This window comes from Lactuca virosa, chromosome 1, assembly GCF_052849685.1.
Source record: "Lactuca virosa cultivar CGN04683 chromosome 1, Lactuca_virosa_CGN04683_v6, whole genome shotgun sequence".
Taxonomy (NCBI): Eukaryota; Viridiplantae; Streptophyta; class Magnoliopsida; order Asterales; family Asteraceae; genus Lactuca; species Lactuca virosa.
In genome coordinates, this window is record NC_136426.1 from 171003565 (window position 1) to 171075653 (window position 72089).

Sequence of the window (72089 nt, forward strand, 5' to 3'; positions counted from 1 at the left end):
CAACCACGTTCTAAACAAGGATCTAAAGAAGGTATTTTCTCATAGTACAATGCTATTGTTTTGAGTATAATGCCATTATTTCGACTCTTTTAAAGAATATTGCTATTGTTGTATACAACTATTGTTTTGGGCAAAGTTTGCTACTAGGGTCTGATAAATTGTTAAAGTATAATGTCATTCTTTTTAGTTTTGTTAAAGTATATTGTTATTATGGGCATTGTTTGGTACCCGACACTTTTAAAAAATATAATGTTATTGTTTTAGTTTTTTAAAGTATAATGAAATTATAGGAATAGTTTCTTACCATGTTTGACACTTTTCATAGTATAATGCCATTCTTTTTAGTTTTTTTTTAAAGTATTTTGCTATTATGGGCATAGTTTGGCACCTCACACTTTTTTTAAAATATAATGCTATTTTTTATTGTTAAAGTATAATGCTATTTTGGGCATAGTTTGCTACCAGGTTTGCCACCTTTTTAGAGTTTAATGCCATTTTTTTAGTTTTTTTTAATATAATGCTATTATGGGCATAGTTTGGTATCTGACACTTGTGCATATGAATGATCAGGGGAAATGAAGAGCACTTCATTTATGTTCTAACCCCTATATAAAACCATGATCAATTGTATCAAGGCATCAAAAAAAAAAAAAAAAACTCTCAATCAAAAAATCAGAAAGACAACATTACGGGAAGAAAGGAATCACTACATGGCATCGTCATCATCAAAGCTCATACTTCCAATTAAGTACCTTTCATTCTTGATGAAAGTATCCTGATTATGTCTTCATGTGGTATGAGAGCCTAATTAGATTTGTTAATGTTTGAGTCTCATTCTGATTTTATTTATATTAATGTTTGAGTTTCATTCTGATTTTCTTTTGATAAATATATTAACATCACGTTCAAAACTTCATTGTCAAAACTGCCGACTTTGATTTTCAAAACGAGATCATAATCCGTAAACTGTACTTTTGGTGGTTTTCAAAAAAAAAGTGTGTATAGCTTAAAACCGTTTTGATTACTACTTTCCTTGAGTTTTCAAGCTCCAAGGAAAATTACTTAAACGATGGATTAAAAATACGTGGTAGCTCTTGGTTTTTGGTGATTACGATATTTAAAACCAAATGCATCAACCTTACATTTTATGGTTACAATCGCATGTTCCATAGCTCCGATGATAAAAGAGCGCCGCTCATTCTAGGGCATATTTTAATTGCATTTTCCCTATTTTTTAATTGGTTTGTTGGATCGAAAAGTCATGTGGATTTTTTGCAGCGTGATATTCGATCATGGCAGCATTTTTTTATATTTAATATTTTTATGGGTGAAGATGGTTGATGATAAATGGGATTTTAGTAAATACTATAAGTACATTGCTATTATCGATAAAAACAGAGTACTATACCAGTTGCTCTTCTCATTTGTTGTAATGCCCGTGTTTCTACGCTAGGCATTAATATCGACATTATAGTCTAGGTTAACCTTTGTAACTCATTTTGAATAAATGAAAAGGGATTATGTGAATATTATGTGAATTATGTGTTTTATGCTTAATTATTAGGGCTTAATTAATTAAGAATAAAAATGAGCGTCAAAAATTAAATTTTAGATAAAGCCGATATCTATTAAGAAGCTTGTAGTGGGCGTGACAAGGATTACGGATATAAAAAAGAATGCCGAAATCCGAGTTATAACGAATAACTTATGACCTGTCAAAGTTTCGCGACAAACCGACACGGGGCCGAATGTCGTAAAAAGTAAGTTTTCGATAAACTACTTTTTGGCCTTAGTGATCTGAACGAAACTAGTAGTGTTCGTTAAACCGAGAGTAGGTATAAAAATAACGCCCAAATCTGACTTCGTATGAGGAAGTTATAATTTTTCGAAGTTTCAGCTTAGCAGTAGATAGCTAAAAACTCGAATTTTAGATCGAGTGATTTTTAGCCGACATGACCTCAACGAGAATCGAAGGTCTCGTCATTTGTAGCACAACCGTAAAAAGACAGATGAAAACGGACGTCGGATGAAAAAGTTATGAATTTTTAACGGATTTCCTGTCCCAGTCTGTTAAAAATAATAATATAAAAATTAAATTCAAAATTAGCCAACAAAGTCTAAACGAAAGTTGTAGAGCATAATTTTACCTACGCGTGCATATAAAGAACGTAAAAAACGGAGCTCGTATGCGAAAGTTATGGATTTTAGAAGTTTTTGCACAAAAATTGAGAAAATTCGCATAGTCACGTTTTTACCACGTCAACCTCGCTTAGATCGTGCCACGTGTCCGAAATTGGTGAGTCATGCGAGCCACGTGTCTGAGCTACTGAGTCATCCGGGCTGCTGAGTCATCCAAAGGGGTCCAATGCCTGTCCGACGCGTGTCCTCCTTCACGTGTCCGAGCCTTCGCGAGAGAGCCACAGATCCCCCCTACTTCGGACTAGACCTCGGTCTAGTAAGAAGAGGACAGCAGCCCCTTCGCACGCGCAGACCATGTGCGAGCCATGTGCTGCGCACCCTCGCCTGCGGACCCCACCACCTGAACCGACTTCGGACCCTATATATAGAAGGGTCATGCGAGCCTTCTCGGTTACTTTTGGAGTTTTGCCATTTTAAGCCCCCTTTTTCCATATTTTCTTCATCTTAACATCCCCCAAAGCCCCGGTATCGATTATAACCCCCGGAATACGCCACGAAGAGCCCGAGAAGCCCGGAAAATTTATCTTTTCGGTTTCGAAGTCCGACCCTCGCAGAGCCCGGTTTCTGAATAAAACTCTCGGTTTTATTAGAAACGAACGTTTTAGGAAACGAATTGCTGCCCGATTTTCATCAAAACATGTGAGTGTATAGTCACTTTCATTTTACACATAGATATGAAGTATTTACCTTATAATACGTGCTATGTGTAAATATATTAATTGTTTATTTGAGTTGATGTTTTATACAAGTTTTAAACTGTATAAGTATTTTTATCTACAAATATGTTGGGTAAAACATGGGTAGATAGTGATGTGTGATAAAATAAAAGTAACAAGAGGCCTCGATGTGATTTGTAATTCAGTCATCTAGCGGAGTTTGGATGACGACCACAGACTTTCTAGACAGTCCAGTGGGAAACATTAGCAGGTCTGCAACCTGTAGGTGTTAATGAACTAGAGTGTTCATTCGCTGTACTCCATCCCCCTCATGGTTGCCTTTAGGACATGTATGGCTGAGGAAACCCCTTAGTAGTAGTGTCTATCCCGATGATATTCTTTAGGCTAGGTCCCTTGTGATAAGTGTTTAGGGACGTAAAGTGAGGATAATGGGTACGGGTAATCAGGGTTATTATTGATTGGTGAACTTAATAAGTTTATTATTACTGTGGGTTGAAAACCCTATATGCTCACCAGGCTCCCAAGCCTGACCCACTCAGCTTTTTATGTTACAGGTAGTGGACCCCGAGCATAGTCGGAGGACGATGAGATATTTTGGATTATAGGCCAGTAGTTGTAAATAACTGTTAAAAGGCTTATAATGTCTTGTTTATGCTTTTGATATGTATCGGAACATGACATCCCGAGGTTTTGATATGAAATGAAATTATATATTTCTTAAAGAAAGGTTTTGACAAACTTTTATCATACTTTGTATTGGGGACCAATTCCGCAACATCTTTTAAAAAGATTTCTCTGATTTTATTTTAAAAAGCATAAATTAAATCGGTCTTTTCTGGCCGAGAAATTAGGGGATGTCACAGTTGGTATCAGAGCATTAGTTTAAGCGAAGTAAGAAATTGTAGGATTTCTAGACTTAATCTTAGAATGCTAAGTGATGATTGTGAGATGAGTGTCTACCATATTTTAGACACGAGCACTAGTTTATTTTAGGAAAGATGCCTAAAATGCCCTTATGTGCTAAATGCTATGTGTTTTCCATGTGTGCCATTATTTGTTCGGATCTATGGTCTGTTGCCGACCGGATCTGGAAACCTTATGTGTGTAGGATTCTAACCATACGATTAGGAGATTAGAACTAACATGTAAACGTTTCGGAGTGATAAGGGAATTGAAATGTCTAACAAGGATAAAGACCTAAATTCGCCTTATTCGGTATATAGATTGTAATGGCAAGAACTCGTAGTGGAGTTGCAAATGCAAATGGAAACAGGGATCAACAGCCTCAACCTCAAGTAGTTGAGCAAGTACCTGTTGTAGGAGCTGCACCTGAGCCAATGACGATGGCTGGGGTACAAGCAATGATGCAGATGATGTTAGATCGCCAGATGGAGGAGACAAGGCGATTACTACAACATCATAGGGAAGAGACTTCGATACCTGTTGAACAGCCCGTATTGAATGAAGGGCAATCAGTAGGAGGGAACTATAGTGGGACTCTTGGTCAAGCCAACCCACCGATAGTTAGACAAAACAACCAGGATGGAGGAGCTGATGGACGCGGGTGCAAATATAAAGATTTCATGGCATCTAAACCACCATGTCTATCTGGAAGTCCGACACCGGTGGAAGTCATGAATTGGATCTCCGAAATGGAGACGATGTTTGAAAGTTGTGAGTGCAGCGACAAACAAAAGACCGCACTTGCAATTCCTCTGTTAAAGTCTGGTGTGTTGAGAAGTTACTAGCTGATTCGATGCCCAAGGGAGAAGCTAGTAAGATGTCTTGGGAAGACTTTGTGCTACAACTGAAATTGCAGTACTGCTCTGAGCAGGACCTTCTGGAAATTAATAATGAATTCCAGAATTTAAAGAAGGGAAAGATGAGTGTTACTGAATACGCTACTAGTTTTACAGAAAAGCTGAAGTTTGTTCCTTATCTAGTTCCAACTGAACTCTCTAAGGTTAACAAGTTTGCCCTCGGATTACCAGCGGACTTTGGTCCGATGGTAAAACAAGCAACCACTTTGAAAGCCGCCATCTGGGCTGCTAAGAATGTGGAGGTTCAGATCAGAGAGAAGGGTCTGGAGAGGGCAGAAGTTGGTGAAAAGAGAAAATTTTAAGGAATTTCAAGTTCCAACAAGAGAAGCAAATTTTCTAAGTTCAAGAAGTTTGGAGGAGGAGGAGCCGAGGTGAAGTGGTGTGAGAAGTGCACGAAAAAGCACTCTAGGAAATGTAGTGAGGAGGTAACTTGCTTCAAATGTGGAAAGACTGGGCATTATGCCAACGTGTGTCCGTCCGACAAGAGGGTATGTTTTGAGTGCCATGAAGTAGGGCATGTTTTAAAAGACTGTCCAAAGAGGAAGGATGCAGCAAAGCCCAATCTACCACCAAAGCCGAAGGCGAGAGCCTTTCAGATGACACTTGAAGCCGCGAAAGAAGAAACCGATGTCGCTTCAGGTACCTTTCTCGTAAACGAATTGCCTGCCCAAATTTTGTTTGATTCTAGAGCCAATTACTCCTTTATATCGCATGAATTTGGTAGAAACTAGCTTTGCCTGTAGATAGACTAGTTAATGCCTTATTAGTCGAGATTACCAGTGGCAAGTTTGTACCTGTTAGCCATCGTATGAAAAATATCCTCCTTGACTTGTATGAGAATAAGTTCCACGAGGAATTATTTCCTATCGAGTTAAATGGATTCGACATAGTTTTAGGAATGGATTGGGTTAGCGCCAATGACGCCGAAATATTGTGTAGGAAGAAGATAGTAAAAGTAAACCCGCCAGGGAAAGAGTCGTTTATGGTGTATGGAGACAAACGCAGAGTAAACTCTGGAATCATTTCCCTAATGAAAGCCAGAAAGTGTTTGGCAAAGGGATGTACATCATATCTAGCGTTCGTGATCGATGCTAAGAAGGAGAAGAAGGAGGTGTAGAATATTCTGGTGGTGTGTGATTATCCGGAAGTCTTTCCCGAAGATCTTCCCGGATTACCCCCTGATCGACAAGTGGAGTTTCGTATCGACTTGTTACCAGGAACGACGCCGATAGCAAAAGCACCGTATCCATTAGCGCCAACCGAAATGAAAGAACTTATGACACAACTTCAGGAGTTATTGGACAAAGGTTTCATTCGACCTAGTTCATCACCCTGGGGAGCCCCTGTGTTGTTTGTAAAGAAGAAAGACAAGAGCATGAGAATGTGCATCGATTACAGAGAGCTGAATAAAGCGACGATAAAGAACAAGTACCCGTTACCGAGGATCGATGACCTGTTCGACCAGTTGCAAGGTTCGAGTTATTTCTCGAAGATCGATCTTAGGTCGGGATACCATCAACTAAAGGTGAGGGAGCAGGATATCGAGAAGACTGCGTTCAGAACAAGATATGGACACTATGAATTTTTGGTTATGTCGTTCGGATTAACCAATGCCCCAGCAGCTTTCATGGATTTGATGAACAGGGTTTGTAAACCATACCTTGATAAATCCGTGATAGTATTCATAGACGATATCTTGATTTATTCAAAGAGCAAGCAGGAGCATGAAAAGCATATATGTGAGGTGCTAGAAGTCCTGAAGAAGGAGACGTTGTATGCAAAGTTCTCCAAATGTGAATTTTGGATTCAAGAAGTCCAATTTTTAGGTCATGTGGTTAACCAAGAAGGAATAATGGTTAACCCAGCAAATATTGAAGATGTGATGAAGTGGGAACAACCAAAAAGTCCTACGGAGATTAGAAGCTTTTTAGGATTAGCTGGATATTATCGAAGATTTATCCAAGGCTTTTCTTCGATCGCTACTCCATTAACAGCTTTGACCCACAAAGGAGCTACTTATGCTTGGAATGAGAAGCATAAGGAAGCCTTTGACAAGTTGAAGAAGAGATTGTGTGAAGCACCGATTCTTTCGTTACCTGAAGGAGTTGATGACTTCGCAGTCTATAGTGATGCCTCTGGAGTTGGGTTAGGATGTGTTCTGACCCACAGGGATAAAGTGATCGCGTATGCCTCGAGGCAATTGAAAGAGCATGAAAAGAACTACCTCACTCATGATCTGGAGTTGGCAACGGTAGTATTCGCCTTAAAGATATGGAGGCACTATCTTTATGGTACTAAATGCAAACTTTTCACTGATCATAAGAGTCTTCAATATCTCTTTAATCAGAAGGAATTGAACATGAGGCAACGGCGCTGGCTGGAACTACTCGAGGACTACGACTGTGAGATACTTTACCACCCTGGTAAAGCAAATGTTGTTGCTGATGCTCTCAGTCGGAAGGTAAATCTTGAAAAGAGAAGGCCAAGAGCGTTGAGAATTGAAGTTGTCTCGACAATTGTGGAAAGTATAAAGAAAGCTCAGGAGGAAGCTTTAGAGAAAAATGACCGGAAGGAGGAACGTTTGGGAAAAACGTTGGTGTTTGATACAAACGGTCAGGGATTCAAGGTATTCAAAGATAGGATTTGGGTACCTAAGACGGGAGGAGTAAGAGGTCTTCTGATGGAAGAAGCTCACAAAACCATGTACTCGATTCATCCCGGCAGTACGAAAATGTATAGGGACCTAAAACCCTATTACTGGTGGCCGACGATGAAGCTCGATGTTGCTAAGTATGTGGCCGAGTGTGTAACATGTGCTAGGGTTAAGGCACAACATCAGAAATCGTATGGGAGTTTAGAACCTTTACCTGTACCCATGGGTAAATGGGAGGATATCACTATGATTTTGTGACTAAACTGCCCAGAACAAGGAACGGTCACGACATGATTTGGGTGGTCGTTGATCGCTTCACTAAGAGTGCGCATTTCATAGCCGCTAACGAGAAATGGTCTATGGATAAACTTGCGAATTCTTATGTGAAGGAAATTGTAAGGCTACACGGTGTTCCGTTAACGATTGTATCCGATCGTGACAGCCGTTTTACCTCAAGGTTTTGGAGGAGTCTACAAGAGGAATTGGGTACCAAGTTGTGTTTGAGTACAGCTTACCATCCGCAAACTGATGGTCAGAGCGAACGAACGATTCAAACATTGGAGGATATGCTGAGAGCATGTACCCTAGAATTCCAAGGTAACTGGGATGAACATTTACCTCTAGTAGAATTTTCCTATAATAATAGTTTCCACTCAAGCATCAAGATGGCACCTTATCACGCTTTGTATGGAGAAAAGTGTCGAACGCCGTCATGTTGGCTGGAAGCTGGGGAAAAGCAGTTTATGGGACCTGAGATAATCCATCAAACTGCTGAAAAATTGAAAGTGATAAGGGAAAGGATGTTAGCTGCTCAAGATCGACAAAAGAGTTATGCTGACAAGAAAAGACAACCGAAATCCTTCGAAGTTGGAGATTCGGTTTTACTTAAAGTCTCGTCGTGGAAGGGACTTATAAGATTTGGTAAAAGAGGAAAGTTGAGTCCAAGGTTTATTGGACCATTTAAAGTTCTTTAGAGGATCGGGAATCAAGCTTACAAGCTAGAATTACCGGAAGAACTGGAGGGTATTCATAACACCTTTCATGTGTGTTATTTGAGAAAGTTCACGGGAGATGTGCCCGACATAATTCCCATTTCTGAGTTAAGGTTGGATGAAAACAAGAGGTTGATCGAAGAACCTGAGGCAATCGTTGACCGTAAGACTAAGAAGTTGCGGCGCAAGATGGTCGATTTAGTGCTTGTGCGTTGGAAACATACGAATGGGCCAAATCTCACTTGGGAAACGGAGAGTGACATGATGAGTCGCTACCTGCATTTGTTTGCTGATGTGTGATTCCGGGGACGGAATCATCCTAAGGGGGAGAGAATTGTAATGCCCGTGTTTCTAGGCTAGGCATTAATATCGACATTATAGTCTAGGTTAACCTTTGTAACTCATTTTGAAGAAATGAAAAGGGATTATGTGAATATTATGTGAATTATGTGTTTTATTCTTAATTATTAGGGCTTAATTAATTAAGAATAAAAATGAGCGTCAAAAATTAAATTTTAAATAAAGCCGATATCTATTAAGAAACTTGTAGTGGGCGTGACAAGGATTACGGATATAAAAAGAATGCCGAAATCCGAGTTATGACGAAGAAGTTATGACCTGTCGAAGTTTCGCGACAAACCGGCACGGGGCCGAATGTCGTAAAAAGTGAGTTTTCGATAAACTACTTTTTGGCCTTATTGATCTAAACGAAACTCGTAGTGTTCGTTAAACCGAGAGTAGGTATAAAAAGAACGCCCAAAATGTGACTTCGTATGAGGAAGTTATGATTTTTCGAAGTTTCAGCTTAGCAGTAGACAACTAAAAACTCGAATTTTAGATCGAGTGATTTTTAGCCGACACGACTTAAACGAGAATCGAAGGTCTCGTCATTTGTAGCACAACGGTAAAAAGACAGACGAAAACGGACGTCGGATGAAGAAGTTATGAATGTTTAACGGATTTCCTGTCCTGGTCTGTTAAAAATAATAATATAAAAATTAAAGTCAAAGATAGCCGACGAAGTCTAAACGAAAGTTGTAGAGCGTAATTTTATCTACGCGTGCTTATAAAGAACGTAAAAAACGGAGCTCGTATGCAAAAATTATGGATTTTAGAAGTTTTTGCACAAAAATCGAGAAAATTCGCATAGTCACGTTTTTGCCACGTCACCCTCGCTTAGATCGTGCCACGTGTCCGAAATTGGTGAGTCATGCGAGCCACGTGTCCGAGCTGTTGGGTCATCCGAGCTGCTGAGTCATCCGAAGGGGTCCAATGCCTGTCCGACGCGTGTCCTCCTTCACGTGTCCGAGCCTTCGCGAGAGAGCCACGGATCCCCCTACTTCAGACTAGACCTCGGTCCAGTAAGAAGAGGACAGCAGCCCCTTCACACGCGCAGACCATGTGCGAGCCATGTGCTGCGCACCCTCGCCTGCGGACCCCACCACCTGAACCAACTTCGGACCCTATAAATAGAACGGTCATGCGAGCCTTCTCGGTTACTTTTGGAGTTTTGCCATTTTAAGCCCCTTTTTCCATATTTTCTTCATCTTAACATCCCCCAAAGCCCCGATATCGATTATAACCCCCGGAATACGCCACGAAGAGCCCGAGAAGCCCGGAAAATTTATCTTTTCGGTTTCGAAGCCCGACCCTCGCAGAGTCCGGTTTCTGAATAAAACTTCCGGTTTTATTAGAAACGAACGTTTTAGGAAACGAATTGCTGCCCGATTTTCATCAAAACATGTGAGTGTATAGTCACTTTCATTTTACACATAGATATGAAGTATTTACCTTATAATACGTGCTATGTGTAAATATATTAATTGTTAATTTGAGGTGACTGTTGAGTTGATGTTTTATACAAGTTTTAAACTGTATAAGTATTTTTATCTACAAATATGTTGGGTAGAACATGGGTAGATAGTGATGTGTGATAAAATAAAAGTAACGAGAGGCCTCGATGTGATTTGTGATTCAGTCATCTAGCGGAGTTTGGATGACGACCACGGACTTTCTAGACAGTCCAGTGAGAAACATTAGCAGGTCCGCAATCTGTAGGTGTTAATGAACTAGAGTGTTCATTCGCTGTACTCCATCCCCCTCATGGTTGCCTTTAGGACATGTATGGCTGAGGAAACCCCTTAGCAGTAGTGTCCATCCCGATGATATTCTTTAGGCTAGGTCCCTTGTGATAAGTGTTTAGGGACGTAAAGTGAGGATAACGGGAACGGGTAATCAGGGTTATTGTTGTTTGGTGAACTTAATAAGTTTATTATTACTGTGGGTTGAAAACCCTATATGCTCACTAGGCTCCCAAGCCTGACCCACTCAGCTTTTTATGTTACAGGTAGTGGACCCCGAGCATAGTCAGAGGACGATGAGAGATTTTGGATTATAGGCCAGTAGTTGTAAATAACTGTTAAAAGGCTTATAATGTCTTGTTTATGCTTTTGATCTGTATCGGAACATGACATCCCGAGGTTTTGATATGAAATGAAATTATATATTTCTTAAAGAAAGGTTTTGACAAACTTTTATCATACTTTGTATTGGGGACCAATTCCGCAACATCTTTTAAAAAGATTTCTCTGATTTTATTTTAAAAAGCATAAATTAAATCGGTCTTTTCTGGCCGAGAAATTAGGGGATGTCACATTTGTTCTTTCATCTATTTATCATTTGATTTCATGTTTTGCCTTAAAATTTGACTTTCAGTATTTTTATTGTGCTGGTGTTAGTATTAGGCTGCTATTGAAGATTAAGCTGACGAGTTTACCAAACCTGCAATGGCATGAATTGTGATTCAAATATGCATAAGTACACCAAGAATGCACTTTATGAAATGTAATTGAACTTAATTTGCATTAATTAACATACAATGCTCCATCTGGTTATTTATTTGAGTAGCTTCATATTTATTTATCTTTTGTTAATCTCAGTTTCATATTATTATATAGTTGGGTACTTGGTCTAAATCTCGATCAACCAAATGCTTCTGGAGATACTTTAACATACGAGGTACAAAATTACAAATATAACCCTTTTGGCATTTTCTTTTTTTATGATCTTAATTGTATTTGATGTAAATCAAGTTTTTTGACTTTTTGACATTTTTAGGGTCGATTTGACATTCTTTGTTTATCTGGAGCTTTTATGCCGAATGAAAATGGGGGAGAAAAAGGGTGGTCATGTGGGATGAGTGTTTCTTTGTTGAGCCTGGATGGATGGGTTTTGGGTGGAGGACTTGTGGGCATGCTTGTTGTTGTTGGTGTTGTTCAGGTTAGAAATTATTTATATTTTTTATATCACTAAATTGGAAATAATGTTAAATTTGTTAGTAAATGAAGTTGGGGTTTGTTTGGTTGGATGGAATGGAAGAATGAATGGAATAGCCAAGGTAATGGAATGAGTCATTACGATGTAATTTTAACACTATTTTATACATTGCTCAATGAAAAGTAAAAATATTATAATTTGGGCACTTTTGCGGTTTAATTATTAATGCTTTATTTTTTTCAATGAAATCACAAAAGGTTTAGACAGTTTGACATGTTATATAACATAGGTAAAAATGGTTAAATTGGAAAACTTTTTGAAGCTTTTATGGTTTAATTAGAAAGAATAAAGTATAACCAATCAAACTGCAAAATTGCCCAAATTTTAATGGTTTTTATATAATTTTATATAATTTTCTATTTATTTTTTTTCTAGAAATTGCAATCATAAATTAATTAAAGTCATTAAATTTATAAAAAAAGGATTTGTGTCGTTAAATTTTTTATAAATAAAAGTGAGTTAGATGATTAGATAATAAATTTTCATTCCATCCATGACGGAATGGAAAAAAAACACTTCCTCACTAAGAAATGAAAATTAACAAAATGGAAGGATTCATAAACGATCTATTCCATTCCATCAAGCAAAACAACCATCATAATTAATCATTCCATTCCTTCTCCGGCTACCCAAATCCTTTTATTAAAGGGTAGGAAAGACTTTTTTAATTGTCAACTAATAAACATACATTTTGACCTTCAAAAGTCAAACTCCAACTTATGATTTTGTTCCAAATTCATTAAAAGACACTTTTTTTTTTTTTTGCAAATTCAATACCCACTTCCATTTTTAGCTATAACCTTTATAATTTCAAAGATTAACATCAATCTTGAAACTTAATAATTACCATTCAAATTCCATCATCTAATAGAATCATCTTTCTATTTAATATTTATATTTTTAGGTCATACTCGGAAGCTTTCTTACCCATCACCGACAAGAACAACAAAAATCCAAAAAATCAAGATTTGAACCTTTTGCGACTACACCTTTCTTCAAAGAAGCATATGGTGATCATGAACCAAACATAAGTTTTACACTTACAAATCCCAGAAGTTTAGACACAGAAAGAAACGGATCTTTACATCTTTCTGAATCCAACACATCACAGTTTGAGGTTACTTGCTAATTAATCTCAAGTATGCAATATTTGATGTATAGTGTTCATTGTTAGCGGATTCCGAGGTTGTTTTACTTAGAAAAATTGTTAGACACTATTATTTATTTCTAAAATTGGGGTTTAAGTTTATGTTAATGTTGGTTTTCTTTTAAGTTTTGACCATAGGTGTTAAAAGGGTAGGATTTATATCAACTCCAGTGTATGATAATTGGTGGTTTTATTGTTGCTTAAAGTGTTATGTATCCTATGGATTTGAGTTTCTTAAAAGGAGAATTGATAATGGTGACTCTTATATTAAAAGAGTTTCTTGCATTTAGGCTTTTATGTAAATGTAAAAAATAATACTTCTATTGAGATGAACATGGTATATCAAAGTTGCAATGCAATTCTTTTAGGGACCAATTCTAAAAAAAAGTGTCTAAACTCACGGAGTGAAACTATAATTCACTCTCTTTAACTGGTTATAACACATACGTTCACACACATAGCCACACACAACTTTTTCTTTTCCTACATGTTCCTTTTCTGGACTTAATTATATTGGAAGGGGGTTGTACTTTAATAAACTGTATACCATTTTAATGTGCTAAATGCATGAAATAGAATTTACTTTCTTTTATAGTGTAATTAAATACTTACAAATTACAAAGTTGTTAAAAAATACAATATTACAATTCATATGTTTTTCTAAATTAATGATATATTATTTTATTACATAATCAAATTTTTTTAAATTTTATTTAAAATTAACATCCATAGATTCCATGGGTTTTAACCTGGTATAATATATGTTTCCAAATGATGCATAATGGGATGTATGCTTATCATGCAATTCGTTTAAACTCAAATTAAAATCTTACGTACACTTATTTATAAGCATTTACCACTACGATGAATGATTCTAAAATAAGTTTTTTATCATTTCTGATTTTGATGAAAAATATAAACATAATTAATATCATAAGTAAAAGAATGACACGTACTTATGATATAAGTTGGATTAACATTTATTTATTTACCGTTAGTTCGACTTATATATGATATGTATCTTATCAATTAACAAATTTATTGGCCCACTTCAACATAAATATATTCTATGTTGGCGAAAGATAAATTTAAATATGACTTATTTGGTGGTGTATTTTTTATTCATGTTGCAAGACTAATTATGGATTGTCGAACAATATGTTTATTTCATGTATACATCACTATATGTGATACATAAGTTTTTATATATTTTAACTCGCCATTCATTTGCAACTATATATGACGTACAATATGATGCCAATCAATGTGTCCATTATCTATGTACATCTAATTTGTCATTAATTTATGACACTTGCATCATATTTATATATATCAAATTTCCCACCGTAAGAAATTTGATCTTGTAATTGGCCTTTATTTATTCATTCGTTTTCATGAAGTGATTATTAAATTTTACCGATTGTTCAATACATTGTTTATAAAATCAGCTAAATATCTTTAATTTGATAAATTTTAATTTTGATAATTCGGTTTTTAGTGGCACTTTTTTTGTACTACTAAATGTCATTTAGTTTGTAGTGCTAGAGAAAACTTCAGGCTTTGCTTGGACTGGTAGATGTTCATAGGAATTAAGTCCCTTCGAGGAAAATTAGCAGGAGAGAGAGGAAGTTCTTGGCTTCTGGAGCTTGAAGGATATTCAAGTCAAGGTGGAGATTGTTAAATATGAGTTGAACATTATGGAAGAGCACTCTAACAGAGCATTACATTGTGGTAGAACATTGTGGCATGACATTATGACAAAGCATTGTAACGGAGCATTGTGGCAAAGCTTCTTACATGACATAATGAAAGAAAGCTCTACTAGTGAGAGAAAACTTTGTTTGGTAACTGAAGCTCATTTGGTGAGAAAAAGCTCTATTTGGTGACTAAAAGCTCTCTCGGTGAGAGAAAACTCTCTTTGGTGAAGATTCTAAAAGCAGTTGTATGACAACATGTAATTGATTGACATCTTTTATGGACCTATTGACTAATGAGCTTGGCCCATTAGGGTTTAAAGTCTGATCCCTGGTTTATAAATAGGGTTGAGTGCTACTTATTCCTTTGTAACTTTAGAATCTTGAATTCTAGTGAGTATGTTGAATCTTTGCAAAATTGTATTTGTAATTTCTGTTTGAAAATTCTTGAATAAGAATACTCCCTCCTGCATATATACGTAGGTCATCTTGACCGAACCACGTACATACTGTGTCTTTATGTTTGTGTGGTTTCGTGAGTTATCAACCTTACTTCCTAACAACCATGTTACGTATCTCATTTCTTCGTATGCCATTATAGAAACCCTTAATTTGACCCATTATTATACTCTCATAGCAATGTTTATTCTATATCAAATAGTTGATTTAAACTTTTTTTTTTTTGAAAAACTGAGATATTTTGACTTTAGTTTCAATATAATCAAATTCGTGATAATTTACTACCTTTTTGATAATAGGTATGAAACTTTGATGGGCTTTCGATTACTTATGAGTTGTGAAGACCTTGGACTAGCTCTTTTTATATTTGACTGTTTCAAGAATGCAAGATGTTACCATTGTATGCTACATTTTTATGAATTTGTAACATACTGACATCAAGGTTCTATAGGGTTTCTTGTTACTTACAAACACTTACTCCTTTTTCTGCTTTGATAATTTCCCAAAATCAGTTTATTATACATTTCCCATTTCTTAACTATTTTTTGTTATGTGGATATTATCACATGGAATTTCAGAGGCGTACATACAAAGAAAACGTCCAATTATATATTTATTTACTCGATAGCATAATATGTATATTTTGTACACTGATTAACCAAATCATAAATAACTTTATTCCGCCTTTCTTTCTTAATTTCAACCAAATCCTAAATAGGATCTGATCAGATCTTTGGAAGTTCCTATGGCTCGTTATTATAATCACTCTCAACCTAACTCCACAAAATAAGTTCTTTTAAGAACATGAGAATGAACACTTTGTCACCATGGACGTTAGACAATACATTATCAAATTATAAAACAACATTTCTCGCAATGCACCATCAATTTCATGATTGTTTGATCCTACGATCACAACGTTTAACAAAGATTCCACGATCATATGTTGAGGAGATGAGATCGACAAGCAATGGTAATTGTAATGTCACGAAGGAAGCAATTGGCAGACATGTTAATATAGCTATCGGAATCAAGATCCATGCTTTTCCCTGTCCAAACATAAGATACAATGTTGCACTAAAAGCTACCATCATTGAGGTCACCGACAAAAATAACATCGTAAGGCCAAATATTAGTCTCTTAGGTAACTTGTGGTGAAAATCCTCCTCTGCATAGCGTGCTGTGAGAATGGATAGAAACAAAAGTAAGGCAGTGGTAGATGTGAACAATGAGATTGCATCTGAGACTGCAAATATGATGAAACTTGGTTTTGTCACATAAATTGTTTTCCCAGTGTTGCCATCAGTTCCACCAGGCACAGTGATGGCCGCTGCAAAAACGATGGTAATTATGAGCGCAGCTGTGATTGTGTATGAATCTGCAGTCTTCTTCATCCATTCTTCACCTTCTTTTCTCAACTGTTTATGCTCTCTTCTGAACAGCATAATTGGTTTCTCTAGTTTAATGTTCTTTTTATTCTCGTGCCAAGGACATGCAATTTTTTTCACTTCCTATATGATTCAACAATGTTATAGCAGGGAAATTTAAACTAAATAGTTATTAATTTAAGAAAAATGTGTTCACCTCAAACCATTGTAACTCTCTTTGCATTTGAAGAGCTGCACCAGAAACTAGATTGAGTTTGTCTATAGGTGCCAACTTTCCAGCTAAGTGCAAAATATTATTTTTGTGTTCGTCAACCCACAATTTATATCGATGTTTGTTAGTCATCGCTCGGTGTGCCAAAAAGTTATAAACCCTTTCAGAACGGTTTATTATTGCGAGTTGAATAAGGGGATACTCATTGTCCCAGGTCGTAATTGCTTGTGGAAAATATTTTATGATCTCTTCTACTACTTCACAATTATCATATTTAACTGCCGTATTAATTGCTACCAGGTAATGTTCACGAATTTCACAAAATTTAAGTAGTTTACCAACTTCTTCGCATGTACACTTCATTACAAAAAGAGCTTTCTCGTACTTCACTTTCTCTTCCTGGAGTTTCTTGATGTGTGGCACTGTCGTCAATAAGATAAAAACAAACAACTTATATTTCAAAGTAATAAAATCGTGATAGAAACACTTATATAATTTTGGCCTAGGTAATCATGGTATTCTATCTTGTATATATGTCTTTCTCCTAGTTGTCTTTACTAGGAAATCTTTATATGTAGTCCAAGATGAGTATATATATATATATATATATATATATATATATATATATATATATATATATATGTATATATGTCTTTCTCCTAGTTGTCTTTACTAGGAAATCTTTATATGTAGTCCAAGATGAGTATATATATATATATATATATATATATATATATATATATATATATATATATATATATATATATATATATATATATATATATATATATATAGAGAGAGAGAGAGAGAGGTCCAAATTTGGATCAACATCTATTGTGCGGACGTGTGGACACTGCTATTCTGTGATAATAACAAAGAAAATATGTTGTTTGATAATATGAATACGTTCAATCTTACATAACTTTTGTCTTTATCATACATTCTCACTAATTAAATCGTCTATAATGTTATTATACACTTATTATTATTATTCTCATTCTATCAGAATGTTGTCAAAATATTTATTGAGTTTTATTCTGTAAGAACGAGAATGACTGAAAAACGATGTATGAGAACAAAATTTAATAAGAATTAGCGAGAAAGCATAAAAATGACGATAGTTGTATAAGGTTGAACGTATTCACATTACTAAACAACTTATTCTCTTACTAATTTTCATACAATAATATTGTCCACACGTCTGCACAATAGTTGTTAGTTGTTCATCCACATTATATATATATATATATATATATATATATATATATATATATATATATATATCATTGTTACAGAAATCCGTCTTTGCGGTCGATTAATCGAAGATTAATCGTTTGACGGTCCTGAACTGATTACGATTAAGGTGCAAGGCGAAAATTGGTCAAAATCATTTAGACTCGGGCTTGGCGGTCGTCGGCGGTCATAAGCGGGAAATATTTAAAAATTTTAATCTTTTTTAATTTTCAAATATTACACCAAAATTGTAAATTTTATAATTTTTAAGTTTTCAAATTTTAAAATATTATACTAAAATTTTCAAAAACTTATTTTTTTGGATAGATTAATTTTTTTAAATAAATTTATAAATAATTTAGGCTCCCCTATTAACCTCCGATTAATCGCTTAACGTCAGTCGACCGCCAATCTACCGCCGAACGATTTTCACAATCTTGATATATATATATATATATATATATATATATATATATATATATATATATATATATATATATATATATATATATATATATATATATATATATATATATATATATATTCATTTGAGACAATTTGTATTTTGTGAAACATATGACGCGATCCTAACAACTTATTTTGGAGATTAAAAAAAATCTAAAATCCAAAAATTCTTTTCTTAATTATTATTTTCGTCATTTTATTTACCCAAAAAATAATATAAATAAAAAATAAATAAATAAAATTATCATTTTTTTGAAATATACATAAAATGTTGTAATAGAATATTACGTCGTGAGGATTCAAATATAATTTTTAGAATGTTAGAATATTCTACTATTCTACTAAAGTTGATAGATATTTTAAAATATTCTAACATTCTACTAAAATTGTTAGAATTTTAGAATATTCTCATATTCTATTAGAATAGTTTGAATATTTGTATTATAATATTCTAGTAGAATATGTGAATATTACAACAATTTTGTTGTAATTTTTATATGGGATAATGACTTGGGAGGGTAATGTATTTTAGCTTTTGGTTACATTTGATCACTAAATTATTTTTCGTGCTTTATTAACCCTTGAACTTGTTGAAATGTATAGATTATACCAGCATGACCGGTAATAGTGGGTTTTGCCGGTTTCCGACGTTGTTTCCGGCCAAACACGTTTTCCGGTTATCTTCTCCGGCCAAACTCAATTTTCCGGTACTGCTTCCGATGACACATTTGGTCAAACTCGATTCCCACCTAAGACCACCGCCAACAGCTCCCAAATCAGCCACCAGTCACCACCTTTACCTTCAATTACCCCACCATAACCCACTAAAACCACCATTGGTTCATTGCCAATATAACCACACCTGCAAATCGAAAATAAGAAAAGGATTAAATCTTGTTTTCTCTGTACACACCGTCAAACCCACACACCATTCTCTATATGTCGACAATCAAACCTGCAACTCGAAGGGGGGAAAATAAAGTCTACAATCGATTTTGAGAGAAGAAGAAGGAAACAATGACCTCGCTGGAGAAATCCCAGACAAGATCAGAAATATTGTTCAAAGATCAAAAACATTAAAAGAAACAACGTATGATTCACTAATCAACGCAAAATTCGATCTTGTTCTTATGTTCTAACTAAAACTCAGATTTAAACGAATTGAAATATTGCAGGAAGGAGAAGGAAGAACCCAAACCAATGGAGAGAAATCGACCCAAATATGAATCTGAAAGAAATGCACCCAAAACAGGGGCAAAATTGGAAGCAGCAGTCCAAAGAAAGAGTATATTTGTGAGAAATCGACCCAAATATGAATTCCGGTTGAATTCCTCCATTTGCTCCCCATTTTCTTCGTGTTTTTTTTTCTTCTGAAAAGTAATAAAGGGGTTTCTCTTTATATACCGGTGGTAATTATAAGTTATGGGTTAATCTTTATGGTTAAAAAGAGGGGAAAGAAACTGTAGAGCATTTTGGATATGATTTTGCTCAAGAAAGGGGACTAACCATGATTTTGCAGGAAAATCAAGTTTGACCGGAGAAGATGACCGGAAAACTCATGTTTAGCCAGAAACAACGTCGGAAACCGGCAAAACCCACTATTACCGGTCATACTGGTATAATGTACACATTTCAACAAGTTCAAGGGTTAACAAAACACGGAAAATAATTTAGTGACTAAATGTGACCAAAAGTTAAAGTGTGTTACCCTCTCAAGTCATTATCCCTTTTTATATATAGGAATATTGTAGTAGAATATTTCACAGATATTTCTAAAAAACGGTAATTTGTTTTTATTTTATTATTTTTCCGTCAATATAAATGACGAAAATAATATTTAAAAAACATTTTGAAAAATTTTAAATTTTTTACATTTTAATTTTTTTTATTTCCAAAATAAGTGGCTAGGATTGCATCCCCATGTCTCACGAAATACATTGGTCTCAAATGAACCTAACGCTGTATATATATATATATATATATATATATATATATATATATATATATATATATATATATATATATATATATATATATATATATATATATATATATATATATAGAAATCCCTAGAAAAATGCTAATATTTTACTCTAATTTACGAATAAGACCAAACTAAAATTAAGTGATAATTTGGCCATTTGTTCTTTTAACATATATTTTAATGGTTTAATTGCTAACCTATACGCCAAATCATTAAATGAGTTGATTATATGGATATGTTGGCTTATATGATGTTATGTTTACCAAATAACTTGATATTCTGCTGTATTGTATGTGTTTTAGAATATAAACGCATCCAACGAAGACTACAACAATTACACAAGCTAGCAACAACTTCGTCATTTTTAGAGTTTATAAGAAATTTTAAATTATCTATCTAATCTTATGTAAGTCAACATATCCATCTCATCTTCTCCTTTCCCGCCTTTTTTTCTCGGAAACACATATTTTATTGTTTTCATTGCTGACCTGGATACGTAGTCACAAATGAGTCGAAGAGATGGATATCAGATTTTACGGTAGATGTATCATTAGATAATACATCATATTCGTCTTATCAACGCATTTAATGACTAGACGTGTAAGTAAGCAATGAAACCGTTAAAATTTATGTTACATGTAGAAAATGGTCAAATCTTCATTTTTATCGGTAACTCTTGCTTTTTCGTAAACAAATTTTATTTTGAGACTATTCGTAAATTATGGTAAACATTACGACTTTTATGAAGATTTCTCATATATATATATATATATATATATATATATATATATATATATATATATATATATATATATATATATATATATATATATATATATAGGACGGTTCCATTGAGATGAAAAAAAATAAAGACGTTGAGATTAAACTTCTGCCACATATAATTTTCCTTTGCTGCTACAACGCTCATGCATATCGGCGTGACGGAATATCCCTAATTATAAATAATTATATTGCAGAAATGTATAATCATATATGATTATAAATGTTTGTGTGTGTGTATGTATATATATATAAATATATATATATATATATATATATATATATATATATATATATATATATATATATATATGCCTAATCATAAATGGCTATACATGTATTTTCCTTTGCTGCTATAACGCTAATGCATATCGGCGTGACGGAATATGCCTAATCATAAATGATTATATGGAAGAGATGTATAAGCATATATGATTATAAATGTTTGTATATATATATATATATATATATATATATATATATATATATATATATATATATATATATATATATATATATATATATGCCTAATCATAAATGGTTATACATGTATTTTCGTTCAGAAAGTGATTAATTATCGATGACGACTACGGTGCTCGGTGGTGGAGGAAGTGGTGGGGGTAGAGGCGGCGGTGGTTGAGGTGACGGATGTGGCAGTGGAGGGGTTCCGTTGGAGAGTTGGTGGTGGTGGTGATGGCGGTGGTGGGTGTGGTGGTGGGGATGGTGACGGGTGAAAAAGAAACGGGTGGCTATACATAATCATTTATATTTATAACTCCCCCGCCCCGTCGATATGTCGGAGCGTTAAAGCGGAAAATGAGAAATATATGGTTGAGGTTGAATCTATATATATATATATATATATATATATATATATATATATATATATATATATATATATATATATATATATATATATATATATATATATATATATATATATATAAACAAATTACTGAAATGGACCTTGTGTTTCACGTTTGGTCCTTAACTTTTCTTTCGCACTTTGACCATACGTAACATATAATTTTGTTGCATTTTTAGTCATTTCTAGAGAAAAAAAAGTCTATCTTGCCCATTGTATTTTATTTTTCAATTTTTTTGTTTATTAATTATTACAAAATAAACTAAATATTAATAGACATAGCTGCCACTCCCAAACCCTACCCAACCTCTCATATGTAACCTTAACTCTCACTATATCAACCGATGAAGGAAATATAAGCTACACCTCTATAACAAAACCACACACCACCATATCGCGACCGTGAACCACTGGATCACACTGGAAGCTCTAGAAACCAACATCAATTTCTCACTACTCTGTCTTCCTCCCATTTTTTTGCAATTTGCTTGTTCATCACCTTACTAAACTAGACTTGTTTGGCGGTAGTCGATGACAATATTGGTGGCAACGAATTTGGATTCGAAGGTAGCTTAGGATATATTGGAAGTGTTATTCCAGTTGTAGGCGAAGGGAGTATTTGACAAAGAAGACGAAGATCGGGTAGGGGAGATTTGAACATCGACAATGGATATAAACAAGGATGTAGGTTTCCAGCACCGGCGACTGTAGACGTAGATCTATGGAAATTAAAACATTCATCTTCTTCTTCTCTATTTTCAACTATTGATCTGAAGGTATATATGGGATGGAGAGTGGAAATCAATGAATGTGGTTTATGGGGCATACCTGAAAAGCAACAAGGAAAGTGGGATGGCGGTTGCAGTTGTTGATTCTTCCTAAAATCGAAGGTTACCTAGTTGGTTTTTTGTGCTCGTTGGATTTTTGTGCTTGTTGGTGGTCCAGTGGAGGAACGAGAGAAGAAAATAAGTCAATGTTATATACTAACAGTAGTTGTGGTGATTGACAAAAGTTGTGGTGGAAAATTCTGGTGGTGTTGTAGCTTTAGGTTCATGGTTTGGATTTTCTTTAGCTTCGAACTTATTTTCCGGTGGTTTGTTCTGGATGTCAGTGGAAGGTAGTGGTTGTCGGTGGCTTGTGGTGGTTGTTAGTAATTGGTGGTAGGAATGGGATTGAGAATGAATGTGGGTCTCTGATAGATGTCATTTTATGCATCTTTTAGGGTAGTTTTTATTAGAATTTAGCATCATAATTTGTACAGTTGCATGTCATTAGTTTAAATAATGTTCAACTAATGTCATACGTTATAATTCCCGTATTGCTCATGTTTTTATGTTATTTTCAGATAATTCGAATGGAGCAGTACTTTGGGAGAAGCTTTGGATGAGTTTGATGGAGCATTGGAGTTAATTGGATCTTGGAACTTATGAAGGATGTTGAGGAATGCTTGGAAGATATTTAGGTCAACAAAAAATCGATTGAATTGGTCATACAAATATAGATTGCTACATTCTAAAGCCTAAAGGATGTTGCTGACAGCTTTGACCCCCTGTCAGTATTTTGACCATATTTCTTGACTCGTAAGTCCGATTGATGATATTCAAAACGTTCCGAAAACTAGGCAATATTTCGGGCGACTTTCGTGTTTGCGAAAAATTCAGAAAATGCAAAAATTCGATCGAATTTTTCCTTGAAATTAGATCGAATAAAAAAATTCGATAGAATAAACATTTAGCAGTTTAGAAAGTCCGAAAATCAGAAAAACGAAAAATTCGACCAGAACTCAAAAAATTTGATTGTTTGAACCAAAAATTTGATCGAATTTTTGGGTTTCTTGCTCCCAAAGGCTCTGGATTGTATATATAGGACGCCTCTCTGATCAGATTGAAGGTTGGACGATTCCTAAATTCCAGACGACAAAAAAGACGATTTCTGAGGGAATTTCTCTTCGATTTCAGCGATATCTGAAAGATGAAGATCATATCCCACATTTAATTAGCAAGATTAATCAGTTAGTTTATCTTTTTATTAATTTTAATTCGTTTTTAGCCATGCTTAGATAAAACCCTAGTTTTCAGTTCTACAAAAGACTAGTAATTTGCATGTAATCAGTTATCAGATTTGGTTTTTGTTATGTGATTCTATCTAGTTGTTTCAGATTTGAACTTAATGAATGATTGATTTTTAATTCTTGTTAGTCTCGTCACCTAGCTAGGGTTTAATCATTCTAGTTAACCAGTTAATAGAATCTGTAATTGTTTTTGTCAACAGGTAATAAGTAACAAGTATCACATCGGTTCCATGTTAGGGATTTAACTCTAATATAAATTGAATTTCATACCTTTACGATTTCGAGCTTGTGATAAGGATTGTGTATTGTTGGGAATTTTACACATAACTTAATGCAACTTTTTTGATCTTAATTAAGAGCTTGTTTAATTAGACAGTAAAAATTTATGGTTAACTGAAGAGCTTGTTTTGGTTAATTTAACTAAGTAAAAGAGATTATACTAGAGCTTGTTAGTTTTTCTCTGTACCAACTTAGATAGAATGCATTTTGAATAACCAGATCTGGGTTGATTGCATGATTAGAAAAGTCGCAGCAGAACTGAATTCGTTTTTATTATTGATTTTCGGTTAGTTTATTTTCACTGCAATATTTAGTTTTAGTTTTTAATCAAAATCCCCATTTTTATAATTTATGTTTATTGTCTAGAATGTGCCTGATGCAAAAAGGCATTGACCGCTAGGTTGTGGTTTAATACGCCCACGAAACCTGTGTTATCCATTAGTGCAACAAACAATGATATTTTATTTGTTTAATACGCCCGCGACAGTGGTTTAACAAATTGGCGTCGTTGTCGGGGACAGTTCCTCTAATAGTTTTATGCCAAGAAATTTTCGTATATATACACCTGTAGCTTTTGATCAGTAAATTGAAAAAACTGCAAGGAAACTGAAGAATGAAGCAGCAAAGAAAAAACAATCAGTTGGTTTTTGTGATTCGTCATCTTCCGTACCTCCAGAAATCACCACACCACAAGGCAGTCCCTTATGGAATGAACCAGACCTAACTTTCTAATTTTTCTTAATAGTACCCACATCTTCACCTTTTAACAGCCCCTATAAAGCATACTCTGCAACACCCTCAGTTAAAACCGAGCAAACAAACTTTTTTGAAACTCACTCTGAAATTTCTGAAACACCAGAACCTTCAGAACCCAACTCTCTAAAATCAGCCATGTATTTAGACGATACGGAAAAGAATATCAGAGAGTGGGCCACCCAACAAGTTAATCAACATCCTCTTTGCATTACATTTCTAGAAGCTCAGTATTTCGAGCATAAATCTGGTCTGATACACCTTCTCCCTATGTTCAGAGGCTTGGAAAACGATGACCCACATAAATTCCTCAAGGAATTTCATGTGTTTTGTTCTGGAATGAATACGCATGTTGTCATAGAAGATAAGATAAAGTGAAGTGCATTCCCCTTTTCAGTTCAAGATTCAGCAAAAGAATGGTTGTACGAGATCCCATCAGGTTCCATTACCACTTGGACATAACTTGCAAAATTGTTTTTAGAGAAGTATTTTCTAGAGACGCAAGTTTTGAGTCACAGAAGAGAAATCCTTGGTATCAAGCAAGGAAGAAGAGAAGCCTTACAGACTTATTGGGGGAGGTTCAAGAATCTGTTGGTTCGTTGCCCACAACATGGGATCAGTGATTATCAGTCGTACAACTACTTCTGTGAAGGTCTGACACCCATGGAGAGGTGCCTTATAAATGCTTCAAGTGGATGATTTTTAGGTGATATGACACCAAAAGATATCCGTGAGCTCATCAAAAAGGTGGAAATTGAGTCAAAACATTCCGGAAATGAAGACAAGTGGTACACGGACCAGACACGAGGGGTCAAACAAATCGGCAATGCCCATCTAGAGTCTCAAATATATGAACTGACAAAAGCGGTTCTGCTGCTGACAAAAGAAAAAGTAGTTGCGAAGAAACAATGTGGTATCTGCCTGAAGAGTGAACATCCAACATATATATGTCTAATATTGCAAGAGGATGTTGCTCCAGTCAAAGTTGTCGGAGGATACAAGCAATAAAAGATTTATAATCAGCCTGCAAACTATTATCATAACAATAATTTTCAGCCAAGACAACAATTTCAGCCACCGCCAGGTTTTCAACAAACAAACTTTCAGCAAAATTCTCAGAATCAGCACAACATTCAGAATCCGAATCAGTAAACTTATCAGTAGCAAAATTTTCAGAACTAAAACTTGCATCAGCAACCCAACAGTTCCAATGTGGCCTTAGAGTATATTGTAAAGAGTCTTGTTATGAGCACCCAAGCATTCCAGAATGAAACTAGAGCTAGTATCAAGAATCAGGAGCAACAGGTCTCTCAACTTGCCACATATGTGGGTCAAATGGAATCTCAAGGAAAGTTACCAGGGCACACTAAAAATAATCTGAAGCACAATGTGAGTGTTATTTCCTTGAGAAGAAGAAAAAGTTATGAAGGCCCAAGTGTATCTGAACTAGAAAAAGAAGATGAAGAATATTACGAAGAAATGTTGGTTGAAGAAGATGCTGAAGAAGATAAAAGAACAGAAACTCCACAACTAGTGAAGCCAAATCTGAAGGAGTACAAGCCCCTACCTCCTTTTCCATCAAGATTAAGAAGCAAGAGCGAGAGGACGAAGATATTATGGAATTTTTTCGTAAGGTTGAGGTAAATCTTCCAGTTTTGGATGTTATCCATCACATCCCTCGTTATGCCAAGTTTTTGAAACATTTATGTGTTTCTAAGAAAAAAAATGAAAATTAATGAAACTATCAAAGCTGACAAAAATATTTCTGCCATTTTGCAAAAAGGTTTGCTCCCAAAGTGCAAGGATCCGAGGATTTTTTTCGGTTCGTTGTAAATTGGGAAACCTTACTTTTTCAAATGTCATGCTTTACCTTGGTGCCTCAGTCAATGTCATTCCCTTTTCTATTTTTGAAAAATTAAAATTGGGAACTTTACAAAAGACCGGGACACTCATTTTGTTGGCAGATCACTCGACACTACACCCAAAAGGTGTATTGGAGGATGTTCTCGTCCAAATGGGTGAGCTTATTTTTCCCGTTGATTTTTATATTTTGGACATGGGTGATTTAGACATATCAGATAAAAACTCAATTATTTTGGGACGACCTTTTCTGAAAACTGCAAAAATGAAAATTGATGTTTTTGCTGGTATGCTCTTTATGGAATTTGAGGGGGATGTGACGAATTTTTAAATAAATGATTCTGATACTTCTAATATTATTTATGTTAATTATCTGGGTACCAGCAGTTCTTTATTTGAGGGCTACTATGAGTTTTCTAATGTTTCCATTCGAGATCTATTTTTAGATAGGAAATCAGATGATGATACATTAATGGAGCTGAACAGAAATAAGCTTGAGAAGGTGAAGGAAGATATAATTTTTGTTGAAGGGGCTGACATAAAGTTGACTAAAAAGGATAAGCTTAGGGAGGAAGAAAAGAAGATTTCTAGAAAAATGATTAAAGAAAAAGTGACGATTTCTGCTGAGTAGAATTTGAAAAAGAAAAAATAGACAAAGGAGAAGATTTCTGGAAAGAAGAAGATAAGAAAAAGAAAGAAGTTTAAAACTCTAAAAAACTTATCTGAAGAAAATATGAAGTCTTTTTAGTGTGTTGTGTAAGTTCCAGATCCACCAATCTTGCCATATCTGAAGGGATCTGGAGTAACGAGGAAACGAGTTGAGCTTCATAGAAGTCCCAACCACACCAGTTAATAAATATGGTTGGGAAAAGTCGAGCCAACGACTTTAAAAATGGGCAGCTTTTCGGGAGGCAACCCAATGAGTAGTTTTTAGTTTTTTTTTTATGTTTTCAATAAAGAAATGCTTGCACTTCCAAGCAAGCTTAGGGAAATCAAAGGATCTTCAAAGTTGCTGAAATTCAGATTTTTTGCCAACATCACCATCAAAATCGGGACTTTCTACAAACTTATCAGGTACATTCTTTCCTAGTTGCACTTTTTTTTGAATTTTATATGCTTTATTGATATGTTCATTCCTCTGTGAGTATTGAGGACAATGCATCATTTTAAGTTTGGGGAGAGGGTTAGTATAAAAAATTTCATTCTTTTTTAAAATTTCAAAATTTTCAGTTTTTATGTTAAATTTTTTAAATTTATTTTCTACATTGCATTTGCGTATAAAAAATTGAAAAGTCCAAAAAAAATATTTTTGCTTTTTATTTTTCTGCATTCATAATAAAGAAAAAAATCCAAAAAGATTTTATTTCTAGTCATTTTAGTTTTTTTATCTTCTGCTTCAAAAAATTATGAAAAAATATAAAAATAAATTTTTTTACATTAGATGATGATATTATTTAAATTCGATAGTTCTGTAAAAGATGAAGTGTGAAATGAACCGAAAATAACAGTCTCATTACAACCAAGAATTATCTTTTCATATCAGAAAATGCTTTAATGTTTTCGAAATATGAACTAACATAAGAGTCGGATAATTTTTACAATGGAAGTGTGGGATGGAAAAAACGAACAGTGTTTTAGGAATAATTTCCTTAAATGCCTTAGAAAGAACATACATTGAATAACCCCTTTCTTTCCTTGAAGTACTGAACCTCATAGTTTCTGTGCCTTTTGATCCCCATATATAAGTTCATTTGAGACAGACCTAATTTTGTCAAACCGTATGACCAATTTTTTCTAGTGAAATATTCTAGTATTCATGTGTTCGTAAAAATATAATATGTAGAATTTTCTAACATTATATGTTTTAGAATATTTCAATATAAAATGTGTTAACAATATTGTTTTAGAATATTAGTATGTATGTGTGTGTGTGTGTGTATATATATATATATATATATATATATATATATATATATATATATATATAAACAATAGAATATTAGAATATTTCAGTAGAAAAAAGTGATCTCACAGTCTTACAAAAATCAGTTGATCTCAAAGGAACCAGACTATATATATATATATATATATATATATATATATATATATATATATATATATATATATATATAGAGAGAGAGAGAGAGGAGGGTTCAATTGAGAAAAAAAAGGTTGAGAATGGGGGAATCATTCTCAGCCAATCATTTATTTTTGTCGCAAAAGCCTCCAAGAAATGGGAAAGGAATGCACATGTGTTTTCCAACAAAACATGTTTCCTTAAACTATGCTAAGCATTAACTTAATATATACAAAAACATATTTTTTTCGTTTTTTTTTTAATTTTTAAGAAATTATTTTTATCGAAAAATGATTTTAAATATACCAAAATTCATGATTTTTTATTCTCTACAAATAGACATCCATATTGATATAGTTTTAAGATAAAATAAATTTTTTTTTTTTTTTATATTTTCAGCTATCGTTATTCATAAGTGAATAAAAATGAATCAGGTTTTTACTACAGTACATTCGTTATTCACTTATGAATAAAAACTATGATTAATTTTTTTTACAATTTAAGTATCATTCAAATATGAATATAGCATATACTAAACATAGTATATTCATATTTAAATATTAGACGATGCATTCACTTGTGAATATTATATAGTATATTCACTTGTGAATGTTAGATGATATATTCACTTATGAATATTAGATGATATTTTCATATGTGAATATTATATAGTATTACATGGTATATCACATGAGAATAGTACATAGTATATTCACTTGTGAATATTAGATCGTATATTCACTTATGAATAATAGTTGGTATATTCATATGTGAATATTGCACAGTATATTCATATATGAATATTACAAGGTGTTTTCAGAAATATATATAATTTTTATATGTTATTCACATATGAATAACATACAGACTTGCATATAGTATTACATGGTATATCACATGAGAATAGTACATAGTATATTCACTTGTGAATATTAGATCGTATATTCACTTATGAATAATAGTTGATATATTCATATGTGAATATTGCACAGTATATTCATATCTGAATATTACAAGGTGTTTTCAGAAATATATATAATTTTTATATGTTATTCACACATGAATAACATACAGACTTGCATATTTGTTTTGTGTTTTAATAATCACATATTGATTCAGGTGAGAAAACATATTCATATATGAATATAACGTGGTAATTTAGTTTATGCATTTCATCAAACAGTTGGAGTGCATACAAGTTAACTTTTTTAAAAATGTGATAAATATGATACTTTGACTATTTAAATCTTACAAAATAGTAGATTGGTAGAGAAATATATGAAAATTTTCAAACAAAAAATGATTTGATCTTTTTCTAACCTTAATTTCTATGTTTTATTTGATGATCGATGTTGAATGAATGATACGAATTGAATTTTTTGTTGATTATCGATGATGTTGATCTAATGATGCTGGAAGTATAATTAATCATAGATTTTGAAGATATTCTCGTATTCAAACAGAATTGAAGGTTGGATTGAAAGAGCAAAAAACGAATTTTTGTTGTCAACTGTTGAATGGTGTTGATAAACATGTTATTAACGAAGATCGATGATTGATTAACACAGGATGACGTTGATCGATGATTTAATTGAAGAAATCTGGATGATTGTTGAAGGTTGGAGGAGAAATTTGGATGATAACGATCGATTAGAATGAATTTCAACTGTTATCTAATTCTCTACACTTACGCATTTGTGATTGAACGCTATTATATCATATTTACAAGTTTGCCACCGTGTCTTTTTATGCTTAGATTAAATGAGTGGCTGAGAATGATTCCCCCATTCTCAACCTTTTTTATTTTCTCAATTGAACCCACCTCTATATATATATATATATATATATATATATATATATATATATATATATATATATATATATATATATATATATATAGTAAAATACACCAATCGTCCCTCGTGTATATGCCAAAAAGCTTATTTAGTCCTTATTTTCAAAAATTAACTCGGTTTGTCCCTCATGTTGTTAAAAGTTGCACGTTTCTTCTCTCGTTAGTTTAAATTTGCACGTTTAATACATTTTGCTTTTGCTTTTCAAATCTTTTTAACATTTTTGACATTTTTAATTAAGAAAAATTATTTAGTTGTTTTTGTATCTTGTTGAAGAAGACCTGACCACCACCACCACATGTAATCTACACCACCCTTAGAAAATATAGCGCCATCGCCACCCCTCATTGAAAAATGGAGCACCATAGCCACACCTCACCTCTCATTGAACTAGCAACTTATACTTAAATGACCATCGAACCAGCCACATTTACTGTTAGCACCACCACAAGCCTCCATCGAAAAAACCTACTTGCAAATTAGGAAAGAATAATTAGGGCAAATCGGGAAAGAAGAATGAGGGCATGGCAATTATTAATTCGAAATCAACAAAGGATTTAAGGTTCTTAAAGAAAAAGCAGACGACATTAGAAATGTAGGAGGAGATGAGCGACGATGATGCAAATCTGATTCTGACGTCAAGTATCTCAGGTAAAGCTTCAACGAGACCTTCTATGCAGCCACCAACAACATCTTGTTCCCTGTTGACATCTGTCTATGCCACCACCATCTCAAATAGGTTTGAATAAAAGAATTATATGCCCTTTTCTTCTTTGATTTTAAATGATTCAATATCGACTTCTAAAAACCCCTCTTCTATGTGAGATAAAGAACGCAACATAGGGTGTCGGAACCACTATTTGTGTAATATTGGAGATCTATTTAGGGATTTCGTGTGTGCATTGGTACGAGAGAAGGAGTGAGAAAAAAGGGGGTATCGGAACCACTGTCTGTGTAAGTTCGACGAAGATGGATCCTTCATTGCCACATGTGTGCTCCCATCTACACTCCTCCTGGTGGCCGACGGAGGTGAAAGGGGATGTCGGTGGAGGTCCGACGCCTTGGTTTCAAGAGAGACAGAAGGAAAATATGAAATGGAAGGGAAGGTGTAGGGTTGAGCGTGTTCTTGTGGGGGGAGGGGCGATATTTATTTTATTTTCATTTCTTTTTTAATTCTAAAAAATGATAAACATATTGTTGGGGGTGCAAAGCTCTTCATTGGATGGTGACTTAGAAGACTTTTCCCTAATCGATATCGAAGGCTTCTTATGTGGAAGGCCTTATAGGTTGAACTAGCCTATAAATACTAGTCCTACTATTCATTGTAGGTTGAGAGAGCTCCCATTGTATATACGAGTAGTTTAGTCAAGAGAGTGAGTATTGTAGTTAAGGAAGCAAATGCTTCTACAAATTTTGTACTACTCTATTATCTATACATCTTGTGTTTAAACGTTAATTCGTGTCTTTCGATTATGCATGTTCTTAATTTCGCATTTGTCATTTCCATGGGATCCCACTCATATAATAAAAATATAAAAAAGAAATTATTAATGGCAAAATAGTCATTTTATGTCTTCTGGGACTGTTAGATTGAAAAAACAAGGACGATCCGAGTTAATTTTTAAAAATAGTGACTAAACATGCTTTTTGGCACATGTACGAGAGACGATTGGTGTAATTTACTCATATATATATATATATATATATATATATATATATATATATATATATATATATATATATATATATATATATATATATATATCATAGTTCAGGCAAAACCTTGAGAGACGGGGGTGGGGGTCGGGGTGAGTATTTGGACATCTAGACCGGACCAAATCGAGAACCAGGCTTGGACCTTGTATGCCTAATAGGCCAGATCCAATGTTCACCAATTTCTGCAAAACAGGTCCGGTCCGAGAGCCGGTCCAGTTCGGTCCGATACAAATGCTCACTTATACGTCCAAGAGCCGGGAACCAGACCTTGTAAGCCGAAACAGGTCTGATCCAAAGTCCACCAAATTCTGTAAAAGCGAGTTCAATCGGGCCGACCAGCTCTTGGACCAGACATGTTTTATAGAAATTGTTGGACCATGTACCGAAACTATTGAGGGTTCCCATGTCTAGGTCCAGGTCGGGTTCCTGGATCTGTTTGAGGGTTAAATGTTCACCCCTACACTAGGTTAGTGATAAAAGTAGAAAAAAATTCTCATTTTCATTGCTCATTCTACACATATAACTTCTTTATTTAATCATCCTTAATTAGTATGAAATCTAGCTACAAAATTTAATATACACAAAGTTAACATAAACGACTATAAAGAAGCATTGGGATACTCTTAAAGGCTAAACATAAATGTTATGGCTAAATCAGTGTCATCGATAGGTTGTAACAGTAAGAACAGGTAATAGTTCGTTATAAAATTCCTTGGATGAACTATTGGAATTCGTATTAAATTGTTGCATCATTAGAAGGAGAACCTAAACTACTTTCGGTGTCATAAAGAAAATTTCCTTACATGAAGTCATGTTTGTAGAAGACATCAAGCCACTAATGAATGAATCAACGCATTTAAAAGGAACCAACAAAAACATTCCTTACCATGTTGAAGGGAAACTTGCCAAAAATTGCGGTAAATCCTCTCGATGACTACAAAAGAAATCATATTTAATTGCATAAAAATCACTAAATGTAATTGCATAAAATTTAGCTAAACAATCAATGACAATTATGGTACATACAATCATGCTAGACAATGTTAAGCTTGTTAGTCAGTATTTTCCCATAAGCTAGCAATTATGATTCTCACGGAACAGGAGGGACCATGGGCCGAGATAAGCTAAAGTATAGTACAATATTTACAAATAGGCATATGACTAAACAACGATGACATGTTATCACCCAAAAACACTATAATCTAAGGCCTGACGTCGAGTGGTTGGCTATCCATCCGGTTCGACGTATAAATAGGTTGTGAGAGTCAATGAGGGAGAAACATACAAATAGAGGGCTTGATCTAGAGTTCCTTTAATATAATGGAGAATACACTTTAAAGCATGAAATTTGTTAGCTATGGAAACTTATCATTAGATCTGAATTTCTTTTGGGCGGGCCAACTTTTTGGGCTTTTATTTTTGTTTTTTCAATTGGGATTGGTCTTTTAGTTGTATAGGCCAAATCTTGTTGTCTATATCTTTATGAACGGCCGTATTTGTAACATTATAGAGTAAAAGCGTGTGGGGAATAAAATCTCTCTCTCTCTCTCTCACGACAGTGGACGTGGCCTATCGCAAGATAGTATCAACCACTTAAATCCATTTGTTTTGTGTGCTTTGATTTTGTTTCTACTTTCTCGTATTTCTCAGATCTATTTTTCGTTTATCGTTGTTTTTTACCTAACAATTGGTATTAGAGCTATGGCTGAAGACGGGAAGGTGAAGATCGATAAATATGAAGGCCATGATTTTGGATTCTGGAAGATGCAGATTGAGGATTACATATATCATAAGAAATTACACTACCGTTATCCGAAAATAAACCTGAGAAGATAGATCTGCAGAATGGAACTTGCTGGATCGAAAAGCCCTTGGCGTTGTCAGACTATCACTGGAGAAGAATTTCATGTATAACATCGTCAATGAAAAGACCACATTTGGATTGATAAAGGCATTGTCCAACATGTATGAAAAGCCATCCGAATCAAACAAGGTTTTCTTGATCATACAATTTGTAAACACGAATATAAAGGAAGGAGCATCTGCGACATACCACATCAACGAGTTTAGCTCGATAATATCTAGGTTAGGATCTGTTGAAATTAATTTCAACGACGAAGTCCAGGATTTATTATTATTATCTTCATTGCCTGAAAGCTAGGTTGGAAGTATTACTACAGTCAAGAAGAAGAAAATAAATCATCTTCCGGAACTGTAATTAAATAGGACATTTCAGAAATAAATGTCCTAAACCTTTGGCATATAATGGCAAGAATGAGATAAATGTGCCTGAATACTACGATGATGCACTAATTTTTTGTGTAGAAAATTCAGTCGAGTCTTGGGTGATGGATTCAGGAGCAAAATTTCACGCTTTCCACAACAAATAAATCATGAAGTTTTCTCTACTTTTAAAAGGTTCAAAGCTTCTATGGAGAACGATACAAATATGAAGATAAAATGTCTGACGTCAGATAATGGAGGTGAATACAACAGCAAGGAATTTACCGATTACCATGCAAAACATGGAATCAAAATGATAAAGATTGTGCCAGAAACACCTCAGCAAAACGGTGTTGCGGAGAGGATGGACAAAACATTAAATGAGAGAGGTAAAAGCATGAGGTTATATGCAGGGATGCCAAAAATATTTTGGGCAAACACAGTGAGCACAACTACTTATAAATTGCGGACCCTCAGTCCCCATTAGGTATAAAATTATAGAAAAGGAATGGTGGAAAAGGGAAGTATCTACCTCTCACCTTAAAGTATTTGGTTGTCATGCTTATGTCAAGGTTAAAGATACAGAAAAAGAAAAACTCGAAGCCAATGCTAAGAAGTGTATCTTTATCAGGTACGGGCTAGATGATATGGGCTACAGATGTTGGGATAATCAAACCATGAAAGTGATCAGGAGTAGGGATGTCACTACTAATGAAGATGCCCTATATCAAGATGATCTAGCTGCGGCTCCAATCAAAATAAAACAAAGCTAGAAGACGGTGTTTGAAGAATTGACAGATGTTGATGTTTTACAACCTGAAACAGGTGAAGGCTCACAAAATAGTGGGAGTGTTGAAGAGACAGTAAATACTAAAGTCAGAAGGAGTTCTGAAGAAGATAAAGACTCTGAAACCAAAATTCCAGATCGTTAAGAAATCGAACCCCCAAATCAGACAGATGCTGAAACTCCTAATCTCATAAGATCGACCAGAGATCGGAAAACCACTAGCAAATAATTTCTATCAGTTAATTATATGTTACTGACAGAGAATGGAGAGCCGGAGTCTGATCCAGAGGTGATGAAACTGAAAGAATCTATAAAATGGAAGAAATCCATGAAGGATGATTTGGACTCACTTGACAAGAACCATACCTAGCCCTTGGTCAAATTACCAACATGAAAGAGAGCTTTGTAAAATAAATGGGTGTTCAGAATCAAGGATGAAGTTGATGGCAACAAGAGGTATAAAGCCAGACTAGTTGTAAAGGATTTCCAACAATAAAAGGGGTTGCTTACAATGAGATTTTCTCACCAGTTGTGAAGATGACTACTATTCGACTGGTCTTGAGTATTTTAGCTGCTGAAAGTTTACATATGGAACAACTAGATGTTAAGATTGCATTCTTACATGGTGACCTTGAGGAAGACATTTACATGTCCCAACCAGATGATTTCCTGGTGAATGGTAAGGAGAATCTGGTATGTAAATTGAAGAGTGTATATGGACTGAAACAAGCCCCAAGGAAGTGGTATTTAAAATTCGACAACTTCATGTAGAAAAATGTGTACAAGAGATGCGAGATGGACCATTGTTGTTATCTGAAGAAGTTTAGGTCCTCTTACATTATTATTTTATTATATGTTAATGATATGTTGGTTATTGGATCAGAAATAGAGGGAATCAACATACTGAAGCAACACTTCTCCAGAGAGTTCGAGATGAAGGGCTTGAGCAGCCAAACAAATTCTCGGGATATGCATAGTCAGAGACAGATTTGCTGGAACTTTGAAGCTTTCAAATCAGAAGTATACCAAAAAGATTCTATAGAATTTCAACATGACTGATGCAAAACCAAGAACTACACCTTTGGGAAGTCAGACAAAACTTTCCAAGAAACAATCCCCAAAGAAGGATGAAGACTAAGAAGAAATGGACAAAATCATGTATACATCAGTAGTTGGCAGTTTGATGTATGTTATGGTGTGCACTAGACCGAGCATTACACATGCAGTGGGAGTTGCGAGTAGATTTATGTCAAATTTGGGTAAAGAGCATTAGGAAGGGATCAAGTGGATGTTGTGTTACTTGAAAGGTACTTCTGAATTCGCTCTATGTTTCAGCAAAAATAAAGTGGTTTGGAAGGATTCACTGATGCTGATTTAAGGGGATGTGCAAATTCGGGAAAAACCACTAATGTGTATGTGTTCACTATCGGAGATACAACATTGAGTTGGATGTCCGGACTTCAGAAAAATGTTGCTCTTTCAACTACAAAGGCAGAATATATAGCCATTGCAGAAGCAACAAAGAGTTGATATGATTGAAGAATTTTCTGTCAAAGCTGGGAATAAAACAAGAAGACTATGTTCTCCACTGTGAAAATCAAAGTCCAGTACATCTCGTGAAAAATCCGATGTTTCACAGTCGAACGAAACACATAAAGACGCGATATTATTTCATACGAGAACGTATAACTGATGGTACACTAAATCGGAAGAAAATCCTTGGTACGAAGAATCCAGCTCATATGTTTACTAAGGTGGTACCAACTGATAATTGATGTTGTGCATCGCTTCAACTGGAATTCCAGGAACTTGAAGAGGAATCAGAGACAAGAGAGAGAGAGAGATACGAGTGTTATAGAGGATACATACTTGGTTGGTAGCTAAATGATGATCAAGCCTCTAAGTGGGAGATTGTTAGATATGGAGACTTATCATCATATCTGAATTTTTTTGGGCGGGCCAAGTTTTTTTTGGGCTTTTTTTGGTTTTTTTCAATTGGGCTTGACCTTTTAGATGTTTAGGTCAAATCTTGTCGTTTGTATATTTATGAATGGTCGTATCTATAACATTGTAGCAGGAAAGCATGTGTGGAATAAAATGCCTCTCACTGGTTCAATAGTGATTTGATTTCGTGTTCTATGTGATTTGATTTCGTTTCTGATGTCTCGTAATTCTCATACCTGTTTTTCATTTATCGTTGTTCTTTACCTAACAAAAGTGCTACTCACAAGGTTTGTGCATGTAGAGACACACCTACTAGATTGTAAAATAGAAATCAGAGTGAATGAAGGTCAGGTACTAAGTGCCCCCTCAAGACTACAGTAAAGACCCGTGTCATCAACTTGCGTATAACATGGTTGTTGGTAGCAAGCTTGGTGTTAATATTCACATGTACTTTGACGGGATAGCACTTAGACAAGGGGAAACATTTGAGAATCTCAATGACATACTTCTTTTGTGGAAGAAACATGCATTTAGATACACTTGACAAAACAGTTATCGCCGTTAACCTAGCTAATTAAGACAAAATATAGAAACTACGGATAAACACAAAAAAGAACCTCGAGTTATATGGGAATACCCGGAACATATCCCAATGAATACGAAAAGCATAGCTGAAAATACACTTGACAAAACAGTTATCGCCGTTAGAGGTAGCCACTTTAATGAGTATATTAGTGAAAATGATTGTCTCCATGCATGTAAATTCCAACAACAGAAATGATTGTTTGCATGCTTGAAAAGAGGCCCATATTTGATAGTGGATGCTTGTGATTGAATTGATTACATGTTTAGGATTACTAACCAGGGTGGAAGCAGCTCAACATATGTTTGGCGACATCTTCCCTCTTATGTGTTTCTTGGTTCTCAATATCTGTAAACTCACGTCCTTCGATTAAGCCACAATTCTCTATGGGTACATCTTCAAAAACATAATATTATTAATTAGAACATATGATAAATGTATGTCACTTACAAAGCGAGCAAGAAATAAAGGTAAAACAAAAAATAATTTTCTAATAAAACAGCCTAAGGGCATCCATAATGGTGAGTTTAATGAGAGAGTTGAATGAAGTGACAAGTCTATATGTCATTCAATGGATGAAACTCTACCATTGTGAGATACCATTTGACATTCAATGGATTTCGAGTTCAATGGTGATTGAACTCTTCAATGGGAAAAAAACAAAGTTTTTAATTCTTAAATATTTACTATAAATTACATTTTGTAACATTCTATTGAACTTTATAGAGTTCAATGCATTGTAAGAAAAAAAAGATAGAATTGTATGGATTGTAGAAAAATGATGTGGCAATCCATTGAACTCTATGGAGTTCAATGCATCGTGGATGTCCTAAATTTAAATGCTTTAGTAGTTTTGGTAAAGTTGGGATGGAATTTTATGAGAAATAATTATTTCGGTAGACAAATCAACTAACATTGGATCTTAAATCAGCTTAACTGTGATCCATTTGGGTTAATTACCCTGAACCATCAAATAGGTTGGATCATTGATTAATTAGATCATGATCCATATTAGGTGACAACACATAATTAAAACCATACAACTAGTTATGTTGGCCTAAACTAAGATACATGTGCCCTTCAATCAAAAGGTGGAGGGTTCAAGACACCAGGACAAAGGTGTAAATTTAGGAGTATGATTATAGGGTGCGTGAGTTATCCGTTCTAAAACAAAAAATCTACACGAAAACAATGAAGTAAGAGCAACTACAGAAATTGAGAAACATACGAGAATAAACAAATCTTTGATAAAAGTTGTATGATTTTCCATTAAAATATCCCTTGAACTTTTCAGCAATAAACTTCAATGGAGCTACTTTCCCGTTATTTTCTGTAGCCATTTTGGGGTAGTCCTTTATTAATCCAAATGCAGCCTCTGCAAATGTCATATTCGAAACCAAAATAAATATAAATATGCGCAGAATCTAATTAAAGTTCACTCAATGCATGCATACTTGAATCCTGATTATATATATGGATATATTTGATGTTTCTTGCCATCTCTTAAATATCTAGAAACGTATATATCCACTCTACAAAGGTTTGATATCTGTAGTTTAAAGTCAACTATGTAATAGGCTTTCTAAAAAACTCACCCCAAAGACCTGCAGTGATTACCCTTGTGAGAAGCGTACAACCATTCACGCCCTCAAAGGGATTGTGACATCCTTCTTCTTGGGAGAGACTAATATGACATCTAGTAACATCGAGTAAATATAGAAAAGTTTCTGCGTGAGAACCCATAATAGCTCTAAGGATAGGTAAGTATTTCTTCTTGTCAGGAAGGAATAGCAAATGTTGGTTTTTCTTCACCAACATCTCTGCAGCCCTGGTGTTGCCAACAAACGCAGCGTGGTGCAGTGGGTTCGACTCTCTAATTGTTAGCAGGGTTGGGAGTGAGGCCGGGGTTATCACCTCCAGTAATTTCTCAACAAAGTGGATATTTTGACATGTACCAATTGCAACATGGAGTGGGCTTTCGTTATCGTCGTTGAGTTTACACATCAACGCATCTCTGTCCACGATGAAAAAATGTTGGGCTTTCTTCCAGTCGCCATCTAGAGTAGCTCTATATAGTGGTAAGTACTTTGCCTGATCTATTTCCATTAAAAAATAAATAAATAAATTCAACAGCTCACCGACAAATTTGGAATAAATTAAATAAAGAAAGAATACGAACGATAGTATCCCCATACCAATTTCTCTTAGAGAAAATTAGTTCTAAAAACACCTTTAAGTATTACATGTTCAAAAAACACTATCAAACTAAGATACATGTTCAAAAATCACCAACGAAATACATATTATGTTCAAAAAACACCATCTTTATGGTTTGGGGTATCTTATGCCTTTAGGTCCTAACTCTTTTCCTTAACTCAAATGGTTCATAGTTTTTATATTTATTTTGCCTTTGGACCCTATCAAGTTGAAAGACTAATATACCTTTATGAATTTCATTTAACATTTATTTTTATTACTTGTTAATTATTTATACAATTGATATATTTATAATAAATAACAATATTAATTGTATAAATAATTAATAAATAATAAAAAATAATGTTAAATGGAAGTATATAAGAGTATATTAGTCTTTTAACTTGATCAGGGTCCGAATCCGAAGTCAAAACAAATTTAATCTATAATGATTATCTGAGTTAAAAAAAAATTAGAGACTAAAAATGTAAGCAACCCCAAACCATACACATGGTGTTTTGTGAATATAACATGTACACATCTACTTTGTTGGTGTTTTTTGAACAAATATCTTAGTTTGAAGATGGTTTTTGAACATATAATACTTGAATGGTTCATTTTTAAAAGAATTTGAAATTTTGATGGTGTTTTAAGTCATTTTCCCTTTGACTTACTAGGGTTGATCATGGGAGCAGCCGGAGGAGTACTATAAGTAGTCTTTAGCTTTGTCCATACATCATTAGCTGTGGAAAGGCCGATAACAATATCCATCACATCTTCACATAGTGAACCAAATATCCATGCTTTCACAAGTGCGTCCGACCTTTTCCATGACCAATCACTTGCAGTCCTATCCTCCAACTTTTTAGAGCTGCCATCGATATTCTGCACCGGGTGTTTCAATTTGCCATCGACGAAACCGTACATATCATTGGTCTTCAGAAGGCATTCCATGTCTTCCAGCCACTGACTATAATTGCTTTTACCAGACAGCTTGATAAAAGCAAAGTTGGCTACATTGACGTCAGAAGGGTACGGATACTCTACTGGTGACCCTGCTATGTATCAAATAAAATTAATATATATATATATATATATATATATATATATATATATATATATATATATATTAATTTAAGTGTAATTTAAAAAATAAATAAACGAGACATATTAAGTTAATGTAAATGTATATTGGTGCTATACCCTGGTCGACTCTCCCTCTTTTCTTCCTTGGTGGAGATGAGGTGGAGCTGGGCGAGCAGTACTTCACTCCGCTCATGCCTAAAAAAGAAGGAAAGGTAAAATATATATATATGAATATGAGTTCCTTTTGCTTAGAAACGATATATATAAATATATAACCAAGTTCTACCTGCTTCGCAATAGTACATATCATTCAATTATGAGGGATCCACGCGTTTATGGTTGTGGTAATTTATTATGACCGTAAGACTATTAATTGTCGTCGAGACTTCGATTTACTTTATTCGTTGACTTGACAAAAAAAAAAAAAATTTTTATATGCAAAAAACACTAGAAATTAGAAAATTAACGGAAACCAATAAGAATTAGAATTTTCAATCTATAAGCATGGGTGTGTTTGATGTTAACTGTTATGCATTTATTTGTTTATAGTAGGTCTTTTCAGTAACATCCGTGATCTATTTATATCGAGCTAATGCACTATTGAAGAATTTGAAATCAACGAAGGAGTATGCCAAGGAGACCCTCTCTCTCCCCTCCATTTCATAATTGGCTTATAGTATATTTTATAATCTCTTTTATTTTATATTTAATCATTTAATTTATTAAGTTAACTTATAGTATAATATTCTAAACATTAAAAAATATTTAAATCTTAAAAGTATTTTAATACGATGACATATATAACAATCTTTAATTAATAATTTGTAATTTGTAACTTTTAATTTCTAATTAATGTGATATTTCAGTTTTACGTATTAATATTATTTATAAAAATATATAATAAAATGTTGATGTGATAATCCATTGAACTCTTAAGAGTTTAATAGAGTATAGAGTTTAATTGATAAAATGGTATAGTTAGGGGAATGTTGATGTGACAATCCATTGATCTTTTAGGAGTTTAATGAAGTGTAGAATTTAATAGATAAAATGATATAGTTAATGGAATGTTGATGTGACAATCCATTGAACTCTTAAGAGTTAAGTGCATTAGATATGGCCTTAGATCTCTTCTAGTGGACTTCAGTTTCTCCCTGCCAATCGGATGTAGGCTTCCATGCTGTACAATCACTCTACCAAAGGTTAGCTTTCTATTACTATTTTATTATTTTATTTAATTTCTCTTTTTTTTTTCAACCTATCGTCAATCGATAAATGATGCCTACGATGCCACTACTATGTAGTCTTCTTGTCATCTGGTTTATGCCTGGATTTATGTATATTCACAGTTTACTTAAAGGTAACTAACTCACTACTAAAAAGTTTGGTTTTAGCTACTAAATATTTCCTACTAATAAATTTTGTCGGAAATATCCTTCTAATTTCCTACAAACTTGCGACAAAAATGTAATCCAACAAAATTCCAACAAATTACCTACGGAAGTATATACCCTATAGATTCCATCGGAAAAGTATCGGTATTTTCCTACAAAACACCGACGAAACTTTAACTAATATTTAAAAGTACAATTTCATTGAATTTCATAAAAAAATATAATAACCGGAATTTGAAACCTTTTGACAACTTTTGTTTTTTGCTTTTCCCTCCATTATTTGCCTCCCCTCCCCCACCCCCCATTATTTTACATTCATCGTGTTCATATCTTCTTTCTGCTTCAGAGTTTTCGTGAATGGAGTTATTTTTTTTTTCAAGTTCATTTTTTTCATCTATTCTTTCTTAATTTTATTTTTCGCTTCGTGGATGTCGTTGAAGACATTCATTGTTTTCATTATACTGTTTTTATTCTCAGAACCAACATAATGCTGATAAGAAAAACGAAGACATTGAAGATAAAAAGGTTGGTAATGTCAAGGAGTTCAAAGTGAATCAAGTTTTGAAGAAAAAAAAAGAAAATGTGGGATTTGTTTTTGTGTAGTTCATGATAAGAGGAATTGTCCTCATGCATTGGTCAAGAGAGAGTAGAAGTTCAATAATGTTTTCAATTTATACGTATTAACTATTATGGAGTTTTATTTCAGTAAAATAAAAATATGAATTCATGAATTTTAGGGGTTTTTCCTTGTAAGTTTATGTTTCCAATCAATAAATATTAATAATATTTCATGGTTTGATCATTTTTATTGTTTGTTCATTAAGTATTTTTATAATCAAACGAGTAATTTTCTTATAGTATCCATATGAGTTTATGGTTTATAGTTGTCTTACAGAATGATCATCTTCAATTGAATGAATTTTGGTGATGATTTATGTGTTATATTTTGTTGTTTATGTTATGCTGACAGAATATTTGTTTTAAATGTATATTCTTTTTTTATTCTTAAAGCATAATTGTGTTAGGCATATTTTTGCTGCAAGATTCTCATAGAACTAATCAAATATACCAAGAGATAGAATAGTCGTGTTTAATAAAATATCTAGAAAACACCATTGTCCAATTTAATAAACCATAAAACTAACCAAATTCTTGTGTTTTTATAAAAACTTGTCCTTAATATCAAAGTTACATATGTTATTGTTGTTTAGCTTATTCTGACAGAATATTGGATTTGTATCTCCATTGTGTTATTAGTCACTGGGTTGTTATTCTTATGCCATAAATGCACAAGTCATATTTCTGTTGCAAGATGCTAATAGAAATAATCATATATAACAAGATATGAAATAATCGTATTTATTAAAATCTGTTGAAGAAACCAATGTATAATATAATGTATTGTAATATTTGAAACTTTTATCTATGGAATATAAATTTGTCAACTAATAACAATATCATGATCAATAATAGGGTGAATCCTTATCTTTACAATGTTTCAAAAAATAATAAAAATTTAATCATTCATAATAATGAGTGCAGATAGCACACCTTTTTGGTTACATATCATACGGTTTCCCCTCTTTTAATATATATATTTTTTGTCTCAAAGTTAATAAGATTTAATTTACAGTTCTATAACTTATTGGTGTTTAATAGGGCTGTTAATTATCTTATGGATGATGAAGTATCAGTTGGTGATGATCATATTCATGATCAACATGAATACCCTATTGATTATGCAGAGGAAGATGAAGATTTCAAGTTATCTGATCATGATTCTCTAAAAAATATCGATTTTGAAATATGCGAAAATAGTAATCTCAACGGAGGTGATTTTTCTATTTTAGTTTGTTTATGATTTAAATTTATAACAAGAATGGTAAACTTGTATATTGTTATTTGCATTAGGGCGAAATTTTAACTTACAAAGGAGAGGATCCATTAAAACACATTCAAAATCATATTGATATCAATTCTGACTATCATTTCGGTGAAACTAGTAATCATAATCAAGGTGAGTTATTTTAATTATGTATTTGTTTTTTATATATATAATTATTCAATTGTAGTAATTCTATAAAAGATGCAGAAAACAAAAACGAGTTCGTCGATGATGAGACAGATGATACAATTGATTTACAGAAAGGTAAGCATACGAATAGCAAACTATTTTAAAACAATTCATTAACTCGTTTCGATTGTTTGCAGTTTGCACATCGATGACATTCATTTGTTTCATTGTATATGTATTTTGTGTTATATAATTTGATGTTTTTCTGATGCAGAACAATCACATGTTACACATGATTACGTTTCTCCTGGTGGCTCACCTTATTGGATTCCTGTTGTTTCTGACGACATCAAACCAAAAATCTACTCAACATTTGATTCATATGGTGCAGCAGTAACAATGTATAAAAACTATGCATTAGAAGCAGGTTTTGATATCAGGCTTGGAACAATTAGAACAACGAAATCAGACATTGTCACACAAAGACATTTGTTATGCAATCGGGAAGGTAAACCAAAATCCGCTAAAGTGGACACTCTAAACCCTCAAAATAATAAGATTCAAAGAAGGAAAGAGTCATTTCAGTCCGAATGCAAAGCAAAAATTGTTTTTATTCTAATATATGGTACTCATAAATATATTGTTGATGATTTTTTTGAACAACATACTCATGAGTTGTTTAGTAAGGACAACATGTTTTTGTCTCGTACAAAGAGGAAACTTGATTATTCTCTGGAGATGTTTATTAATAACCTTTCAAAGCAAAATATTGGTGCGTCAAGAGCACATAGATTGTATACGGGACTTCAGGGTGGGCCTTCCATTCGAGGTGGATTGGTTTCCGATTTCAAGAATAGCACGAGAAATCTTAATTCTTACATAGGTTGTAGGGATGCAAAATTCCTTGTTGTCAAGATGATGGAAAGGAAAAAAATGTCCCAACCTTTTCTTTCCAGTTTAGAGTTGTGCAGAAAAAATTCAATGCGCTTTTTTGGGCTGACGAAACCGCAAAGTATAACTACAATGCTTTTGGAGACGTTGTATCCCTTAATGCCACATTCAGCATGAATAAGTATATTTTACATTTATAATGTTATCACCAACTTTTTTATTATTTCCAATTTTGTAATTATTTTTTGATTTTTAACACAGGTATGATATGGTTTTCGTTTCGTTCACTGCGATAGATAAGCATAAGAAATGTGTAATTGTTGGTGCTGGACTTTTGAGTAAAGAAGATGGTAGTTCTTATTCTTGGTTGCTTAGAGCTTTCTTGAAATCATTTAAAAAACACCCTAAGCTGGTTCTCGCATATCAGGATCCAACTTTAAGCAAAGCTGTAAATGATGTTCTTCCGATATCACAACATAGGTTTTGTATATGACATATTACGAAAAAATTGCCAAATAAGGCGCACAGTTATTTTGTATTTACCAAAATATATTTTATAAATTGATTTTAGTAATACATTTTATTCTTTCTGAATACAATTCTATCAGAATCAATTACCATAATTCTGACAGAATTATAGGATACCAACATAATTCTGACAGAATATATATGCTACCACATTTTATGTTTTACTATCACGGCCTTACTCTTATTATTTAACAATACTCCTTAAATGTCTTTTTCTTCAAATAACATCACAACTAGCTACAAATTCAGATTTTCCAAAATGTTTTCACTCTATAATATGGAATTCTAAGCTGGAACCACAGGCTTTTGAGAAAGCATGGGATTCTTGTTTAGATGAGTTTAAGATTTCAAATAACAAGTGGTTGAAAGAGATGTATGGGTTGCAGAGACGTTGGATCCTTGCATTTTTCAAGCACATACCAATGTCTGGTCTTAAGAGAACTACATCATTGTTTGAAGGTCAGAATTGGTCATTTCAAAACACCACCCTAATTGGTTCTTATCTTTTAATGTTTATGATGACGTTTGTGGGTATAATGGAATGTCAAAGACATAATCAAATTTCCAATGACTTTAACACTGCCACAACTGTTCCTAGATTCATAACATCTAGTCCACACGACCACATGCTTCAAAGGTGTACACTCGTAAAATATTTTATCAGGTTCAAAAAGAGATTTCAGATTCTGAAAATACTTATTTCCAACTGAGCGTGACTTCTTGCAATGGTGTTGACACAATTATTGTTTTGGAGAATCAAAAGAACATAAGTACAAGGTAACCAACAAGTCCCGTTGTTGATGACAAACTTGAGACCATTACGATTGTCTTATAAAGGATACTCAATACACGGTATGTTCTAATTTCATTATGTAATCATTTATTTTTAATCACATACTACGACTTACAAACATTTAGTCATCTACTATCATAATTCATACATATTCCAGGTTACCCACTCAACAACTGATGGTTCATTCAAGTGTAGCTACATGCATTTTGAACATGTCGATCTTTTGTGTAGACACATATTCTGTGTTTTTAAGTTTTACAGTATTAAACAAATTCCTTAACAATACATACTGTGACGTTGGTGTCGGGATGTTATTCCAACATAATTACTTAAGAGGCATTTCTCTAATTCTTTTGTTGATTCATGTTCTGACATGATGGCTATTGAATTTTTTTCAACCGTAAACCGTTGTGTTTCATTTTTGAGCCATGATTTTGCTAAGCTAAAGTCATACCTCGAATAGCTGAATAAGTTGAAAATAAAATTTGTAGATGATTGTCCAGTACGCGAGATGCCCTCAAGAGAATCATTCTACAACCAGATTCTAGGTGTGGAGTCACTTAATGACGTGCCTGACATTGAGAATCCATCTGATATTCGTAATAAAGGAACTGACAATCATGGTAAGAGATTAAAATCTAAAAAAGAAATGCTGGAAAAAGAAAGTTAGAAGCCTAAGCGAAAGTATGGTTCATGTAAACAGATGGCTACGCATGATAAATGAAATTGTCCTTTAAAAAACGAGCAGAAGTAGTTTACATTTTTTAGAGGTTTATTAAATTAATTATGATACTACAGTAACATTTATGTTTCATGTGTTTGATTGACATTCATTTTAATTGTTTATGTTTGTTAATAAATGATTGTGACAACCCAAAACTTTCTAGTCAACAAAAGTCGATTTCCGCTAAATAAAATTTCAAACTTTATTTATTTCGTTAAGCTCGTACGGGTTGGAAACAATTTAAATTATATGATGGGAATATAGAGTTATTGATCGATAGATTCTAAACATACAAACAAAAATGAAGTAATCAAAGAACACAAGAATGGATCAATTGGTGTCGAATGATTAATAACTCACACCTCAGAAGAACTCGATAAAGAACTTCGACTGTAGAGGTGTGTTTAGGGTTACAATGCAAAAGTAATTAATGAGAACGATAACCTAAAAGCTATACATGCATGCATAATATATACACCAACCCTAATGATAAACCACGGTTAGACAGGCCCAAACCGGGTAAACAAAATATCGACACTAAGCCCATATGACGCAACACTCTAGACCTAACAATCTCCCCCTTTGCGTCAATAGAGGCGAGATACTAGTTCGGTTGAGTAAGAGCAGACTTCTTCACTGTCTTGAATACATTCGGTATAATGGCCAAAAGAGTGTGACGAAATGATATATACCACCGAAGTACGTCTGAGAAGTTCTTCTTATCCGAATCAATGTTCTGTTTACACCTGTGAGTTATATCAAGTACGTGCTCCAAGCAAGTTGTGGAGAACAGGTGCTTGTCAACAAGAGCGAAAAGGAATTTTTCACCTTCGCCTCTAGTGAACATTACAGTGTGATGAACCGGATCTATCTTGCCCATTTTCATCTTATTTAGATCACTTGGCTTCCCGATAGGCTTCACAGTAGGCTTCTTTCTCATATCATGAGCAATCTCCTGATCCAACTTAGCAACTTCATGGATGTAGGAAGCCAACATTCTTTTAAGATGAGTAAGGATCGACTCATACTGATGTTGATTGGTAAGCAGAATGTTGAACAGCAGAATCCAATCGTGTGGGTTCAGGTTTGGAAGATCAGCTAACGAAATCATATGAACCGAGTTATCCGAACCTCGGGTCACCCTGAACTTCACATTGATAAATTTCCCAGCAGCGTTCGGTTTCAATACCTTGACAGAGGTTATTTTCTGAGCACTCCATGTCAAGTATTGGGGTTGGGCAAATTCAAGATAATAGTCGATTAGATCTTGATCAACCTGTGGATGAGGTGAAGGGACTTCAACCGTGTAATCAAAACAATGGAACACGAATGCCCTACAGGTGATGGGCATGTCAAATTGAGAATCCCTCGAGTTTTCACAGTCAAAAGAGGCAACAGGTTCCAGCCACTGAGTACTGGGATACTCAATCGCTTCTTTGATTAATCTTTCCCGTGTCCAAGGGGGAAAGAGAGCCTGCTTGCAAACCAGAGCATCTTGAGCTTCTTTCTGCTTTCTCTCTTTCTCTTCTTCCTCTCTGGCTATCCTCATATTTTCATTGAGCTCTTTATCCCTTTTCTTCCTCTTTAAAGCCTCAGCAATTGTTTCTTCTTCTTCGTCATCACTATCTTCCACAACACCCTTCAATTTTTCCTGTCCACCAGAACCCGAAGCTGCATTAACCTTCGGTTCGGTTTCGATAATGACTTTGGGTGGATTTGGAGGATTTTGATCAGCTTCTCCCCCTTGTTGCGGAGTGACCACAGACTCCGTAACACCTTGAATCTGACTCAATATCTGAATAGCAGGAAGAAGTCTAGCAGCCAAGTGATTTCGGATGGTAAGGGTGAGAACAGGATCATGAGCATTAACAAGATTATTGAGAATCGAGAGAACATCCCCAGCATAACATTTAAGAACTGCCCGCTCAGTCTTAAGGGATGCAATTTCAGACTGGGCTTGAGAAAGAAGAGCTGATTGGACTTCAAGCTGTGTAGTCTTTTGAGCAAGTTCGTCCATAAGCTTCTTTTCCGTGGCAAGGTCAACTTGAAACTTATCAAGGCTAGAGTTGACCGAAGTGAGAAGAGAAGCGTGATCAGCTTGGAACTCAGTGCGAACAGTATCGAACTTTGCATTCTCTTCTTGAAGGGACTTGGAGAGAGAATCAACAGAAGCATTGACCTTTGCAGCATTGGAATCGGCATGGGCTTTGAGTGATTCCAAAAAGATCTTTTACGCACGAACGAGATCCGTGACTTCTGTTGTTGTGTTCTTGCAGGTAGATGTGGAAGCTTCCACAGCCTTTGTAGAGTTATCAATTGAGTCTGTATATTGCTGAAGAGCAGTATCAAGAAAAGCTTTTAAAACAACATCGGAATAAGTTGTTGAAGTACCAAGCAATTTGTCAAGCTTATCATGAATATCTTGTAAATGTAGCTTAGTCACCGGAGCATCATCAGCATCTTCACTTGGAAGTCGATAAAGGACTGTAATAAGTGGAATCAAAATCAAAGTCTTCACCTCCCAGAATGGGATCAGAATCTGTTGAAGGTGATGGTGAGAGAGGTTTAGTGGTAACAGGGGTTGTAATGCTAGCGATATGTGCCCCTGTATCAGATACATTGACACTCACCGAAGGGCCAGTGGTTGTGGTTGTTGTAACTTGAGAAAAGATTGGTGGTGGTGATGGAGAAGTAGTAGTAGGTTGAGAAGTGACAGGTGGTGGAACAGGAGCGACTAAGATTGGGATGGTGGTTTGTTTTGGAGAAGGAGGAGTAGAAACCTGAACCTGTTCGTCAGGAGTTGGAGATCGGGGAGGAGTATTTCCCCTTGGTGAATGTTCGTGTTGAAATATCTCTTCTTCATTGTCTTGTTGCTCCTCTTAATTGGAAACAGAAGGCGTTTGTGCCTTTGGATGCTTTGCCATCTGCTTGACCTTTTTCTTTTTGGGAGCCGAAGGTGCAACTTTATCAGCCTTACGCTTTTTAGGAGATGAGGGACCTTCGGTCTCGGCCTTCTTAGTCTCTAGTTTCTTCCCTCTCTTGGCCGGTTTGTCAGCAATCTCCAAAGCACTCTACATCTCAGGAGTGAGTTGTCGTGGACTCGAAGGAGGCAATTTTCAGTACTCATCCATGACTCTACTTTCCTTAGAGACACATCGGCTCATTGATTCAGGAATAGAACCGACGTAGTGGAACTTAGTAGGGTCAACAAAAATAATTTTGACCGTGTGAAAAGTACCAATAGAAGACAACAGAGCATCCGCCATGACTGGAATGTGAAAAGTCTCAATAGCTTTGTGAGTGACTAAAGTCCACAAACGAGCACATGAAATCTCAGAATCTCTAGATGAAGAGTTGAGGCTTTGCACCAGTTGAGACCAGATGAGAGAACCATAATCCAGATTGATGCCATTGTAGAGACCATAAAGGATGGTCATGAAACATTTACTCGCACCATCGGACCCTGCAACCCTTTCTGCTAACCCCTTGTAAAGAAGTGTAAGCAGACCTTTCCATTGTGGTGGTAAACAGGACTTCTTAAATTTCGTCACCGTAGTTAGAACTTCCGTGTATCCCATGTCATAGAACATCGAAAATAACTGAGTTGTTGTTATGAAATCCGGTGAGATGACAGAAGCATCTGCAGCAAGCTTGAGTAGTGAACAAAAGCGGGCTTTTAATACAAATGTCCGTTGATCAAAGATATCGAAGTAGATCCGTTCCTTGCGTTTGTCGTAGGAAGCAGTGAAATAGACCTGTGATAGAAGGGACATGGGAACTGATTCGACTTGTGTAAGAGCAATCACCAATGGAGAATACTTGAGACACTCGACAACGTGAAGCATGTACGAATCATAAAGGAAGGGGTCCAGTTGAATGATGAGATTCTGATTGGGCTTTATCGTTAGCAAAGTTGATGAAGCAGTTTAATCTTGATGAGAGGATGCTTCCGCCATTGTTGTAGTGAAGACAAAGATGAACAGTCGTATATCGCCGGTTGATTGCAAGAGAGAGGGTGAAGAATGAAGGAGGAACAGTAGGTGTGAGAGCCCCCTTTTATACCGTTGCTAGGAGAGAGAAAATATCCGTTGTGATGATGATACGATCTCTGAAACGTTGCCTGAAAAAGCGCGATTTGACAGCTTGGTTTACCTAGATATACGTCAGCAGGCGTGGGTGTAGGAACCGTTTCAAATTCACGCGCCCAATTCAAATGCTTATCCAATTACCGTTTCTTCAATTTTGAAAATACAAGCAGTCATGAACAAGACTCATTCGTTCGCTTCATGTTAAGAAACCGTCGCTCCTTCTTAAGAAAGGGAACCATCATCGCTGTTAGAACCGAAAGCACAAAGCTGAAAAATGCCATTAGTACCACAAACAAGAGTATGGAAAATCACAAAGATCTTCATGCAAGAGTGTGCCAGAGAAAAAGAAATAAAGAAAAACATTTGTGGGATATATGTGATGTCTATTTAGACACGAAACTGTGGATTCTGGGCACGAATCTCTTCCTTCAAAGTCAAGAGAGACTGAGAAGTGTCTGTGTGGTTTCCCGTGAATTACGATCAAATGTTTGTAAAGAAACATTGAAAGGCATCTTTTCAATTACAGGCTTTAGTGGGTAGTTTACCTTCAACCGAACATCGATACTTAAAATAAGACCGAAAGTTGGATGGAGTACTTGTGAGACCGATGTGGCCTGTTGAACAAGTAGGTTTGATAAAATATTCAGTAACTGGATGTATTTTAGAAATCTCAAAAAAAAAATGGATCTTATGGGGAGAAACGTCCTGGTGTTAGACAGTTTCATAAAGATCACGCAAAAATAAAAAGAGATTTCGTGAGGTAACAAGTAATAGCTTGAACATTAGAGTGTCCACCGTCAATGCATTCAAGGTGTTGGATTTTGGGTTTCACTTAGCACGTGCTAAACGAAACTAAGATCATCAACACAGAGATTGTGTAACCATAAACCTCAGTGGTAATTGCTGAGAGTCTCAAGGGTTACTTTTATGAAGCGAAACTTAATGGAGAAATGTGAGAAGATGGTGAAGGAACCGAAAGTACCTCTGCTATATAAGAATGACAAAGCAGAAAACTCTTAACTTATTATGAGAAGAGTAAGATAGCTCGTGACTTGAGTGATTTATGCAGCCTAATTGGGAAGAAACGATTAGTTTTTATCGAATCATTAAGGCTTCACTCAGAGTCATATAGACTTCGGTGTACATGCAGCAGCATGCTTCTAGGGACACTTAACTAGTACATAGATAAGAAGGTTATACCTGCCCTATCGTCCTTATGTTTCGCATCTGTGAGCTTGAATTACGAATTGAGAGATAAAACTTAAAAACACACATAAATATTTTTGTAGTTTTTGGATAATAATAATAGAAAAAAAATATTTTTAGATTTTTGGTATTTTTGAAAAATATTAAAAAAAAGAAGAAGAAAAGAAAAAAAATATTTTTGGATTTTTGTAATTTCTGAAGAAAAAAATTTAATAAAAACAGAAAAAGGAAATAAATACTATCGACAATCACACGAACGAATAAATAGAAGCTTTACAAAGATATACAACCGAAACCATACCTTAGAAAAGATGAAGTGAAATGGGTCGAGCGTTTGGTTCATTTTGGTTCCCGAAAATTTCTAGAGCCGAAATAGACCGAGCGTTCGGTTTATTTCGGTTCCCGAAAATTTCTAGAGCCGAAATAGACCGAGCGTTCGGTTCATTTCAGTTCCCGAAAAATTCTAGAACCGAAATAGACCGAACGCTCGCTCTATTTCGCTTGTACAATTTTAGTGAGTCGAAAGGGGTTTCGGTACAGACTCAACTTCCATCATTCCCAAGCCTTGGAGTATTTTGATAAAGCTTGCTTCTGGTAAGGCCTTAGTGAAGATGTCGGCCAGTTGATCTGAGGACCGAACGAAGTGAACTTCAACATTTCCATCTTCAACGTGGTCCTTGATGAAGTGGTATCTCAGTGCAATATGTTTAGTCTTGGAATGTTGCACTAGATTGTGAGATATTCGAATCGCACTTTCAGAGTCACAGTAAAGAGGGATCTTCTTCATACTTAAGCCATAATCTCTAAGTTGGCTTTGTATCCATATAACCTGTGATGTACAGGATGCTGCAGCGATGTACTCAGCTTCGGATGTGGAAAAAGACACGCAGGTTTGTTTCTTTGACTGCCAGCTGACAAGTTTGCCATCAAGGAACTGGCATCCGCCGGTTGTGCTCTTTCGGTCCAATCCACATCCACCAAGATCAGCGTCAGAGAAAGCTTGAACAAAGAAGCCGGATTTAGCAGGATACCAAAGACCGAGAGACGAGGTTCGCTTCAAATACCGGAAGATATTTTTCACCGCAATCATATGAGGTTCTCTTGGATTTGCTTGAAACCTGGCACAATAACAGACAGAAGACATTATGTCTGGTCTACTAGCCGTTAGATACATTAGTGACCCTATCATTTGACGATAGAAAGTCACATCAACATCCAGTTTCTCAAGAGATGGAGTCAGCTTCGTGCTAAATGCCATTGGAACCTTTACTTTGGAATCTCCCGTCATGCCGAACTTTGCCAACAGAGTCTTCGTGTATGCTTCCTGATTAATGAAGATGCCTTCTGGTCCCTGTCTTATATTTAGTCCAAGGAAAAAGTTAATCAGACCCATTGCGCTCATTTCAAACTTAGTCTCTATCAACTTCCTGAATTCAGCTGTTAAGATAGGATTCGTGGAGCCGAAGATGATGTCATCGACGTAAATTTGAACAATCATTAGGTGTTCGCCTTCTTTCTTGCGAAAGAAGGTTGGTTCGACCGAACCTTGTTTGAATTTTGATATTTTGAGAAAACGTGTTAGAGTTTCATACCAGGCTCTTGCGGCTTGCTTCAATCCATAGACTGCTTTATCCAATATGTAGCAGTGATCAGGATGCTTCTCGTTCACAAATCCGAGTGGTTGCTCAACGTATACCGTTTCTTCGAGTTCTCCATTCAAGAAAGCGCATTTTACATGCATTTGGAAAACTTCGAAGTTCTTATGTGCAACATATGCCAAAAAGCTTCTTACTGATTCCAACCTTGCTACTGGAGCGAAGGTCTCTTCATAGTCTATTCCTTCTTCCTGACAATATCCTTTTACCACCAGCCTCGCTTTGTTTCGAATGACGTTACCCTCTTTATCCAACTTATTTCTGAAAACCCATTTTAGACCGACTACTGATACATCCTTTCGGGTGGGAATCAGCCTCCAAACCCAGTTTCGTTCAAACTCATGGAGTTCGTCTTGCATTGCTTGCACTCAATCAGAGTGATCAAGAGCAGCGTTTACCGTCTTCGGTTCAACTTTAGACACAAACGAATTAAACATGCAGAATTCTACTTGAGAGAATAGAGCAGTTTGCTTCGCTTTCATTTGGGAGCGTGTGAGAACACCCTCAGATGATTCACCAATTATTTGAGTTTTGGGATGATCCTTTGTCCATTTAATGAGAGGAGGGTAATTTGGATCATAGGCAGGATCCAGCTCAGCATTGACTTCTTCTTCCAGTTCGGACAAATTGCTTTCGACATTTGCATTTTCGTTCTCCCCCTCAAATGGAGAACCGAATCCTATGTCAGATTCAGTACTCTCCCCCTCAGATGGATCGTCATGGGTTGGGGTTTTTGATGGATTCTCCCCCTGGAAAGGCATGTCGGTTGTTTTTGGTGTAGACGAACCCTCCCCCTGGATTGTAGTGCTTTCTCTTGGAGGGTCATTAGCATCTGGATGATCACTTGCTACAGTAGGTTCGCTTTGTGTCTGCTTCTCGGTTGGTTGTTGAGGTTCGCTTTCCATGTCTTTAGCAGCTTCATCGATGATTTTCTTCAAGGTATCGATTTTGTTATCTGTTGCTTTCTCTTCTGAGTGGATCGCGTTCTCTGGTTCATCAAAGAGCAACATGTACTCTTCAAATAGATTGGAAATAGGAATAGAGATTTTACCTGATTCTGGAAAGATTTCTTCTGTTGAACCTTCGCTTGCTTGAATCTTTTTCATATAATTATCATCAAAAGTTACATAGTAGGTTTCTTCAATTTTCCTTGAGCGTTTATTGAGAACCCTATATGCTTTTGAAGTAAGTGAATATCCAAGAAAGATCCCTTCATCTGCCTTAACATCAAATTTGTTTCGGTTCTCTTTGGAGTTGAAAATGAAGCATCTTGAACCGAACACGCGGAAAAACTTTACATTGGGCTTACAATTGTTCAAAATCTCGTATGGAGTGATGGAGAATCGCTTCTTGAGGAAGGACCTATTTTGTGTGTAACATGCAGTAGCTATAGCATCTGCCCAGAAGTATAATGGAAGGGAAGCGAAACTCAGCATGGTTCGGGCGGCTTCACATAGTAAACATTTTCGCCTTTCATCGATCCCATTCTGTTGTGGACTATAAGGAGCAGAGAAGTTATGAGTTACTCCCTTTTCAGCCAGAAACTCTTCAAAGTCTTTATCTTTGAACTCCAGACCGTTATCGCTTCTTATGTTTCTTACCACCTTTCGCAGCTGCAATTCCACTACCACCGATGCTTTCGATAGCCGAAGGACCACATAGGTCGATGTGCAGCAGTTCAAGAGGCTCGATGATCTTTGTATTGATACGAGAAGGGTGACTCTTTCTGCTTTGCTTGCCTATCTCGCATGCTGCACACAGGTGTTCTTTGTCAAATTTGAGAATAGGAAGTCCACGCACGTGATAACCAAGCACCAGTTTATTAATATCTTTGAAGTTCAGATGGGATAGTCTTCGGTGCCACAACCAACTGTCATCTGAGTTCGCCTTCGACAGTAAGCATATTTCTGGCTTTCCTTTTATCGGTTGAGATTTAGAGGATACATCTCCCCTTTATGCTCAGATTTCAACAGAACTTTCTTTGTTCGCTTTTCAACTATTTTTGATCCCTCATCATCGAACGAGACTTTCAAATCGGTTCCCACGACTAGTTGAGAAACACTGATGAGGTTGTGCTACAAACCTTCCACGTAGGCTACTTTTCGTATAGAGAACTCTCCGTTGGTGATCATCACATACCCTTTGATCGTGCCGTATGAGTTGTTTCGATATTTAACACATCCACCATCCTTAAGGGACCGAAACTCCCTAACTCTTTCCTCCTTCCTGTCATGTGACGAGAGCAGCCACTCTCAATATACCATTCGTCGTCAAACTTCTCGTCACTGATAACCTGCAAAATTTAAGCAGATTTAGGAACCCAAAGTCTCTTGGGCCCTGGTGAGTCTTTTACAGAATAGGGAATTGCAACCGAAAGATTAACCATATATGTTCTCTTTATTAAAGTGGTTTCATATTTTCGTTTGATGGTGTAAACTTTAATTTTATTTTTATCTTGTTTTAACTGGGGTGTGTTATTGTTATATGGTTTCTCATCTGTGGTTTTCTTTGGTGTCCTAGGTTTAGCTGACTTTTTGGTATTTTGGACTTTAGAATCTGAGTACAACTTTCCCTTTCCTTTGATATCCTTCACAGAGTTGGACTTTGGTTGAGAGTGAGGTGGATGAGATTTAGGACTGAAACTTGACTTTCGGTTCTGAGCACTTGTTTTGAGACCGAAACTAGACTTTTGGTTCTGAGCTCTTGTGTTGGGACCGAAACTGGACTTTCGGTTCTTTGCGTAGTAAGAGTTGGGACCGAAACAGGTCGTTCGGTTCACCTGACTATATGACTGGAAGTGATTGACCTGTGCTTCCTTTTTCATCTTTAGATTAGAAGCTTTTTCAGAGTGAACATAATTGTGGTTTTGGGATTGCCAAAACTGTTTTCTTTCATTGAGGTTCTTCATGTATCTTTTGTTCCTTTAGTGTTTCTGTTCAGCAAGTTGCTCTTGAGTTGAGTGAATGTTGGCCTTAGGTTTCGTTTTCTTCTCATGAGCTTCGGTTGTTGTTGATGATTCCCTGGAGACTTTCAGTGGTTCGCTTGGTATATCTTTTGTACCGTTTGTACTAGGTTTATCAAAGCTTGAGGGTTTGTTGAGGGGTTCAGGAATGTATCGTCCCTTAACTCTCCACGAGGTTTGCTCTGACAAACCAACTGTTTCGTCTGCATTGTCAATAGGAGCTGACCAGAAGTGGTTATCGCAGCCTTCAGCATTATCCTTGTCAACCATGGACGTTAACTCCGCTGTCTGTTTCTTAGTTACTCTAGTGACTGCGTATACTTGGTTTGGTGTAGTTTGCACCTTCTGATAAACAATAGCCTTTTCTTTCAGTTTCTTGGATTTGTCCTTTGACACCCGAGCGTATTGAACCGAATTTTCAGCTATGAGTGGTTTGGCTGTTTCGGGTTCGCTTTTAAGAAATTCTGAACAATCAACCTCGTCTTCTACGGAGATTTCTCTCATCTCACTGTCCTCATCGAATTCAGAAGTGGTTTCTAAATTTATTTTATTTTATGAACTTAATTTGGCGTTGGATGAGTCAAACTTCTGTATAGTCTCAGTCTTGATTTTTAATTTATCGTTTTCGTCCAGTAAATTCTTAAGCATGCATTTATGTTCTTTGGACTCAATGAAAGATTCAATTTTGTCCAGTCCATATTTGTAGGTTACTGAAATCTCATCAGAGGACATTATTGATTCACATTCAGCAATGACTTCGTCTTCCTTAAATTCAAGGAAGGGCAAAATCATTTTATGAATCTTTTTACCTATCTCACAATCTAGATGTAACTGGGTGATGTTAGTATATAAGCCTTTAGCAATTAAACAGAAAACATTTCTTTGTTTCAAAAACTTCAAATTGTGTCGTTGCACATAAATAAGTTCATCCCTAGCCCTAACTAACTCTAACTCCTTCTGCTGAATCCACATCCTTCTCTCCTCACTCTTGGAAGATTCCCTGCTGAGTTGGTCAGTTAGGTTAGAATTTGCTAAGCGAGTTTGCATAAGACTGCCACTTAAGTTAGAAAACTTGAATTTTAATTCATTTAGTTCTTTTTCGTAGTTTGTTACTGGTATTTTGAGTGATTCTAGGATAGATTGTACCTTCTTGATCAACTGATCGCAATCGTTGATCTTTTCGCTCACAAGCTTGGCAGCGAAACATTTTTCTTCCTTAAGCTTCGCTTCCTCATGCTTACTTTCGGTTGTTACCATTAAGCATCTCCCATCCGACTCAGCAACTCCTTCTTTTGCCACATAAGCTCTTCCATGCGAGGGTCTGCGAACCTCTTCATCTTCAGAATCTGTAGACCAGACTTCTACTCCACCAAACTCATCATCAATGACATGTTCCTGCACAATTAAAGCATTCATAGAAACATTAGTTGCTTTCTTCTTCTTTATCTCCTCCAGCTTTCTCATGTAGTAAGCTTCGTCATCTTCACCATCCTTCTTCTTAGCCATCTTCCTTAGCATGCAATCCTTGGCAAAGTGGTTCTTGCCATGACAGTAGTTTCAATCGTACCCAGAGTCTCCCATAATTTTACTCTCCTTCTTTTCATCGTCCTTTTGAGAGGTGTTTTTGGTTTCTTCTTTCATCTTATTCTCAGAAGAGCTGTAGCTTCCCTGCCAGTTTCGGTTCTTATTGGCCGGGAACTTTCTGCGAGCAAACTTCTTTGGGTTTGTGACCATCATTGCATATTCTTCATTGTACAGGTCACACTCTGACATATCAGATTCCTCCTCCTCGTCTGCTACATTCTTGCTCTTAGACCGAGGGCCAGTGAACCCACACCAGAAACTACCTTCGCTTCGTTTGTCACCACGCTTTCATGAGATTTGGGTATACCTATCAGTTTTGCTAGTGAATATGATTTAAATTGCTCATGAGCCTTCACGGTCGAGACCACTGCCATCCATTCGGGCCTTAAGCCATTCGTGAATGTCACCTTTTGTTCGATCACCTTCCTTTCAATACCATACGTCATCATCTTGATAAGCAAATGATTGAACTGATCGAATGTCTGAATGAGTTTCTCTTCAGGCTTTTGTTCGAAAGCACCGAACTCAGAGAGCAATAGGGTTTGTATCGAGTGCTCTAGATCCTCATCAGTTGAATATAATTCTTTCAACCTATCCCATATTTCTTTAGCTGTTGTACATGCACTTACCAGACGAAAAGTGTCGGATTGCAAAGCAAATCTTATCATCCTCATGGCTTTAACGTTGCATAACACTTTGTCTTTTTCATCTTGAGGGATCTTATCTACGTCCGCCAAGAGTTGGTTATACTCTTTTTGAGTCTTGACCATTTGGTTTGTTCCAGAGTGAACAAACGGACCCAATGTTATTGCTTCCCAGATGAGATAATCGTTGTCTTCAGATCCAACGACATAGTCTTCAAAGTGATGCGCCTATACTTCATAATCTTGAGTGTAGAGAATGGGAAACCTCGTAGTGGATCCTATACTGTTGGAGATGTTTATTGGATTGACTTGAGAATCGTCGTGAGACATGATGAAAAACTTCTTCTTTTAATCTGCTTGAATCAGACTTGTAAAGTTGAAACTAGGGTTTTATCGAACACCAGATACACCGTCGACGAGAAGAAGATGGCTTCTATATATTCAATAAAAGCGGAAACCCTAATGGATTCTTCAAACAGAAGAGATGCGTATGTATTACAAAGTTTCCTGCTCTGATAACAATTGATGGGAATATAGAGTTATTGATCGATAGATTCTAAACAGATAAACAAGAATGAAGTAATCAAAGAACACAAGAATGGATCAAATGGTGTCGAATGATTAATAACTCACACCTCAGAAGAGCTCGATAAAGAACTTCGACTGTAGAGGTGTGTTTAGGGTTACAATGCAAAAGTAATTAATGAGAACGATAACCTGAAAGTTATACATGCATGCATAATATATACGCCAACCCTAATGATAAACCACGGTTGGACAGGCCCAAACCGGGTAAACAAAATATCGACACTAAGCCCATATGACGCAATACTCTAGACCCAACATTATATAAATAAAATTTATGTAAGTTTCGGGAACAAAATCACGCGAAAAATCGAGTTTTCCTTCAAAAATCAGCAAAGTCGCGTCCAGCCACGCGTTTACGGCCGTAAACCCCTGGGCGGTAAACCCTAGGCCGTAAACCTCGTTTACAGCCGTAAACCCATTCCCGGCGGTAAACACAACTGATATAAAGGTTTTTCCCGGGGAGATTCCTCATTTCTCATCTTTTTCACCTAAAAACTCTCTCAAGTTGTTCCCAAGAACCTCCCAAGAACATTCATATCATCAAGATCAAACCTTCAAATCTTCATATTTTCACCAAGAACACCAAGAACACCAAGAACATCTTCAAATCTTCAAAGACTGCAAACCTGTTTATAGCCGCAAACCATTTGCAGCCGCGGACCGTTTACAGCCGTAAACCGTTCGCAACCGCAAACCCTGTTCACGGTCGCAAACAACCTTGAGCCGTGAACCTTGGTTGTAAACCCTTTTTTCCACTCCAAACAAGTCTCGGTAACATTCCTAACCCAAAAGCAAGTGTTTTCTAACACTTTAAGTAATGATTTCGCTAATTAAAATGCGATTATGTGTTTAATTATCATTAGGATTCCGTTAATTGCACGTACAACAACTCGATGGTCATTTTCCCAGTCTTGCGGTCCGACACATATACAAAACCAACTGTGAGTTCATACCCCTACATTTTTACTGTTTATTAATGTTTTCAAGGGCGGGGGGGGGGGGGATACAAGCAAAACACAAGGATTTTGTGTTCTTAAACAAATGATTATATACAGATTTAAAAACTTTTGCAATTGATACAAACCAAGGAAACGCTACATTTTTATAAAAATATTCATATATTTTATCCCTTATGTAATATGCTGAGCATGAGGGTAGTTTTCAATATACAATGATAATCGCAAGGTTTTCGGTACAATACATGTTATGCAATCAAACTACCGTTGATATAGTTTGGGAACATTGCAAAACTTTTATAGAACTCAATTCATACAACGAGAACATACATACAAAACTATAATAGGTATAGTTTGGGATTCAATACACAGTTTTACAAATGCAAGAACCTTACATCATAACAAACATATAAACTATGGTAGATATAGTTTATGGTATATAATTCTAGTTTCCAAATACAAGAGTACAATATTAAATAATTATTTAAGTATAATTATTTTTACTCTACAAGACATACATACAGTTTCAAGTACCAGAGAACACTACACTACACGTAAACTAGTTAATAAAGGGTTGTGAGGCACTACTTAAATTGTACCCCTTCGGGGTGCGGAACTAAATCCTACCATAGTATAACCAGAGTCTCCTGGAGGGAGAGCGTGAGATTTGTGAATAGATCTATTCGGGAGTGACAATCCCACACCTGAACTGCTAGCTACAGTTTGGCAGGCATGCCTGGGGTGACAAATGTCATAACATCCGACGCTTGAAGAACGTCGTAGAGGTCACTAGGTCATATCAAGCATGGTTATACCGAGCTCACAACAATATAAACTAACCATTTGTTTACGGGATTTCAATTCTTCAAATTGTTTTATTTTCATTAATAGAACTATCTTACACTACAACTGGAGGATTCCAGGGAATACAAATACATGGTTTTATTTTAAGTAATAAAACTACTATACATACTGGTGGTAGCCAGGGTTTTCATACAGAACATACTATACATACTGGTGGTAGCCAGGGTTTTCATACAGATCATACTATACATACTGGTGGTAGCCAGGGTTTTCATACAAAGGTTTTCATACCGAATGTACTATACAATACAACTGGTGGTAACCAGGCATACAGACTAACATTTTCATATACTATTACAGAATACAGTAACAAACGTGCATTAGGTCTTAGGGTTTAAGACTACTTTTCATTACTAAAGAAAATATTGGATTTTCTTGAGGACATGGAAACATTTTACAGATTCACAGACATGTTTTCATTACAAAAATGAACTCACCAACTTTAATGCTGATACTCTTTCAAGACCGCTTGTATTCTCAGGGAACCAGTAGACAGGTACACCCACAGACTTTTGAGAAGACAGAGCGTATAGAGTCACGTCTTTTATATTTTTGTTACACTTTTGCTGTTATACAAACTATGTATCGAACACATGTAAATACCTTATATATTTTCAATGTAATGATTGTGTTTACTTTTGTTACTATGATGCAATTGTTGTGATATTGTACATGACGTCCTCCGCCCCCGAACGTTTCTGCCATTCCGGTTTGGGGGTGTGACATATTGGTATCAGAGCATTGTTTATAGTGAACTAAGTATATCAAACCTTACAAGATATACAACTATAAACACTATGGGGCCGAAGCGTTCTGAACTAAAAGTATACTTTTAAAATCTAAGTATTTGATAAGAAGTATACAAGTATACATAAATACCAAAATCAGTATCACAAGAAGAACAAAACAAAAGTATTTAAATGTTGGACACCGCGGTCAAACTCGGGCAGTTATGTAATCATATGTGGGATAAATATAGTCTGATCAACTATATTTATTTGAGATACGACCAACATGTGTTTGGGAGTGATAGTGGTGTTGCGACAAGTCTAAAACTTAACAAACTCCATATAAAAGAGATCAATAGAACATAACACACAACCTAAAATACTATAGGAGTATTTTATCCAGAGCCAAACACATTGTAGTCATTTCATTCCAAGTGTTGCTATTTATTTCTAGCGATTGTTTACTTGTATTAGTAGACTCCCTCTATAAAATCGCTTAATAGAACACTTAATCTGTCAGGTTGAGATATATCTTGTTCAATATCACCTGACTGCTGACCACTATAGAGGAATTATCTTCATTTTTCTCTTGAATTATTCTAGAGAAAGATGCCTCCAAAGAATAAGTCCAACCGAAAGAACAACAATCCTCCATCGCCGCCACCTCCTCAGTTCGACCATGCTGTGTTCCAAGCAGCAGTTACAGCTGCTGTGGCTACCGCTATGTCGCAGATCAACTCTGGCGGCACTAGCGGGTCGGGTAGTGGTACCCATCCCCTCAACCTCGACGGAAGCTTGGGACACCCGAAGGAGTGTTCCTACAAAGATTTCATGAACGCTAAGCCCAAACCTTTCGACGACAATGGGAGAGCCATTGCCCTAACTCGTTGGTTCGAGAAAATCGAATCAATCTTCGAGATATGTGCTTGCCCCGAGACTAGCAAAGTGAAGTTTGCAGCCTGCACCTTCACAGACAGAGCACTAACTTGGTGGAATAGCCAAGTCAAATCCCTAACTCTTCCAGTGGCTAATGCCATGAGTTCGGAGGATTTGAAGGAACTGATGCTCGCCGAATACTTCCTGCGGGGCGAGATGCAAAAGCTGGAGCAAGAGCTGTGGAACCTGAAGGTGAAGGGTTCTGACATAGCTGCATAAACTGCTAGGTTCAGCGACCTGGATATTCTGTGTCCCGGGATGGTCACCCCGGAAAGCAAGAAAGTTGAGAGATACATATGGGGATTGACACCCCCAACTCAGGGGAACGTTTTGGCTGCTAAACCCCTCACATTCGATAGTGCCAAGCGTCTGGCACAGACCTTGATAGATCACAGGGATAACTATGAACCCGTAGCAGCCGCTCCCGAACGACCTAAAGAGAGTGGTGGAAAGAAAAAGTTATGGAACAAGCTCAAGGGCCAGCCTTCACAAGAGCCCTCCAACAAGCAATAGACGGTGTCAGTCCACGCTGCGATCATTCCAGCTGCTCAAGCACCTCCCAGTAGATATTCTGGAACCCTCCCAAGGTGCGATAAGTGTAACGTCCATCATCACGGACCTTGCCGTGACATGCAATGCACCAACTGTGGCAAGAAGGGACACACAGTCCGTTTTTGCAAAACACAAGTCCAACCAACCAATCAGGCTCCTGGAGCTGGAGTAGGCCAAGCCTTTTATAGTTGTGGTGAAACCGGACACTTCAAGAGGAATTGCCCCAAAGCAACGACTGCTTGCAACACGGGGAAAGTGCTGGTTGTGGGCCAGGATGAGGCAATTGATGATCCCACCGTAGTTGCGGGTACATTCCTCCTCGACAACTCTTATGCATGCATTCTCTTTGATAGTGGTGCAGAGAGAAGTTTTGTCAGTCATCCATTTAAACTCCTACTCAAACATGAATCCCAACCTCTAACCGAAACGTTCACCGTTGAGATGGCTAAAGGAAAGAAAGAGGGCACTAACGACATATTCATAGGTTGTACCCTCACTCTAAATGACCACTATTTTTCCATTAACCTTATGTCGGTCTCCATAAAAAGCTTTGATGTCATCATCGGCATGGATTGGTTGAGCCCCAATCGTGCTGATATTCTTTGTTACGAAAAAGCCATTCGCCTCAATCTGCCATTTGGCGAAGCCCTCGTTATCTATGGTGATAAACTCAGCACGAACCTTCATATCATTTCGTGCATTAAAGCCCAAAAATACATGTGAAAAGAATGTCACGCATTCTTAGCCCATGTCATCAACGAAAAACAAGAAGTTAAAGACCTCGAGAGCATCCCCGAAGTCTGCAACTTTCCCGATATCTTCCCCGACGATCTTCCAGGAGTTCCTCCCGAACGTCAAGTAGAGTTCCGAATCGACTTAATTCCTAGAGCTACCCCCGTAGCCAAATCCCCGTATCGTCTAGCTCAACCGAAAATGCAGGAGTTATCCAGCCAACTTAACGAACTGCTCAGTAAGGGATTCATTAGACCAAGCTTCTCACCCTGGGGAGCACCGATCTTGTTCGTTAAGAAGAAGGATGGATCCTTCCGGATGTGCATAGACTATCGTGAGTTCAACAAACTCACTATCAAGAATAGCTACCCTCTTCCCATAATCGACGCCCTCTTCGATCAACTTCAAGGAGCTAGCTATTTTTCAAAGATAGACCTGAGATCAGGGTACCATCAGCTACGAGTCCAGGAGAGTGATGTTCCTAAGACAACTTTATAACTCGATATGGTCACTACGAGTTTGTAGTGATGCCCTTTGGTCTAACCAACGCACCCGCGATATTCATGGACCTGATGAATCGGGTGTGCTGCTCCTTCCTAGACAAGTTCATGATAGTATTTATAGACGATATACTTATCTATTCACGAAGCGAGGAAGAACACAACCAACACTTAAGACACGTCCTAGAAACACTAAGGGCAAAGAAGCTTTACGCGAAATTATCTAAGTGTGAGTTTTGGATTAGGAAGGTAACTTTCTTGGGTCACGTGGTCAGCGAAGAAGGCATATACGTGGACCTTTCCAAAATTAAGACAATTGAGAATTGGTCAGCACCGAGAATGCCCACAGAGATCCGTCAATTTTTAGGACTTGCTGGCTACTATCGCAAATTTATTCAAAACTTCTCCAGAATCGCTAAACCGCTTACTACCCCGACTTAGAAGGGTGTAACCTTTAGTTGCGGAGAACAACAAGACACCGCATTCCAGGCTCTGAAGCAAGTCCTGTGCAGCGCACCTATCTTGTCTCTTCCTGAAGGGACAGAAGACTTCATAGTTTATTGCGATGCATCCAATCAGAGGCTAGGCTATGTACTTATGCAGCGAGGAAAGGTTATTGCCTATGCCTCGAGACAGCTAAAGACACACGAAGTCAACTACACTACTCACGATCTAGAGTTGGGAGCAGTGGTCTTCGCACTAAAGATCTGGAGACATTACCTCTACGGAACCAAGTGCACTGTCTTCACCGACCACAAAAGCCTCCAACATATTTTTGACCAAAACGAGCTTAACGTGAGGCAACGGCGATGGGTAGAGCTAATCAATGATTACGAGTGTCAAATACGCTATCATCCCGACAAGGCCAATGTGGTAGCGGATGCCCTTAGCCAGAAAGAGTACTCTGGTCGCAGAGTGAAGGCACTAACAATGAAAATCCATTCCCATCTATCCGCCCAAATTAGAGAGGCTCAGTTGGAAGCCCTAAAACCAGAGAACATGACGGATGAAGCCTTGAGGGGAATGGAGAATAACTTAGAGATCAAGGGAGACATAGTTTACTATTTCATGAACCGGATCTGGACCCTAAAGTTCGGGGGTTAGAGGGAGGCTGTCATGAACGAAGCTCACAGAACTCGATACTCCATTCACCCAGGTTCAGATAAGATCTATCTGGATCTCAAGAAGCTCTATTGGTGGCCAAACATGAAAGCAGAGATTGCTACCTACGTGGGCAAGTGCCTAACTTGCGCCAAAGTCAAGGTAGAATACCAGAAGCCCTCAGGTTTACTCCAGCAGCTAGATATACCTGAGTGGAAGTGGGAGCGGATCACAATGGATTTCATTACCAAGTTACTCAAGACACCGGGTGGTCATGATACTATTTGGGTGATTGTCGACAGACTGACCAAGTCCGCCCACTTCCTGCCAATCAAGGAAACATACAAAATGGAGAGGCTGACTAGAACCTACATCCAAGAGATAGTACGACTGCACGGGATGCCCGTATCCATTATCTCGGACAGAGATAGCAGATTCACCTCGAGATTTTGGCAGTCACTACAGAAGGCTCTTGGAACTAAGTTGGACATGAGTACAACTTATCATCCTCAAACGGACGGACAATGTGAGAGAACCATTCAAACCCTTGAAGACATGATGAGAGCGTGCGTTTTCGACTTTGGCAAGTCATGGGATACCCATTTGCCCCTGGTCGAGTTTTCCTACAACAACAACTATCACACTAGTATTAAGGTTGCTCCATTCAAAGCCCTCTATGGTCGTAAGTGCAGATCCCCTCTGTGATGGGCTGAGGTGGGTGACACACAACTGGCTAGAGGTCAAGTCCCTGATAGCACTCTCACTGGACCTGAAATCATTCGAGAAACCACTAAAAAGATCGTGCAAATCCGAGAGAGACTAAAAGCCTTCAGAGATAGACAAAAGAGCTACGCTGACAAAAGACGAAAACCCTTGGAATTCCAGGTTGGTGACCGTGTTCTGTTGAAGGTCTCACCATGGAAGGGCATGATACGCTTCGGAAAGCGTGGAAAGCTAAATCCAAGATACATTGGGCCCTTCGATATCCTCTCTAGGATCGGCCCCGTAGCCTACAAACTCCGATTACCTCAAGAGCTTAGTAACATTCATCCCGTATTCCACGTGTCAAACCTTAAAAAGTGTTTATTCGACGAGACTCTTGTAATTCCACTCGACGAAATCGAGATCAACGAGAGTCTTAACTTCGTGGAAGAGCCAGTAGAAATCATGGATAGGTAAGTCAAACGAACGAAACAAAGTCGCATCCCGATAGTGAAGGTTCGCTGGAATGCCAAGCGGGGACCTGAATTCACTTGGGAGCGAGAAGATCAGATGTGACAGAAGTATCCGCATCTCTTTCCCTAGTCCATTATTGTTTTCATTTTAGAATTTCGGGACGAAATTCCCTCTAACGGGGGGGATGAGGTGACAACCTGAAACTTTATAGTCAACAAAAGTCGATTTCCGCTAAATAAAATTTCAAACTTTATTTATTTCGTTAAGCTCGTACGGGTTGGAAACAATTTAAATTATATAAATAAAATTTATATAAGTGTCGGGACCAAAATCACGCGAAAAATCGAGTTTTCCTTCAAAAATCAGCAAAGTCGCGTCCAGCCACACGTTTACGGCCGTAAACCCCTGGGCGGTAAACCCTGGGCCGTAAACCTCGTTTACAGCTGTAAACCCATTCCCGACGGTAAACCCAACCGATATAATGGTTTTTCCCAGAGAGATTCCTCATTTCTCATCTTTTTCACCCAAAAACTCTCTCAAGTTGCTCCCAAGAACCTCCCAAGAACATTCATATCATCAAGATCAAATCTTCAAATCTTCATATTTTCACCAAGAACACCAAGAACACCAAGAATACCAAGAACACCAAGAACATCTTCAAATCTTCAAAGGCTGCAAACCAGTTTACAACCGCAAACCGTTTGCAGCCGCGAACCGTTTACAGCCACAAACCGTTTGCAACCGCAAACCCTGTTCACGGCCACAAACAGCCTTGAGCCGTGAACCTTGGCCGTAAACCCTTTTTTTCCACTCCAAACAAGTCTCAGTAACATTCCTAACCCAAAAGCAAGTGTTTTCTAACACTTTAATGAATGATTTCGCTAATTAAAATGCGATTATGTGTTTAATTATCATTAGGATTCCGTTAATTCCACGTACAACAACGCGAGGCTCATTTTCCCAGTCTTGCGGTCCGGCACATACACACAACCAACTGTGAGTTCATACCCCTACATTTTTACTGTTTATTAATGTTTTCAATGGCGGGGGGGGGGGGATACAAGCAAAACACAAGGATTTTGTGTTCTTAAACAAATGATTACATACAGATTTAAAAACTTTTGCAATTGATACAAACCAAGGAAACACTACATTTTTATAAAAATATTCATATATTTTATCCCTTATGTAATATGCTGAGCATGAGGGTAGCTTTCAATATACAATGATAATCGCAAGGTTTTCGGTACAATACATGTTATGCAATCAAACTACCGTTGATATAGTGTGGGAACATTGCAAAAATTTTATAGAACTCAATTCATACAACGAGAACATACATACAAAACTATAATAGGTATAGTTTGGGATTCAATACACAGTTTCACAAATGCAAGAACCTTACATCATAACAAACATATAAACTATGGTAGATATAGTTTATGGTATATAATTCTAGTTTCCAAATACAAGAGTACAATATTAAATAATTATTTAAGTATAATTATTTTTACTCTACAAGACATACATGCAGTTTCAAGTACCAGAGAACACTACACTACACGTAAACTAGTTAATAAAGGGTTGTGAGGCACTACTTAAATTGTACCCCTTCGGGGTGTGGAACTAAATCCTACCACAGTATAACCAGAGTCTCCTGGAGGGAGAGCGTGAGATTTGTGAATAGATCTATTCGGGAGTGACAATCTCACACCTGAACTGCTAGCTATAGTTAGGCAGGCATGTCTGGGGTGACAAATGTCATAACATCCGACGCTTGAAGAACGTCGTAGAGGTCACTAGGTCATATAAAACATGGTTATACCAAGCTCACAACAATATAAACTAACCATTTGTTTACGGGATTTCAATTCTTCAAATTGTTTTATTTTCATTAATAGAACTATCTTACACAACAACTGGAGGATTCCAGGGAATACAAATACATGGTTTTATTTTAAGTAATAAAACTACTATACATACTGGTGGTAGCCAGGGTTTTCATACAGAACATACTATACATACTGGTGGTAGCCAGGGTTTTCATACAGATCATACTATACATACTGGTGGTCAGGGTTTTCATACAAAGGTTTTCATACAGAACGTACTATACAATACAACTGGTGGTAACCAGACATACAGACAAAACATTTTCATACACTATTACAGAATACAGTAACGAACGCACATTTGGTCTTAGGGTTTAAGACTACTTTTCATTACTAAAGAAAATATTGGATTTTCTTGAGGACATGCAAACATTTTACAGATTCACAGACAGGTTTTCATTACAAAAACATACTTATGAACTGCCACCTTTAATGCTAATACTCTTTCAAAACCGCTTGTATTCTCAAGGAACCAGTAGACAGGTACATCCGCAGACTTTTAAGAAGACGGAGCGTATAGACTCACGTATTTTATATTTTTTTTACACTTTTGCTGTTATACAAACTATGTATCGAACAGATGTAAATACCTTATATATTTTCAATGTAATGATTGTGTTTACTTTGGATACTATGATGAAATTGTTGTGATACTGTACATGACGTCCTCCGCCCCCGAACGTTTCCGCCGTTCCGGTTTGGGAGTGTGACAATGATTTAATATGGTTATGCAGTAGTGAATACTTTTTTCTCATTCATTATTCAAGTGTTTTACACCAACATAACAATCCTATATAAGCATTCATTTTCACAACTACTTTGTAAAACCAACAAACTTACCATTTCCAAAATATTGAATCAACTAACTTGCTTACACATTCCAACAGAATTACATATTCCAACCAATAATTACTATATACGTATACAATTTTATTAAACCTACCTACCTAATATAATTCTAATTTACACAATGTTTTGTTTATTGTACATTTATAGGAAAACCCTATACCAACACACTCATTTATAGGAAAACGCTACATTTTTATAAAAATATTCATATATTTTATCCCTTATGTAATATGCTAAGCATGAGGGTAGCTTTCAATATACAATGATAATCGCAAGGTTTTCGGTACAATACATGTTATGCAATCAAACTACCGTTGATATAGTTTGGAAACATTGAAAAACTTTTATAGAACTCAATTCATACAACGAGAACATACATACAAAACTATAATAGGTATAGTTTGGGATTCAATACATAGTTTTACAAATGCAAGAACCTTACATCATAACAAACATATAAACTATGATAGATATAGTTTATGGTATATAATTCTAGTTTCCAAATACAAGAGTACAATATTAAATAATTATTTAAGTATAATTATTTTTACTCTACAAGACATACATACAGTTTCAAGTACCATAGAACACTACACTACACGTAAACTAGTTAATAAAGGGTTGTGAGGCACTACTTAAATTGTACCTCTTCAGGGTGTGGAACTAAATCCTACCACAGTATAACCAGAGTCTCTTGGAGGGAGAGCGTGAGATTTGTGAATAGATCTATTCGGGAGTGACAATCTCACACCTGAACTGCTAGCTACAGTTAGGCAGGCATGCCTGGGGTGACAAATGTCATAACATCCGACGCTTGAAGAACGTCGTAGAGGTCACTAGGTCATATAAAACATGGTTATACCAAGCTCACAACAATATAAACTAACCATTTGTTTACGGGATTTCAATTCTTCAAATTGTTTTATTTTCATTAATAGAACTATCTTACACAACAACTGGAGGATTCCAGGGAATACAAATACGTGGTTTTATTTTAAGTAATAAAACTACTATACATACTGGTGGTAGCCAGGGTTTTCATACAGAACATACTATACATACTGGTGGTAGCCAGGGTTTTCATACAGATCATACTATACATACTGGTGGTAGCCAGGGTTTTCATACAGAACGTACTATACAATACAACTGGTGGTAACCAGACATACAGACAAAACATTTTCATACACTATTACAGAATACAGTAACGAACGCACATTTGGTCTTAGGGTTTAAGACTACTTTTCATTACTAAAGAAAATATTGGATTTTCTTGAGGACATGCAAACATTTTACAGATTCACAGACAGATTTTCATTACAAAAACATACTTATGAACTGCCACCTTTAATGCTAATACTCTTTCAAAACCGCTTGTATTCTCAGGGAACCAGTAGACAC

At 36.0% G+C, this 72089-nt stretch overlaps 1 protein-coding gene across 2 annotated transcripts; it reads right to left on the reverse strand.

Annotated features, from left to right (window-relative positions):
* Nucleotides 1-15866: 15866 nt before the first annotated feature.
* LOC145161196 (uncharacterized) lies at nt 15867-41553 on the reverse strand. Of its 2 annotated transcripts, XM_079080697.1 has the most exons (8): nt 41449-41553; nt 40920-41300; nt 39645-40145; nt 39278-39424; nt 38329-38445; nt 33399-33446; nt 16562-16998; nt 15867-16488 (listed from the first exon to the last, which is right to left on the reverse strand). In XM_079080697.1, the coding sequence occupies exons 1-8, from the start codon at nt 41522-41524 to the stop codon at nt 15868-15870; spliced, it is 2328 nt and encodes a 775-aa protein (XP_078936823.1). In that variant the 5' UTR covers nt 41525-41553; the 3' UTR covers nt 15867. The 2 variants fall into 2 exon arrangements, with proteins under 2 accessions (XP_078936823.1, XP_078936828.1); XM_079080702.1 differs by lacking the exon at nt 33399-33446.
* Nucleotides 41554-72089: the final 30536 nt, after the last annotated feature.

Bases quoted from the DNA above. Each gene is read 5' to 3' on its own strand.
- LOC145161196 (XM_079080697.1), bottom strand. From the start codon at position 41,524: ATGAGCGGAGTGAAGTACTGCTCGCCCAGCTCCACCTCATCTCCACCA. The intron at 39,425-39,644 runs GTGAGTTTTTTA...TGACATTTGCAG, and splicing joins AATCACTGCAGGTCTTTGGG to AGGCTGCATTTGGATTAATA. The intron at 16,999-33,398 runs GTAAGGAATGTT...TATTGACGACAG, and splicing joins GCAAGTTTCCCTTCAACATG to TGCCACACATCAAGAAACTC.